General features: G+C 39.0%; 1 protein-coding gene across 1 annotated transcript; it reads right to left on the bottom strand.

Annotated features, from left to right (window-relative positions):
* Positions 1-32,230: 32,230 nt before the first annotated feature.
* On the bottom strand, positions 32,231-65,870 carry NFU1 (NFU domain protein 1). Its single transcript, XM_089428581.1, has 3 exons — positions 64,633-65,870; positions 32,799-32,932; positions 32,231-32,654 (listed from the first exon to the last, which is right to left on the bottom strand). Exons 1-3 carry the CDS (start codon positions 65,702-65,704, stop codon positions 32,463-32,465), a joined length of 1,398 nt encoding a protein of 465 aa, XP_089284707.1. The 5' UTR covers positions 65,705-65,870; the 3' UTR covers positions 32,231-32,462.
* Positions 65,871-72,089: the final 6,219 nt, after the last annotated feature.

The following is a 72,089-nucleotide window of genomic DNA, read 5'->3' as shown; positions in this document are numbered from 1 at the left end:
ATTCTTGTGCATAGGTTTCTTGTAGTGGATTAGGCCCACTTCATATTTTTGAACTCACTTACCTCTTATACAAATAAAGGAAGGAGAGTCAATCCTTACATTTGTTCCTCCATCACTTGTATTAGATATGTGAGGAGTGAAGCGTGGTACTTTATCTCTCTTGTGCATTGTTCTTTGTATTATCACTTTTTCTCTTGGTGCATTAGATTTATTTGAGAAGGTTAAGGGATATTATAGGGTTAGGGTTTCACACTAAGGATGTAAAGATTCCAAACTTGTCATAAATTGTAGAGGGATAGATTGTTGCTCTTGTGATAAAAGAAGATGAGTTTAAAAACTCTAGTGATACTTTCTTGTTAAGGAGGAGGAGAGAAAAGCATTTTTCTTGAACCAAGAAGGAATTCTTGATGATGATGTTGGCTTGTTGAGGATTCTTGAGCCATTAGCTTTGGTTAGGAGTAACTCCTAATTGGGAGTTGGTGGCTCGAGTTTTCTTGCTTTCCTAGCTAAGGTTTAAGAAGGCTTGATATCTTATCAGCTTGTGATAAATTGAAAGTCTGTGTACTTTATCTCTCATATATATATGAGCTAACCTATCCAATCATTAAGTTCTTGCATATTTGAATTCCAACTTGTATTGTCTTCTTGATTGGGTATTTTCCAGCGCTTGTTGTTCATGCTAATTTAAGTGAATTAACGTGTATCTCGAAGATAAAGGGGGTAGATTCACTATTATATACTATGTTGAAATAAAAAGTTCATTTTAGACCATGTATGCATCGAAAAATGTGTCCTAAGCATTGTAATTTATTGACATTCAAGTACTCACATTGAGTATCGTTTCTCTTGAGTTGCACAGTCCTTTGGATTTAAGTGAAGTAAATTATACACTATTGTTTGTTACAACTATATATTTCAGATCAACCCTAAGATTAAAACATTTCATGTATTAGATCTAAGAAGCCTCTATTGAAATGTGAAATTCCTGAATTTTCATTAATTACCCTAAATTATATTTCTACAATAAGAGTGGCAAATAACTCCTTAGAGAAGTCCCTATCCAAATTGTCCCAATCACCAATAAACATCATACAAGGAAAAACCCTAATATAGCATATCTAGAAAGTAGCCCAAAATCTAATATAGCATACGGAGAAAAAATATTTTGAAAACCATGAACACACATATCTTCAACCTCAGAAGAATCCTTTGCAAGAGACCCATCTTCCCTGCATAAATCAAGAACCATGTCTAGAATACCTTCCTCCCCAATAATTCAAAGAATAATTTGGAACTTTCATCCCCAACCCAAATCCACTGCAAATGGGATGGAACTTAGGTTTTTAGATTTAAGTGAAATTAATTATACACTACTATTTTGTATGGTAATTATATATTTCATATCAACCCTAAGGCTAAAAACTTTTAGGTATTTTATCCAAGAAACCTCTATTAAAATGTGAAATTTCTAAATTTGCATTAATTGCCCTAAATCATATATTTGTATAGCAAGAGTGGCAAATGACTCCATAGAAATTCCCCTATCCAACTTATCCCAGTCATTAATAAAAAAATTATGGGAAACAACCTTAAAACTAGCCTTTCGTCAAAGCATATGGAGAAAAAATATTTTGAAAATATTGCCCAACGATCTGGATTGGATCATTAGATTTTTTTTCATCCATCTCGATGCTTTCAGAGTGGAAAAATGTGGATGAATCATCTCATTGGATCGTTTTTACCAACAGGACCGAATTTGGAAAAATGGGGTTTGAAACACTCCGGGGAAATTTTGAGGCATCAAAAGATGTTTTTTGGGGGTAAAACTTTTTTCGCTTTAGCGCAACACCTTTTCATGCTATTCCAACGTCAAAAACCTTTCCAATGTCATTGTCATGGATATTCCACTAGAAAGTTCGTCACAATATATCTGATAATATTATATTTAAAATCTGAAATTCTACAGTATTACAGTTTTATTAGATTTATGGATTTGTATATTTATTGTTAATAGTGCATGAATGCAAATTAAAATTATAAAAAAAAATAGAGAAGGGAAAAATAAAATCTCACACGCACATTTGACACAAGATATGCTCTAGGAAACCCTTTCGAGAGAAAAAACAAGCTAGAAGGTGAGCTCACTCCACCGTCTTTCTCTGAATGGAAATATGGTTGTGAGTACAAGAAGTATGGTTTGTGGGCCGTGGGCTGCTACAGTGCACAAATCATCTCTGTGTGCTCTACCTCCTATACCTCTTGGCTATTTTTTCTCCACTATGGAACAAATTCACTTGAAAGAATGGAACCCATTTTCCTCCAAGTGGTCTAGTTAGAACACAACCTAATAGCCTACTAGTGGTTAGGTTTGACTACCTCAACTCTTAACTAGAGTTAAAATATAGACCCTTCCAGACTCTTCTACATCATAATCACATGGCTAGCCCCTTTTCGATGAATATTGGGGGCTAACATGGCATCCTCTTGAATTATGGTGGTGAAAACAAGAAAGTCAACTTCAGAGTGGCATAACTTTTGCATGCGGGCTCTGATTGACGCGATTCTTGAGCCATTGGAAGGGTTTATGTGTGTAGAATAGCATGAAAAGGTGTTGTTCCAAAGAGCCAAATTTTTACCCCCAAAAAATGTCATTTTATGACTCCAATGCTCTCGGAAGGTTTCAAACCCCATTTCACCAAACTGGGTCTTACTGGTAAAAATAGTTCCATGAGTTAGTTCCTCCACTTTTTCCACTCTAAAAACGTTGAGATTGATGAAAATTAATATAATGATTCAATCTTGATCAAACAAACATATATTCAACCTCAAAAGGATCCCTTGCAAGAGACCCAACTACCCTGTATAAATCGAGAACCATGTCTACAACGACCTTCCTCTTCAAGAATTCAAAGAATAATTTGGAACCTTCATTCCCATCCCAAATCCACTCCAAATGGGAACAAACCCAAGTACCTCTAGGAATGTAGTCCTTACTTCATCAAACAACAATCTCCAACTTCATGTTTTCCTCTTAAAGAGTAACATTATGAAGACATCAAAAAATATGCAAAACTCCTCAAGTCTAACAGGGGACTCCCACAAGTCCTTTCTCCATTTATAACCCATCGTTCAACCTTGACCTTTCATAAACTTGATAATGTGAAATGTAGCATCCTATCGAAGGATCTAGCCTTGAGCTCTCATTAGCCTATGAGAAAGGTTCTAAACTCTCTATACTGAAGCATGAAAATCCTTAGACTCCAAACATGACATAATCAATTTAAACAAAGTTGGGGAGGCAAATTTTTAATTTTAGTTAACAATGGTATGTTCTATGCTTAGCACAATTACTTCAATGTTCCTTTAGTAGCCTAATGACAATTTCCAATTTAGTTTTCCAATAGCAATCACATTGACAGTAATTGTAGATAGAACATAAAATAAAATGCAAAAGACAAGTCAAGACAGGAGAACACTAGATTTGGCGGATGCCAGGGAAAAACCCCAATGTGCGGAAAACCCTTTGATCAATTTTTCTTATTATTATATCAAATGTTTAGCAGAGATAGAAAGTACAAAAATTCAAATTTGACTTGCCAAATCAAAGTCAAAACAGCCTTGTCAAATCTATAGTCAATTGTAGTCAAACTCATCCCTAACCAGAAATTCAAAGATGGTCAATGCAACAGTCAAAATCAGCCTCCAACAGTGGTCAAATTCAGCGCAAAATAGTCATAAAATATGTTGTCAAACTTGGTCAACTTGATGGCAACCCTATGGTCAACACGGGTCAAACAACCCAAAAAATCTCGATTTTTGTGCCAATAAATGCAGCATGGTCAAACAGAGTCATACCCTCCAAAATCAAAGTCAAACTTGGTCAAGCAGTCACAGGTCAAACTTCAGTCAACTCTTGAAATTTTTGGCCCTATACTTCAGTCTGAAATTCATCCTCCTTGCCACACGTGAGAGAAATAGAAGGCCCAATAGCTATATTAGGATATTCCGACACATAGGAAATACTGAAGTATAACTTGGTCCAGTGTAGAGTTAGGTAAAGTGTGTTTCTTTACTATGTATTTTTATAACTTACAATCTGACGGTCACGATATATTCTAAGCATGAAGTGATCTGACGGTCCATTCTCTCCTCGGTATTACCGACACTTGATCCGTGGCTTAACACCCGATTGGTCCATGATCTCTATTTAAAGATCATGGAGGTCATTTGTAGGGTGACCGTTCACAAGAAAAGATTATGCAAATTTTCTTTCTTTTATTAATAAATTGTCTGAAGTGGCCGCGTTGGCTCAAGCCGTGGACTATTTCCCTCTTTGAGAGTTTTAACCACGTCAAGAATATTGGTGTATTGATTTGTGATTTGTTTGTGAGAGGTTTCCTTTGGTGTTCTGTCTGAGGAACTTACCCTATAAATTCCTACATGGTATCGTAGTTATTTGAGGGTCGCATCCGTTGGTGATCCAAATCCGAAGTCGGTACAACTGCATCTGACTGTCATTTCCTAGATCTATTGTTTTTTACTGCTTTTGGGCCGAGAGGACTACTCTATTGTGTTAGGAACATTTGTTCTAGTGAGCAACCTCTTTCGTTTCACGTAAAAAGGTTTCTGGTAGCCCTAGCTACAGCATTTATAAGGTCTTGAGGTATACAGCCTTTATTTGCAATTTTAGTTATTTATCTCTTTGTTTATTTCGGTTTATTTATCTCTCTGCTTTCTATTACCGGATCTATACCTTTCTTTCTGTGTATGCACTTTTCCGTCGCGCCCTAGTGTGATCTCGGAAAATCAGAAACATTGAGGAAAATATTTAGTTTCCAATGAAAGCTAACTTCAAGCCATAAGGTTTGGTTTTTTTTGCATGTCCGTGTTGGGTTGTGTGGTTTTTTTTTTTTAAGGCAAAAATGGTTTTTTTGAAGTAAGCACGCACCCCAAAGATTTAGTGACTAATAAAAAATGCCCTTCCTCTTTCCAAAAATTACTAACCTTTTAAACTAACTCACTTGGTCTAATGTTACTTTATGAGAATAGAGGTCTTGGGTTCAAATCTTTCCTGTTGTTGAGTTACTTTTTCAAAAAGCACATGTAACTTATGTTTTAAAGTTACTTTATGTAAAAGTGTTCTCACCCGTTATAAAAGTGGGTCACTTATAATTCTAAAGTCTCTTTATCTTTTATTTAAGTTACAATTTAGTGAGTAGCTCATAAAGTACCATTGTAAAAGTGACTTTCATTTATTTATAAAAGTGGGTCACATAAAATATTTTTTTTAAAGTGAGTTAATCAGATTAAGTTTGGCAAGGGGGGGAGGGCGGTCGGTGGGGTTTAAATATAACATTATCATTCACTTCCGCACATTCATGCACTTCGTCGGCATTTTCAACAACTTTTTTTCAAAAATCCATAACTTCTTCATCTAGAAGCCGTTTTTTTAATCGGCCTAATTTTTCGAGATCGTTCCATTGGAACACTTAATTTCAACGTTTACAGCTTCAGTTTCTTTTAAAATGGAAAATTCATGCCAAGTTATTCTTGACAACACCAACTACTTCCAATGGGTGTCCTACATGGAGGATTTACTTAGAAGTAAAGGTGTTTTTAGAATAGCATCAGACCAATAGTCTAAACCTAAAGATGAAGATAAGGCAGTCAAATGGGAAAATAAGCAAGATCAAGCACGTGGATTGATAGAGATGTCTATTTCTCCAAACCTTAGATTTCATATCGTGGAACTTGATACCCCTGATGAAGCAATGAAATAACGCAATAAAGTTTTTAGAATTAAAATGAAATTAGAGCCCATCAACTCGAAAATGAGTTTCTTACATTGGACCCCAATAGTTTTTCTTCCATTGAAGATTTTTTTTCCAAGTTCAAGACCCTTAGACTTCTCTTGGAAGGTTTTAAGATTAATAAAGAAGATGGTATCCTTATCTATTCCATTCTTACTAAGTTAGGACTAGCCTACTTTGTGTTTGTTTCCACCTTCCATTCTACTAGAGAAGCATTTATTTCACAAGGACGACCTACAAGTCCCCCTCTTTCAATGCCTTTTGTGATTCTTTAATAAGAAAAGAAGAAAAACTCTTACATCTTGGTCTTTTTAATCTTGGAAACTCTTCTAAGAAATCCTTAGCTGCCCAACAACAACCAAGTTCAAAGAATCCTAAGAAACAGCAACCTAAAAGGAATGGTCCTAAACCAACCAAGAGTCCTAAGCACTTTCAGTCTCAAAATGAAAAATCTATTCAACAAAATGATAAAGCAAATAAAAACAAAGAGAAGAATACTGAAAGATATTGCAACTTTTTTAATCGAGATGGCCACTTAGAATCCAAATGCTTTAAGAAGATGGAAGCCTTGGAAGCAGCAATGAAGAAGCATAACATCCATTTGGAGCACTCTTCAACTTCAACTTCATATTCAAGAATAGCACTTTCTGCATGTGGTTTTCAAGCATCTTGGTCTAGTTATGCACTAAATGTATCTTCTTCTTCTCATTCTCATGAGTGGCTCATTGATTCTGGAGCTTCTTATCACATGGCCAAAAACAAAGCCATGTTTTATTTTTTAAATGATTGTAACACCAAAAATATATATATATGTTGGTGATGATAGATCTCTTGGAGTTGTAGGGACTGGAACTATTCATCTAGACAAATGGTCAATTTAATTATGTATTATGTGTTCCAACCTTATCCATATATCAGATAACTCATTCAGGTGAAGGTAAAAGCGTTTAATTTTCACCTCATGGTGTTGTAATTAAGGGCCTAAGAGATCCTAGACAGATTTTAGCGACTGGCATTGTTGATGATTCTATAATGTTGTATAATTTTAACAACTTTGGGTCACCAACTCTTCCCTCGATATTTGGTGCTCAGAATGATGAAGTGAGCAAACTTTGGCATGAGTGATTTGGTCACTTAACCTATCGCTCCCTTCAAAATCTATGTAAATAAAATATGGTGACAGATCTTCCTATGGTATCTTGCAAAGATGGTGTTTGTTCCTGATGTGTACTCGTAAAACATCATCGGGATAGTTTTGAAAAACATGCCTCTTGGCACGCCTCAACCCCTTTACAACTTGTGCATAGTGATTTATGTGGTCCACTCCCAGTTGTTTCATTCTATGGATACAAGTATTTCTTAACTTTCATTGATGATTTCTCCAGACGCACTTGGGTATACTTCTTAAAACTCAAGAGTGAAGAACTTAACATGTTCTTGGCCTTTAAGGCCTTTGTTGAGAAACAATCTAGACATCAAATTCTTAAGCTAAGATCTTATAATAGCGAAGAATATGTTAACAACAAAATCACCAACTTTTGCATTGAGCATGGAATTCAAATGCAACATACTGTTCCATATACTCCACAACAAAATGGTGCAACTGAAAAGAAGAATCGCACCTTAAAGGAAATGGTTAATTGTATGCTTCAATCTAAGGAATTAGTCTTAATTTTTGGGCAGAAGTAATTAATTGTGCAAATTACATAGTAAATCACACTCCTACTATGGTTTTAAAGAATATCACTCCAAAAGAAGCATGGAGCTCAATTAAACTAGATGTAAGTCACTTTCGTGTTTTTAGAAGTGAAGCATAGGCCCATATTCCCGATGAGAAACATAAAGCCTTAGAACCTACGAGTGAAAAATGTATTTTTGCTGAATATTCTAAAAATGCCAAAGGATGTCGACTTCTTTCACCTAAGTCCAAAAATGTTATCATTAGAAGAGATGTAAAGTTTACTGAAGATATATCGTCCTACAAGCCTAGTTCGGCGGATGTGCCACCTCTTTCTATCCCTTCTACTTCTGAAAATATTTCTTCTTCAGATGATGACAACGAGGATGACAATCCTCCCCCACCTTCTCAGGATCCTCCTTCAGCTCCTCAGCTTCCAAAATGGGTCTGTGCTACTCGGGATGTAGCAGGTTCTCTTGCAGGTGATCCTACAGATCAGTGATGTACACGTCTCAGTTCGATAGAGCCTCTTCTTTACTGACTCAAGCTTCAGCAAATTATGATCCTGACACCTTTGCAGAAGCTTCTAGCCATCCAGATTGGGACGCGGCTATGAATGAAGAATATTGTTCATTATTGGAAAATGATACATGGGATCTTGTTCCTATTCCAAAGGGAAGAAACTTGTTAGATGTAAATGGGTTTACAGAACCAAGTTTGGACCAGATGGAAAATTTGATAAACATAAAGCTCGTCTTGTTGCTAAGGGTTTTTCACAAGTTGAAGGCATTGACTATACTGAAACCTTCTCCCTTGTTGCCAAAATGGACTCTATATATCTTGTTCTTTCCCTTGCTACCTCTTTCAAATGGGAAGTCCATCAGATGGATGTTAAATTGCCTTCTTGCATGGGGACTTGCATGAAGAAATCTATATGGAACAACCTCTTGGCTTTATACAAAGAGACTCCAACCTTGTATGTCGGCTTAAGAAACCCCTTTATGGTCTCAAGCAAGCCCCTCGGGCTTGGTATGCCAAAATGGATAGCTTTCTTTTAGATACTAGCTTTTCTATGTGTCATTCTAACAATATTGTCTACACCAAGTGGGTAAGTCTCTTATCATTCTTGTTCTTTATGTTGATGATCTTATCCTTACTAGTAGTGATCCCAACCTTATAAACCAAGTGAAGTCTAGCCTTAACAAGCAGTTTGAAATGACAGACTTAGGACACTTGCATTATTTTCTTGGTCTTCAAGTCTTGCAATCCAAGGAAGGTATTTCCCTTTCCCAGTACAAGCATGCATGTGATATTATACGCCACTTTCACATGGAAGATTGTAAGCCAACCCCTTCTCCCTTTCAGAGTGGAGCCAAAATTTCAGTCACTTGTAATTCCCCTGAATTTGATGCTACCTTATACCATCAGCTTGTAAGAAAACTTTTGTATCTGGCCCATACCTGTCATGACCTTTCCTTTGTCGTTGGCCTTATTGCTCGATTTATGCAAAACCCGCAAGAAAGTAATTGGAAAGCAGCTAAAAGAATACTTCGTTATGTTCGAGGTACAGTTTAGTTTGGGATTCATTACAATTCAGAAGCATCTCCTCTATTGGTTGGTTTCATTGGTTTCGATTGGGTTGGTGACCCTGATGATCGGAAGTCTACTGCGGGTTTATGTCTTCACTCTTGGTTCTAGACCTATTACATGGGCTCGCAAGAAACAAAGTGCCATTTCTCTTTCTTCAGCAGAAGCAAAGTATCGTGGCACCATAGAAGCTACTAAGGAAGCCTTATGGCTTCCTCAGATCTTGTCAAAGTTTGGCTTTCAGCAGCATCATTCGACTACACTGTGGTGTGATAATCAAAGTGCCATTCAACTATGGAAATATCCAGTCCAACATCAACACAATAAACACATTGAACTACACATGCAATTCATCAGAAAGCTCATTCATGACCATGTTCTTGAAGTGAAATATTGTTCAACAGATGATCAAGTTGCAGACATCTTTACAAAGGCTCTCACATAGGCGAAGTTTACTAAATTTCAATTTATGGTTGGAGTTCAGGAAGTTGTCACTATGGGGGGATAGGCTCAAATGCCTCCCTCCTTCTCCTATTGTGTCATATTTGTACATCCTTCAATCATATCCCAAGTTTTTCTTAAGGGGGGATGTTAGGATATTCCGACACATAGGAAATAGTTCAGTATAACTTCGTCTAGTGTAGAGTTAGGTAAAGTCTGTTTCTTTACTATGTACTTTTGTAACCTACAGTTCGACGGTCACGATATGTTCTAGACATGAAGTGATCTGATGGTTCATTCTATCCTTAGTATTACTGACACTTGATCTGTGGCTTAACACCCGATTGGTCCATGATCTCTATTTATAGAACATGGAGGGTCATTTGTAGGGTGATCGTTCATGAGAGAAGCTTATGTAAATTTTCTTTCTTCTACTAATAAATTGCCTGAAGTGGCCGCGTTGGCTCAAGTCGTGGATTGTTTCCCTCTTTTAGCGTTTTAACCACGTCAAGAATATTGGTGTATTGATCTATGATCTGTTTGTGAGCAGTGTCCTTTGGTGTTCTATCTGAGGAACTTACCCTATAAATTCCTCATGCCAAATGAGGTAAGAGGTCACTTGTATTTATACAAGTCATTGAGGGTGAAGTGACATGCATCTTGGGCTTCATGAGCCTACATGAGGATGTGGCCGACCTGAACAGTTTACATATGTGTGGGCATAAATTTGAAAACACATTTATGCTTGTCCAAATTTGATGATCTTTAGATCAATTTTGGTCCTCTCGAAAATAGGAATTCAATGCAATCATAATATCCATCAAATTAGTTATCCAAAGTGGAATTTGTCCCTAGATGCCAATTTTAACACTCCCTCTCAACTAGGGATAATTCCACCTACCAATCCATCCATCATCATCCATCATCATGCCATCTTGTAGTCATGTACCATTTTTTTATCTCATCTTATCTTTGCTTCGTTGAACACTGATATGAATAATGAAGAAGAATCGATCGAGAATGAGTCACAAGAGCTTACCACTCTCCACTGACAAAAGTCAGTCCAGAGGTAAAACCTCAATCAGACTTGATCCCAGATCAAGTTGTTGAACACCATGCATACTAGACATAGGAAGTACGTAGTACATGATGCATCCATTGATAGTGCTATTGTCCCTATCCACTTTTCCCAACTCATTGGCCAGATGTGTTAAGTTTAGGTACGTTCTATGCTTAGAGCAATTTATTTCAATTTTCATAATTAGCTCATTATTTTCCAGATTAGCAATCACATCAGCATTAAATTAAATTGCAGATAGAACATAAACATAAATCGCAGAAGACAAGCCAAGAAAAGAGGACACAAGATATGGCGCTAGCCAGGGACAAACCCTAATGTGGGGAAACCCTTGATCAATTTTTCTTTTATGTTCTTCAATTGTTTAGCAGAGAGAGAGAGAGATAGTACAGTTACAAAAGAAGTCAACACTTTGACTTCTCTAGATAAGATCAGAGATCATCTCTAGGAAGATGATACATGAGATCAATTGAAGACATGTTGCTTCAACTGATTCTCCAAGGTGACTCCTTCACCTCTCATTGTGTTACATCTCGTCATCATGCTGTGCCCATCATCACAATGCTGCATCTCATCATGCTTTACTAATCATGACTGTACCCATCACTGTACTGCATCTCCTCTTGCTACACTATGTTGAGCTCTTCATTGCATTATGCTGCACCCAAATGCATGTTGCAATACCTCAGCATCATGTTGTTGCTTCCATCACATCATGTTGCACTATGTATCACTGTGTTGCACCCTTGTTACTGTGCACTATGTTGCACTATCATACAGTTGTAGTATACCATGTTGTTGCTTCCAACACAACCTGCTTCACCCCTTTTCATCCATTCATGTTGTCTTCAGCACCTTACTCTCCCATGTTGCCCACACACCTTATTTCATTGTGTTGCACCTAAATATCATTGTGTTTCACCGAAGTCAAACTTTAATCCACCATGTTGTTGGCTATGGCCTGCGGCCTAGCCTAGCAGCAAGACAACCCAACTATCTTTAAATCTTCTCTTTCACACTCAGTAATTAAGGTACATGAGACCCCTCCTAAGATTGCGGTCTAGAACAGTGTTAAGGTCTTCACCATAACTTCAACTTGACTGTGTTTAGGGTAGCTTCAATATAACAGCGTACATGACTATTACCTAGAACCAATACAGTGTAGAGGGAAGTTAGAACATGACATCGTTTAGGTCTCTCTTCTAAGTCTGCGTTTTAGGTGGCATATTCTTTAGGCAGTGTAGCTTCTTCTTAACTAAGACATTAACTATGTTTAGGGCATCTCCTTTCCCTTTAGTCCTGTGGCTAGGGCATTATGTCTTCATGACTGTGTTAGGGACAGTGTTAGGTCATTTATGAATGTGCCTTGATCTTGTAGAGAATAGAAATTAGGGCATCTCTTAGCCCTGTGTTTCCCACACTATTCTTCCAATTATGAAAGTGTATTAAGATCAGATCAAGGTTCTCTTCTTGTTGTGTTTGAGGGTTTCTTTTAGGATAGCGTTAGGGTTGTTAGGGATTCTCTATACTAGCGTTGAACCCTATACTTTCTACGATATAAGAGCCTCCTTTTTGGGCAGCGAAGATTCTTCTCCATGAATGTAGATGAGGGCAGCATATAGATCTCTTTGTCTAGGGCTAGGGAAAACCTCCTAGATCAACATATTCTCTTAGGGATTCTTCCTTCCATTAAAACCTAAACGAATGGAGAGGAAGAGATCACAAGAGAGTTGTCAGTGTGTCCAAATGACTTTCAAGGCACCTCTATTTATACTAAAACGTTGAGAACATGTGGGGTTTATTTGGTTGTTGGCCAACCTTGACGAATTGTCCCATAACACAAATAAATTCATATCTCCATGAATACTTATCAGAATCGGTTGATCTTTAGATCAATCCTACACCTCTCGATGAGAAGGGTCCAAGAAAAATATCAGTTGTCATTAATATTGTTGGAAATAATACTGAGAGGGGGGGTGAATCAGTATTATCAAATTCTTTTCAATATATCTTCCTTATTTATACTTTGAATAATTCTTCAAATAATGATCATTACTTTGTATGTCAGTATCATAAAATAATGAGCAGGAACAAGAAAAGCAAATAGTCACACAAAAGAACACCAGATATAAGGTGGAAACCCAATGTGGGTGAAAACTACCTGCTGCAATATGTCTCTATCTTCTTTTAATAAGAAACTCCTTTTACAATGATTTTGTATTGGTGCAGTCCTTTACCAGTACACAGGCTACAACCTGCAGAGAGCTACAACTCTCTCTCACGTTTTCCAGTCTCTCCTGGAAGGGAGCTACAACCCCCTACTTCTTTTCTTTCAAGGACCACTTTTCATTAATTTTCAGACTAGATCCAAGAACATCAAAAACCCATCAACTACACTCTGATTTATCCAATACTGAATCAATGCTTTCACCAAAGCCAACCCGCATACAGATCTGCAAATATTTCCTTATAACTTTTCAGTTGTTCCATACATCAGACATACCTAGATCATAACATGTGTACAATAAAACATGCATCAATAATTCAGATCTATAAATTCATTCTTTCAAATATTTAGATATTAGTTAATCCAGATTATTAGATTTATAGATCAAGCGTGTGCCACATATCACAGATCAAAATCATATAGAGATACCACTATTCCAGCCTTAAGATTTTGACCCATCAATAGAACTTATCCTTCTCCTTACGCTCAGGTTCCTTCTTCATTCAGATCCAGATCTGCACCATAACCCAATCACCATATTCCAGATCTAGCACTTTATCAGATATTCAATAATTCAGAAGATGATTTGCCAAATGATCTCCTTCCTCTTTTATAGCCTTAGTCCTTTCTCAATACCACGGTCCAAAACCATAGGATCAAAAAACTGTTGGGCTAATACCATGAACCAACCATGAAAGTGCGTGAGATCAACACTTTTGGATGCAATACCACGGACCAAAACCATAGGATCAAAAACTGTCGGACTAATACCATGAACCAACCATGAAAGTGCGTGAGATCAACACTTTTGGATGCAATACCACGGACCAAAACCATAGGATCAAAAACTGTCGGACTAATACCATGAACCAACCATGAAAGTGTGTGAACTTTTCTCTTGCATGAAGGGAACTTTTCTCTGCATGAAAGTGCGTAAACTTTTCTCTACATGAAATAAACTTTTCTCTGCATAAAAGTGCTTGAACATTTCTCTACATGAAATAAACTCTTCTCTGCATAAAAGTGTGTGAACTTTTCTCTACATGAAATAAAATTTTCTCTGCATAAAAGTGCGTGAACTTTTCTCTACATGGAATAAACTTTTCTCTGCATGGAATAAACTTTTCTCTGCATAAAAGTGCGTGAACTTTTCTCTACATGGAATAAACTTTTCTCTGCATAAAAGTGCGTGAACTTTTCTCTACATGAAGGAAACTTTGTTGCACTATAATTTATAAAATAAATTTGTTGCACTATAATTTATCATTTGTGTGATTTGCCATCAAGGACAACACTTGTCTCATAATGCCAACAATCTCCCCCTTTGGACTTGTCATACTGAGAATTGTCATCTGATATCTCTTCCGTAGATTCATCTAGATATATATAAGTGAGTTGATCTTCTATGAGTTGTTTGCCATCAAGTACAACACATGCATCATAATGCCAACAATCTCCCCCTTTGGACTTGATGGCAACAATACCAAATCACTCTCCCCCTTTGACATCAAGGGCAAAGGGTGAACCAAGATATTCTCTTACCTAGAAAGGCATTCCGTTGTTCATACTCCCCCTGAGTAACTGTTGAAATCTCTGAATGAGCTCCCCCTTTGTATATGCCAAGGTGTACCAATCTGTTCATGCTACATGCTGAAAGCTCTGCTCTTTCTGAATTGTGTTGTTCATGCTCCCCCTGACTGTAGGAAAGATCTGCAAAAGATGTTCTTCAGGAAGAACCAAGACTTATACATCATGAAAGAGACAGAGACGTATTGCAGCAATATTCAGACCACCATCCATGATCTCCTTCTGTACTTCCTCCATAATGCCAACAATGCATGATATGCTCCCCCTGAACCTGTGCCATTCGATCTTCGACCAATGTGCGCATATACTTCAGATGAACCTTACGTACAACCAACAATCAGAAGAGATTCAACAACAAGATGATACATCAACAACCCCCAGCTTTTGCCTGAGGTATTCAAAGGTCTCCCTAGGCAATGGTTTGGTGAGTATATCAGCAACCTGTTCCTTAGAAGGAACATACTCCAACTTGACCTTTTGTTCAAGCACTTGTTCCCGGAGAAAGTGATACTTGATTGGTATGTGCTTGGTTTTTGAGTGCATGACTGGATTCTTTGAAATGCTAATTGCACTTGTATTATCACATAAGATGGAGATAGGTGGTGTACAAGTGATTTGAAAATCCTGCAGGGTCTGCATCATCCAAAGGAGTTGAGTGCAGCAAGATGCAGCAGCAACATATTCTGCTTCAGCTGTAGACAAGGCAATTGAACTCTGTTTCTTGTTGAACCAAGATACTAATCTGGAACCCATAAAGAATGCACCACCACTTGTGCTCTTCCTGTCATCCACGCTTCTGGCTCAATCTGCATCAGTATAAGCATGAAGTGTGAGATCTGTATCTCTAGGATACCATAAGCCATAATTTTGAGTCCCTTGAAGATATTTGAAGATTCTCTTTACTGCCTGAAGATGAGTTTCCTTTGGATTTTCCTGAAATCTTCCAACTATTCCCACTGCATGCATGATGTCTGGTCGGGTACCTGTCAAATAAAGTAGACTTCCAATCATAGATCTGTAGGTTGGTTGATGTACTTCTGCTGATTCATCATTTGCACTGAGGCTACATCCTGTGACCATGGGTGTACATACTGGTTTTGCATCTTCCATGCCATATTTCTTCAAAATCTGCTTGAGATACTTGGTTTGAGACAAGAAGATCCCTCCTTCCTTTTGTTGGATTTGCAGGCCAAGAAAATATGTCAATTCTCCAAGCAAGGACATTTCGAATTCTTTCTGCATCACCAAGGCAAAGCTTTGACTCATAGATTCTTCATTGCTGCCAAAGATAATGTCATCTACATACACAACAAGTATTAGCAATTTGTCGTTTTCAATTTTTATATAAAGATTGCTATCTGTTGATCCTTTTGAAAAACCTTGTTGATGAAGATATTTGTCCAAACGATAGTACCAACCCCTTGGAGCTTGTTTAAGACCATAGAGAGCCTTTTTCAGTCTGCATACAAGATTTGGATCATTTCCAAGAATGAACCCATCTGGCTGCTCAATGTATACTTCTTCTTCTAGTCTCCATTCAGAAAGGTTGATTTCACGTCCATTTGAAATACTTTGAACTTTTGAAAGCTTGAGAGAGCAAGGAACATTCGGATGGCCTCAAGTCTTGCAACAGGAGCAAAAGTTTCCTCAAAATCTATTCCTTCTTGCTGCGCATACCCTTTACAAACAAGTCTTGCCTTGTTTCTAATTACTTCCCCATTTTCATTCAACTTATTTTTGAAGACCCATTTTGTCCCTATAACATTCTTATCCTTTGGTCTAGGAACCAACTCCCAAGTGTTGTTCTTTTCAATCTGCTCAAGTTCTTCATCCATTGCTTTGACCCAACATTCATCTTTGCATGCCTCTTTTACATTTTGTGGTTCAGTGGAGGAGAGTAATGCCAAATAGCTTGAAGCTTCTGCAATTGCTCTTCTTGTTTGTACACCTGCTTCTTTCTGCCCCAAAATCTGAGATTCTGGATGATTCTTCTGAACATACCGGGATGGAGTCTTCTCTTCTATTCTTATCTGTTCCTCTAGTGCTCCTTGAGGTTCTTCTTCTTCATCCTTTTGTCTTTGAGGGTAGTCTTCATCTTCTTCGATATTTTCATGATTTACTTGCCTAGGAATGTATCCCTTTTCATCAACCACTACATCAATGTTGTCAACAATTCTTCCAAGTCTTTTATTGTAGCACTTATATGCTTTGCTGTGTGGAGAATAACCAAGAAGAATTCCTTCATCTGCTCTAGGTTCAAGTTTGCCAAGTTGCTCATCAGTATTCTTAATATAGCATTTGCTCCCAAAGATTTTGAAGTGCTTTACCGAAGGAGTCTCACCATACCAGAGCTCATGAGGAGTTTGAGTGTTGTTCACTCGGACATTTGTTTTTTTGAGAATAACAACCGCAGCATATGCGGCTTCACCCCAGAAAGTTGCGGGAGTTCTAGACTCATCCAGCATAGCACGAGCCATTTGTTGGACTGTTCTGTTCATCCTTTCCACCACTCCATTTTGCTGAGGAGTTCTAGCTGTAGAGAATTCTCTTCTTATCCCATGTTCTTCACAGAAATCGAAAAATTCATTTGAGGTAAACTCCCCACCTCTGTCAGACCTGAGGCACTTAATTTTGTAACCTGATTCATTTTCAACCAAGGCTTTGAAGGATTTGAATTTCTCGATGCTTCGTCTTTGTGCTTCATAAGTCCTAACCAAACAAACCTGGAGAAATCGTCAATGAATAATATCAAGTATTCTTCTCCTCGAGGTGTCCTTTTCCTAAATGGACCACATACATCTGTATGGACTAGCTCAAGAGGCATGCTAGCTGATCCTTCCTTCTCTGGAAAGTTAGTTCTGGTTTGCTTTCCAAACTGACATGATTTGCATATGGTGTTGTCTGGAATTTTGATATCTGGAAGACCACGAACTGCCTGATATTTGCATGCTTTCCTTATTTGTGAAAAGCTTAGATGCCCCAACCTCCGATGCCATAACCAGTGTTCATCATCCTTGCTCAAATAGCATTGTTGTTGTCCTTCTTCAAATATGTATAGATTATTTGGAGTTCTTCTACCTTTGATCACTGTTTCACCTGTATCAAGATCACGAACACGACATCTGTTTGATCTAAATATCACCTCGGTTCCTTGATCACACATCTGGCTGACACTTAGAAGATTATGCTTCAATCCATCAACATACAAAACATTTCCAGCTTTGACCTGTTCTTTTAACTGAGCAGTGCCTTTTCCTTTTATAGCTGCAGGAGTATCATTTCCAATAGAAACTTTCTTTCCCTTTTCTAAAGCAGAATATGATTCAAGTTTTTCTTTATCACCTGTCATATGTTTCGAACATCCACTGTCAATGTACCATAGATTTTCTTGTCCTTCTGCATAAAATGCTATCCCACATCTTTCTGTTTGTGGTTCCTTTATTCTCCATGTTCTGGTGCTTGAGGCTTGTTCCTTTGTCTGTTGAAACCTGCTCCTGCATTCAGAATCTTCATGACAAAAGTTATTGCAAATAGAACATTCAACTTCATTTTCAAGAGCCGAAAAGTTGTTATAGGTCCTTTTTGTAATCTCGATCATACTTCTTTGTTTTTGAGCTTCTCTAGTCATGATTTTTTTATATGCAACACATTGAGCTGCTTTGTGACCGAAGTTATGGCAAGAGAAACATTGCCCATTGAAGAAACTTCTGCGATTATCAAATCTACCGGCCAAATGATTGTAATTTCTATTGTCATCCATTCTTGAAGCAAATTGAGAAGATTTTACCTGTGGCTGGTTGTAACTTTTGTTCATCCTTAAGACAAATTGCCCCTGGTTTACCTGATAGTCTTTGTTCGTTCTTGATGTAATTCGTCCCTGCTTTACCTGGTGATCTCCATTGTGCTTTTGCTCATTCCTTCTTGTTGCATCAAGATAACTCTTTGAGGTGGATGCTTGAGATGTTTCTCCATTATACCCCAGACCTGTCTTGTTTAGCGGAGAACGCTGTACATTGATGATCTCATCCAGAGTTTCAGATCCTTTGACAAACTTAAGATTAATAGCCTTTGTTTTCTGAATTTATTTTCTAAGGTCAACAATTTCACCTTCTAACTTTTCAAGATATTTTTCTTTTTCATCAATTTGAAATTGTAGAGTATCAATGATCATATTCTTTTCTTCTATACATGTCTTAAGTCTAGAAATCTCTTCATAAAAACTATCCACATCTATAGCATCCATGTAATCATCATCTTCAAATGCCATTAAAAGTTTATAGTCATTACCTCGTTCATCTTCATCACTATTTGATAGACCATCACTGTCTTCATGAGTGTAGTAGCTTTTCTTATTTGCATTCTGTTTCTTGTTCCATCTAGCAGGTTCCTTATCCTTATGAGGACATTTGGCAGCATAATGACCTACTCTTCCACAAGCAAAACATTTAAAAGTTAGCTTACCTCTGAACCTTCCAGTACCCCGTTGAAGATTTCTGACAAAATTTGATTCTTCTTCTTCTTTTGGCACGTGACTTGATTCATAGTAGTCTCCTTTGCCTGAAGCCTTAAAAGCAGCTTCTCTCCTGTCTGATGGACCTCCTTTTCTCATTTCATAAGCAGTTAGAATTCCGTGTAGCTGAGACATAGTAAGAGTTCGTAGATTTTCCTTTTCTTCTATTGCAGATACTTTAGATTCAAACTTGGGGGACAATGATCTTAGGACTTTTTCAACCACAACAGCCTCTTTTATTTCTTCACCCAAGTTTTTCATACAATTAACAATCTCATCTACCTGAAGGAAATAGTTAGCCACACTTTCATCATTATACATTCTCTTGAGGGTTTGAAGTTTTGCACGTTTCACCTGTTCATCTCCTTCGTAGCTCAAAACAATCTTGTCCCATATTTCTTTTGCGGATTTATATTGCATAACCTTCACGAATTCAGATTGAGATAGACATCCTAGAAGAGTATTAACCGCCTTTGCATTTGTTTCATATTTCTTCTTCTCAGCTGAATCTGTAGGAGTAGCTGATGGAAAAGTATACCCTGTTTCTATAATGTCCCATACTTCTGTACCCAAAGATTGAAGATAGGCAGTAACTCTTACCTTCCAATATACGAAGTTTGTCCTATCAAAAATCGGTGGCCTGATTGATGCTTCCCTCTCGTAGTTGCTCATGATGTTAAATCTTCCTTCAAGCGATCAAGCTTCTTCAGAAGGACCTGCTCTGATACTAATTGTTGGAAATAATACTGAGAGGGGGGGTGAATCGGTATTATCAAATTCTTTTCAATATATCTTCCTTATTTATACTTTGAATAATTCTTCAAATATTGATCATTACTTTGTATGTCAGTATCATAAAATAATGAGCAGGAACAAGAAAAGCAAATAATCACACAAAAGAACACCAGATATAAGGTGGAAACCCAATGTGGGTGAAAACCACCTGCTGCAATATGTCTCTATCTTCTTTTAATAAGAAACTCCTTTTACAATGATTTTGTACTGGTGCATTCCTTTACCAGTACACAGGCTACAACCTGCAGAGAGCTACAACTCTCTCTCACGTTTTCCAGTCTCTCCTGGAAGGGAGCTACAACCCCCTACTTCTTTTCTTTCAAGGACCACTTTTCATTAATTTTCAGACTGGATCCAAGAACATCAAAAACCCATCAACTACACTCTGATTTATCCAATACTGAATCAATGCTTTCACCAAAGCCAACCCGCATACAGATCTGCAAATATTTCCTTACAACTTTTCAGTTGTTCCATACATCAGACATACCCAGATCATAACATGTGTACAATAAAACATGCATCAATAATTCAGATCTATGAATTCATTCTTTCAAATATTTAGATATTAGTTAACCCAGATTATTAGATTTATAGATCAAGCGTGTGCCACATATCACAGATCAAAATCATATAGAGATACCACTATTCCAGCCTTAATATTTTGACCCATCAATAGAACTTATCCTTCTCCTTACGCTCAGGTTCCTTCTTCATTCAGATCCAGATCTGCACCATAACCCAATCACCATATTCCAGATCTAGCACTTTATCAGATATTCAATAATTCAGAATATGCTTTTCCAAATGATCTCCTTCCTCTTTTATAGCCTTAGTCCTTTCTCAATACCACGGTCCAAAACCATAGGATCAAAAAACTGTTGGACTAATACCATGAACCAACCATGAAAGTGCGTGAGATCAACACTTTTGGATGCAATACCACGGACCAAAACCATAGGATCAAAAACTGTCGGACTAATACCATGAACCAACCATGAAAGTGCCTGAGATCAACACTTTTGGATGCAATACCACGGACCAAAACCATAGGATCAAAAACTGTCGGACTAATACCATGAACCAACCATGAAAGTGTGTGAACTTTTCTCTTGCATGAAGGGAACTTTTCTCTGCATGAAAGTGCGTAAACTTTTCTCTACATGAAATAAACTTTTCTCTACATAAAAGTGCGTGAACATTTCTCTACATGAAATAAACTCTTCTCTGCATAAAAGTGCGTGAACTTTTCTCTACATGAAATAAACTTTTCTCTACATAAAAGTGCGTGAACTTTTCTCTACATGGAATAAATTTTTCTCTGCATGGAATAAACTTTTCTCTGCATAAAAGTGCGTGAACTTTTCTCTACATGGAATAAACTTTTCTCTGCATAAAAGTGCGTGAACTTTTCTCTACATGAAGGAAACTTTGTTGCACTATAATTTATCAAATAAATTTGTTGCACTATAATTTATCATTTGTGTGATTTGCCATCAAGGACAACACTTGTCTCATAATGCCAACAATCTCCCCCTTTGGACTTGTCATACTGAGAATTGTCATCTGATATCTCTTTCGTAGATTCATCTAGATATATATAAGTGAGTTGATCTTCTATGAGTTGTTTGCCATCAAGTACAACACATGCATCATAATGCCAACAAATAGATGACCCACATGGAGTTTGGCCCTAGTTGCAAATTTTAACAAGATGAGAGGTACTTCCCATGAGTCTCAGACTACATGGGTACGATGTATGTTGGGGCATCAGCAGGAGAAGGTGAACCACTCATCCTGCTCATATGCCATAGGAGAAGGTGAACCACTCACCCTACGCACACGTGTCATCAATCGTAGGGGAAGGTGAACCACTCACCCTACATACAAGTCAACCATCATGGGGTATCACAGGGGAAGGTGAACCACTCACCCTATACACAGCGCACTAATAGAGGAAGGAGGATCCTTCACCCTATGGTCGCTCATAACTCCAAGAAATACCCCAAGCTCCCAAGAGCTCCTAGAGCTCAATGTCCAACTCAAATGGGACCCTCATGGGAGGGTCATTTCATGACTCCAAGTCTCTCTTGGAAGGCTAAGAAATTGACCTTCACTAAGGGCTTCGTGATTATGTTTGCGATGTGCTCATCAGTGTTGATGTGTTGGAGCCATATTTCTCCTAGTTGTACCATATCCCAGTTAAAGTGGAACCTGATATCAATGCGCTTGGAGCAGTCATGGAACACGAGATTCTCTGAAAGGCAAATCCCACTCTTATTTTCGCAGAAGATCATGGTGGTATCCATCACGTGCTCAAATAGCTCAATAAAGAGCTTCCTCAACCAAACAACCTCACAACAGGCCATACTAGTTGCAATGTATTCGGCCTCAACGGTGCTTAGAGAAAATGATTTATGCTTCCTGCTCATCCAAGAAATTGAAGCATACCCCAATGAGAAGAAACATCTCGATGTACTTTTACGATCCACCACACTACCAGCCCAATCAACATTAGTATATCCATGTAGCCTCAAACTCCCGACAGTGTATCTCAGTTCATAGTTGATTATGCCATAGAGATATCTCAAGAGATTCTTAGCAGCGATCCAATGTATGTGATGAGGCTCGACCATAAACTGACTCAACATATTCACAGCAAAGCATATGTCAAAATGGGAGTTCACTAAGAACATCAGGGCCCCCATAAGTTGTCTATATTCGTAATGGTTTTCCAATTCAGGCCCAACAGCGCTACCACATAGCTTCTTGAAGTTGAGTTCCATTGGAGTAAACACAGACTTGTAATCCACCATCCCACATCTCTCGAGCAAGTTCACAATGCATTTTCCTTGAGAAAGGAAAATCTCACTTGGCTTTTGCCACACTTCCAGGACTAGGAAGTAGTGCATCAGTCCTTCATCTCAAACTCGAAATCCAACTCCTTCTTGCATTGATAAATGAGAGGGCCTGCACTTGTTAGAAATAGGTCATCTACATAAAGGACCAAAATGAGACTCGTGTCATTTTCCACCTTGAAGTATAGGTTAGGGTCAGCATCGCTCCTTGTAAATCCCAACTTCATAAGATAGTTATCAATCCTCTCATACCAAGCCCTAGGGGATTTCTTCAACCCATAGAGGGATTCTTCAACCAGCATACATGTGTCATTCGACTCTTGTACTTCAAACCCCTGAGGTTGTTCCAAGTAGACTTCCTCATTAAGTGATCCATGCAAGAAAGAAGTATTAGTGTCCATTTGATGCAGGCTCCATCCTTGAGAAGAAGCGAGAGCAATAATAAATCGGATAGTGGTATATGGGGTAACAACTGCAAATATCTCGTCATAGTCCACTCATTTTTTAGAGAAGCCTCGAGCAACGAACCTGGCCTTATATTTTTCATCACTCCCACCAGCTTCATGTTTAATTTTGTATAGTCATTTTGAGATGACTACAAACTTGTCCTTCAGTCTAGGCACCACATCCCATACATCATTTTTCATGATAGATTCATATTTCTCATTCATCTCATCCTTCCAGACTTGGTGCTTTACAACTTCTTCGAACATACATGGCTTAGTTTGAACAATAGTAATCATAGCAGCTAAGTACCCTTGATACATGTTTGGCTTCTTACTTTCGCGAAATGTCCCTCTTGGATCAGTGTGTCTTTAAGCATCTTCGAGAGTATCTTTGAGCCACAAAGGTATTTTCCTTGAGGTAGAGGGATTCCCCGGGAGGTGGATCAATGGGATCCATCAAGCCTTCAACATCAGGCATAGGCTCATCCATAGGAGGTTCATCATGTTTTTTCGTTGCATCATTATTTTCCTTCCTATGGATAGGGAAATCTTTGGCTTTCCCAAGGGAAGTGTCTTCATCAAAGGTGACATCATGGCTTACTTCCACATCTCTTTGACCAGGCACATAGATTCTATATGCCTTTGAATTCTCATTATAGCCCACAAATATACCTTTCTTCCCAGATGCTTCCAACTTGTTTATTTTCTCTTTAGGCACATGAAAATATACAAGACGACCAAAAATTCTAAAATGAGAAACATCAGGTTTCTTACTAGTAAAAACTTCTTCGGGTCTCTTGAAATCCAGTGCTTGATGCGGACTCCTATTTTGAACATACACGACATTGTTAGCAGCTTCTCCCCATAAGATATTTGGTACACCTTGATCATGGAGCATGGCATGGGTGGCTTTCATGATTGTTCGATCCTTCCTTTCAGCAACTCCATTTTCTCAGGAGTGTATGGAAGGGTTGTCTCCCGCTTAATGCCAACCACTTTGCAAAAGTCATTGAATTCATTTGATTCACATTCGGTTCCATTGTCGGTCCTCAATATTTTGATATTCTTCCATGTTTGATTCTCCACCAAGGCTTTGAAAGAATGGAACCATTTGAACACTTCATCCTTCTTCTTCAAGAAATAGATCCATGTTTTGCGAGAGAAGTCATCCACAAAAATTGCATAGTATAAGTATCCTCCCAATGATGTTACGGGAAACAAACCAGATCAATTAGAATGGACCAATTGAAGAATAATAGTAGTTTGGATTTCACTTAAAGGGAATGGTCCACTTGTAAGTTTCCTAGTTGCACAACCCTGGCAAACTCCTTCATGATTCATGTTGAAATCGGGCATACCTATGACCATCTTCCTTACCCCAAGTAAGGCTTTGTAATGAAGGTGGGAAAATATCTGGTGCCATAATTCAGATTGAAGAGAAGTATTGTAAGTCAAGGCTCCTAAAGGACTTCCTCCAACTTGATAGAGACCATCAACCCCAAATCCAAGTGTGAAAGCATCTTTAGGGTCTCTTTGCCAAATGCGTACATTTCCATCAATGAATGCTACCTTGAAGCCCTTATCTTCCATCGCAGAAATAGATACCAAGTTCTTCAAATCATGCACATACAATACTTCTCATAGATGAATGGTTTGACCTTGATACAAGTGAAGAGTGACAGCACCTATCCCTTTCACAGGATAGGTAGCATTATCTCCAAGTATGATCTCCAAACTAGTCTTCTTTTCAATCAAAATTGAGAGGGCCTCTTTGTACCCAGTGAAGTACCTTAAGGCTCCACTATCAATCAACCAATGATCCAAAGTATCTGGAGGAGAGGCAGTAGATAGCGCAGAAATAAGATAAAAATCCTTTTGTTTTTCTACAGCATTACTTTCCTCATACCTGGAATTTCTCGTCCTTTTGGGAGGTCGACCATTTTCATATCGAGCAGCAAGGATGTTCCTATTTCCTTTATTGTTGAACCTGTTGTTCTTTGATTTCCATTTCCTTTGAAATTGGTGTTGTTGTTGTTGTCGTCATCTCTTGGAGAATCCTTCTTGTGAGGAAAATCTCTAACATAGTGGTCGAACTTGTTACAATTGTAGCACCTTCCTTTTATTCCTTCTTTGAATCCTTGACCCTGTCTCCTTGGACCAGCATTATTTTTCCTCTTAGCATAAGCAGAGAAAGCAGTAGGTTCATTTCCATTTCAAGGATTGTCTCTCTCCATCATCCTCGTCTTCTCTTGAGTGATCTAGCCAATAATTCATTGAAACTAGGAATCTTGTCATTATTGAGAATGGTAGTGTTAAACACATCCCATGCTCTTGAAAGATCTCCAAGTGCAATGAGAGTGAGCTCCCTGTCAGCAATAAATTATCCAATAGATAGTAGGTCATTCTTGATTTGTGTTATTCTCATAAAGTAGGATTGAATAGACTCCACTTTATCCATTTTGATGTCCTTCAACTTGTTCTTGAGAAAGAGGATTCGATTTGCATTGTTTACTTTGAACATCCCAACTAGCTTATCATACATCTCCTTAGATGTTCCCAAATCAGAAATATAGGCAACCAAATGCTTTTGAATGGAGTCTATGATGACTTTTTTAGCTTTGACCTCACCTTTCTTGTACTTCGTCTTTGTAGCAGTGGGTGCATTTGAAAGAGGCTCCACCACTTCCCTACACATAGTCCATGGCATCATGCTCTTCCAAAGTCAAATCCAAAGTCATCTTCCATGCATGATAGTCAGATTTGTCCTTGAGCTTATCCTCAGATTTGAAGTAAGATGTAGTAGTCATTGAGGGTAGTCCAATAATCTTATCTAACAGATTTCCCCTAGTGATTTCTTTTCTCTCTCTTGCTTGGGCTTTATCTTCACTTATGCTCTGATCTCATGTTGATTTCAGTTAACAATGGTATGTTCTATGCTTAGCAAAATTACTTTCATGTTCCTTTAGCATCCCAATGACAATTTCTAATTTAGTTTTCCAATTGTAATCACATTAACCATAAATCACATTGACAGTAACTATAGATAGAACATAAAATAAAATGCAGAAGACATGCCAAGACAAGAGAACCCTAGATTTGGTGGATGTCAGGGGAAAACCCCAATGTGGGGAAACCCCTTAATCAATCCTTCTTATCATTATATCAAATGTTCAGCAGAGAGAGTACAAAAAGTCAAAGTTGACTTGCCAAATCAAAATCAAAACAGCCCTGTCAAATTTGTAGTCAAACTCAGCCCTAACCAGAAAGTCAAAGATGGCCAATGCAACAGCAAAACTTATCCTTTGAAGCTCGATCAAAGGCAATCAAACTCGGCCTCCAATATTGATCAAAGACGGCCCAAAACAGTCATAAAATATGTGATCAAACTTGGTCAACCTGAAGGAAACCCTATGGTCAAACAAGCATGTGGTCAACGCAGGTGAAAAAACCTAGAAAATCTTGGCTTTTTTGTCCATCAATGTGGCATAGCCAAACAAAGTCAAACCCTCCAAAATCACAGTCAAACTGGTCAAACAGTCCTTGGTCAACATTGGTCAAACTTTAGTCAACTCCTGAAATTTTCGGCCTTATACTTCAGTGTGAAATTCGTCCTCCTTGCCACATGTGTGAGAAATAGAATGCCCAATAGTTGTACGAACCAACGAGAGAAGGAGAGAGAAGAATGTGTGAATGATGATGATTCCAAATGAGGTGAGAGGTCACTTGTATTTATACAAGTCGTTGAGGGTGAAGTGACATGTCTCTTGGGCTTCATGAGCCTACATGATGATGTGGCCGACCTGAATAATTTACACACGTGTGGGCATAAATTCAAAAACACATTTTTTCTTATCCAAATTTGATGATCTTTAAATCAATTTTGGTCCTCTCAAAAAGAGGAATTCAATGCAATCATCATCTCCATCAAATGAGTTGTCCAAAGTGGAATTTGGCCTTAGTTTCCAATTTTAACCCAAATCCATTGAGCGGCCCATGGTGACTAGAGTTTGGATAGAAAAATGGAAAAAATTGTCACATCTATCAAAACATCTACAATGTGAAGATTGCTTGAAAAGCACATGTCCTCCCATGGACCACAAATCCAATACAAATAAGCCTATACCCTATCATGACCATGCTAGTGGTTGGTTCAAGTGAACCTACCACCATAATCAAGCCCTTTTTGTTTCCAACTGGGGTCAAACCTCTTAAGCATGGCCTTGCAACAATCCCAAGCCTACCTCTTAGAACCACTAGTTATAAAACATGTACCACCACATCAATCACCCTCCCACTCCACCATGTTAAAATCCCCCCAATAATCCACTCCACAACGAAAAGAGAATAAGCCATTCAATCCAAAAGTCCCAAGCTCGAAATTGAGGTTAGGGGTGTAAACAACACAAAACCCTAGATCTTGCACTAAGAGTGTGATGCAAACACAGTAGTCCTCAGGATACAAACCATGAACAACCACCAAGCTCTACAAACAGGATGAAAGGGTAATCACCACTCCCCCCAACTCTCTTAACAATAATCTGAAGCCAAAAAATAACCAATCCAACAATAGTTCATTTAGTTCTTAAACTCAAATGAATCGACTTAACTTACAACATAGTCACATCTAAATGAAAACACTATAAAACACCATAGACTATCTACTTTCAATTAAGATTCATCATCCCTCGAGCATTCCAAGACAATGAGGACAACTTCATTTCAAAGGAAAATGAAGTCGTAAACCAATTAATTGACTATCCATCTCCAACCCCTCAAATGTTGTAGTAAGGAAATTAAGAGAGTGAATCATCATGTCCTTATAGGGTTTCACCTACAACATAGGGCTTAAATCCCTTATCGATTTCTTTACAAGAACAAAAGAGGAAACCTCCCTCTGCTTGCTATACTTGACATGTCATCCAACCTCAATCTCCACGTCATTGGGTCCAGAATGTAACTAACCAGCCTTGATCACAAGAATGGGGTCCTAAGGCGCACAAGGTTGCCCCACCACCAAGAAAAAACTATTGATCCAAGTTGCACCATCAAGTCATGCGGGACCTTCATCAAACCCACACCTATACCACCAAATGAAGAGCCCCCTACTCCAATACTATTGACCACCAATGGGCCACCACTCCTAGTTCCCTAACCTAAAGCCATAAAGGTACCACATGTCCTTATGACCTAAGAATAAGGGGAATTGCAACACCATTGTCACTCGCAACCTAACCCCTCTTGGGATTTCAAAGAGGACGATCTCTAATAAGGTGAACCCTAGCTTGTCATGCAATGAAAGAATTCAAAATATTTAGGTAACAAACCTTCTACTCTCTAATTTCATCAATGAAGAAAATAAAAATAATGCGGAAAAGCTTCTGCTTCAAGTAAACCTCCACAAATATCCTTGGATTTTCCAAATCAATTTTTGATGATCATCTTGAATAATGAACTTATGAAACTTGCAAGTGAATGGGTCAAAAAAAGGGCACAAGTTCATCGACAAGGATAAGAATTTCAACCGAAGTAGATAAGGGGCATGGCCATGATCATCTAGGTTGAAATCTACCCACCAACGCTGAGGACAGGTAAGAGTACCAACAATATTCCAGGGTCCAAATTGTAACACATGGTGGGTCGCAACATCTAAGTTAAACAATAGGCAAACATACTTCAACCCCAATACCTAATACGAGTTCAAGGAGATCCCCTTGGCCTCCCAATGTAGCAAGCATAATTGGGTTAAAATCCTCCTCAATATGATTCAATGCAAAAAAAAATACCCCCATAGTCTCCAAATGTGTATGCCCCTCTGAAAATTCCTTATTGTTGGCATGTAACAAGTTAAAATCATTGATATTAGTCAAACATTAAGCACCATTATTCACTGAAGGTTGTGAATGGATTTCAATGCCCTCACCTTGCTCTTCTATTGGCTACACTAGTTTCTCCAAGGGAGCAAGTTTGTAATTTCCCAACTCCAACCCTACACCCAAAATTTTCGACATCAAATCCCTACACAAAGACAACTCCAAAGCCATTCAAGACAAGGTTAGCACCCTCAATCCACAAAGGCACCTCAATTGGAATCAAACAGGCAATCAACTACCCTCACATCTTGCAATAAGTAGATACGCTAGTTAATCCTAGGTTAGGCATCTTTTAGCTAATAAAAGAAGATGATTACTCATGGATTGGTTTATCTACATCAAGGAAAATTTGAAGATTGCTCTTTCGATCCAAAATCAGTGGTTAGAATTATTTATTTCACACCCTCGGGACATGCATGTAGCTATACAAGCCAAATGTGGGCTCAAATGTTTAAACAAAATGAGTTTATTATTAGAATATGAATGAGAAATTACTCTACAATATTTTTCCTGTGTTCCTTTCTTGCACAACCCTTCCTCTTATTTAGCACCACTTCATTGCATAGTTACCAAGCGTTGAGAAATCTAGGGCATCAAGTATAAGGTGATTTCTCTAAGAGATAACTGCTTGTGAATGTTTTTTACTTCATAGGTTAGATTCTTCTCTTTAGATTATTATTGTGTTCTTTTTTCATCAAACAGTTACCAATGCAAAAACAATAAAGAGACTAGAGACAGAATGTAAGCTATTCACCAGGGCCAAAACCTCTCCCACTTGAGAGGAAAACCCACATAAATTCTTCTTCTTATAGAGACTTCAATTGACGAGTACCAAGACCAAGACCCTTGACCTAGTTGCCACTCCAAGACCAAGACACCAAGCCTTCTTCCTCTTCCTTGAGTCAATGATAGTCAAACCCTTTGCTTCTTCTTCTTCTTGGCTTTCCTTCAGAATTTTGACCCCTTGATTTAAGTCTGCAACTTCTGGTTCCAAATCAGAAACCCTAGTTTGTATGGTTGACCAACTTTAGCCCTTAACTAGCTTCTCTTTAGTAGGAGACTTCTTCCCTTTAATTTGACTTCCTCTTGACTAGTCCTTCACCCAATTTAGTTACCTTTTGATTGTTGTAACTTTCTCGGCCTCCTTGCTGCAATTTACAGGTCTGCAACTTCGCACTAGTGGAGATACCTTTAGCCCAAAACAATCCCAAACAATGTTGGAATACTTTGCAATTTCCTCTTCTCTACTCGTTGGTCCTTAAGCTCCCTTCACACTGCTTTTACTTCAAACTTATACCTCGCACTTCAGACTGTGATGACCGAAAAATCTGCCTCTAAAATGAAGCCGAGAACTCCTATTTATAGTTGTTTGCCTCTGTAATTAACCAACATGAGTGTATGTGAGCCGATTTCCTTTGGAGGGTTTATATTATTTCTTTTTGAAGCCGACTTGAGAAAGAGACTTTGCTTGGTCTTGGAGGGCTAATTATACTTATCTAATGACTCATACAAAATGTAATATGCCCAAGAAGGGTCCTTCATACATAACTTTGACTCAATTTGACTTTATGACCAATCCTAAGGACTCACAATGGGAAACATACTAAAAATAAAATTCCTTGCTCATGAAACCCATGAGACAAATATTACAATAATAATTTTATTTTATTTATTTTCATCAATTACATAAAATCACAATTACATGTCATTATGACAAATATTACAATAATAATTTTATTTTTTTTCTTTTCATCAATTACATAAAATCACAATTACACGTCATTATGAAGGCCTAACCTAGTTACATTTTCCAACACCATATTCAAATTCAACTTTTCAGTTAACTCGAGAATAACACGAGAATATACCCTTAGAAGCACTATAAATCCCATAAGTTTCCTTCTACAATGTACACGCCAAGCAGTGAGAAGCAATTTCCTTCCATAATGTATAAGAAAAGCAGCAGAATGTACAGGCAAGTGCCTTCTAGAATGTAAAAGCCAAGCAGCAAGAAGCAAGATTTAAGTTTCCTTCCCTAATGTACAAGGCAAGCAGCAAAATGTGCCGGCCATGTGCAAAGTATTATGTAAACACCATATTATCTATACAATTACAAGAAACCGCAACAACAAACTACATTCTCGGGAAAAGCAGCATGTTAGCGAATCGATAGAATTCCAGTGACCAATCATCTCATACAAGTAGCGTCCAGCATCATTCCTATATGCAAGGCCGTTATGTCACAAAGCTCTGCATCATCCTCTTTCTCTTGAGAATAGGTTGATCTCAGATTCTCCACAATGCAAGCACCTAGACAATGCATTCTTTACCATTTCAAAACGCCGAAGCTCCTTGGAAAATGACGCACCAGGCAAGACGTGCCAAACGAATCAAATTATAAAAATTATCTGCAGACCAAATCAAATTTTCCATAATTTTGTATTGTTTAGGTCAAATCGCCCGAATTTGGTAACCATCTTCATTGTCAAGACTCCAGACTCCATCTAGTACGTGTATGTGAGTTCCTTGTTACACATCCTCTCACATAAGCCCTAGGATTTCCACTATCGGAATAAAATATGCTACACCTACTTGATGCACATCTTAGTGATGATTGATAACCAAATTACAGGTCATGAATACGTGGCCAATAATACTTATTCGAATCTAGACCCTCCAATTTTCAAAAGGGCTTAGCCGTGAACCTTAGATGTCTCAAAAGCATGTAATATACCAAATACATCTTTAAAACATTGAGCTACTTGTCCAACAGAAATATATACAAGAATGCAACAGCCAACATTTTGTAGAAACTTGTGTGGTCGATAAGATTGCAACAAGCCCAGTTTAAGCCGTGACAGCACATGTAACTTCTATTGCCATTGACCCTCCACCTTTCCCCTTCATAGAATGTCAGGTGGAAATCTAGGAGTTTGCCACAATTGCAACCTTTTTTTCTCGGATCTAGGCTGAGCTTTCTAAGCCTAGGCCAGGGCCAGCCCACATATTTGATGGAAGAATAATCTGCCCAACAGTGGGATGCTGTCACCAGGATTGCGCAAGGATCAGTCAAGCCTGGACACCCCTTGGGACAACTTTTAGTTTTTATACCTTACAGATGGCACCCTTTCTCAACCCCTCATGAGATGAACCACTGACCTGATGGAGACTAAACTCCACACAAAACAACGGGGCTACACCTCATGGGTACCACAACTGCAATATACATTCATGGAGCTGGATTTGAGGTTTACTCTCAATGCATTAACATTGCAACAAAGAACCTCGTTATAGCTCCAAGCTTACTGACAGTATATATAATCATATATTGACAAGATAAATATCTACATCCAAAAAAACTTTTATTCAGACAAATTGTCCTTCCAATATCATGGTACAAATTTCTCCGATGATATATCTAACAAGGTCGAAGACTGAGAGCCATGTATGATGTACACCGAAATAGCAGTCTAGCATTCTACTTTTTGCAATACTTCAAGGCATTGAGGATGGGGCCCATGCTTCTTTGCTAAAATTTGTTCAAGCTTATTTACCATCACATCATTATTTAACTCTCAAGGATTGGACAAAACTACTTTTGTTATTTCAGGAAATTTATCTTTGATGGCAGCTTGAATACCCACACCGATTTGATCTGGACCATCGTATTTCACGTGACAAATTTCACCTTCAATAGAAGTCACTTCCACTGAGCCACCATAATTATGTATCGCCGGCCTCAGCATATCCAAGTGAGAATTAACAGACTGCAACATAGACAGTAATATCACAAAATTAAAGTTGTCATTATAACAGCCACAAACATATAAAATGAAAGGCATGCTACTCTGACAAAATAATACAACCTGCTTCGAAATTCACAAATATGCAAAAGCCTTTGAAGTTCATACCACTACTGTTGCATGGATGTTTTGCTGATCAACTTGACGGATCTCTTTTAATGCATCTCCAAATTTTTCCTTCAGAACCCTTTCAATCCCCATTTTCATTGTAGTGGTAGAGCTAGGACATGTCCCACATGCTCCTGTTGTTTTGTCCAAAGTACAGATTTTAAAACTGTAATCTTAAGCTATGATAAACCATAATTGAATAAAATGACAAAATAGTGATCCAAAATGGGATCAAGGATAAAGATGAAGGGCAGGTAGAGCTACAATTTATTTGTAATATGATCCAACTCATGAGAATAGTTAAAGGAACAAATGCAAGGGAGCATATAAGTTTTAGCACTAAAGATGATGGGTATTCTCTAATATGCTGATGAATTTTGATCTTAATTGTTACTATAATGGGAAAAAAGCAAGGGACAAAACGCATTCCATACTAATGGAAATTTGAAGATTCTATTAAAAACTAATATCAAAACAACCCACCATATATCTAATAGAACAGAAGATACGCTAACAAAAAAATACATCAATATTGCAGAATTTCAGTCTATAAATAAATGGAAATCTTAGTAATCTCAATGCCATCAGTGAAGGATAATCACGAAAGAAAATCCAGCAAATAGAGTATTAGAGAACAGAATGATGACAGTCAACTACAATCAACCATTTTCTAGGACTATCAACCATTTTCAAAAGTATAATAAAGTTATAAACTCCATATCAATAACATGTAAAACTATGCATTCCTTGGTATTTCAGATATATTTTTGTCAGACTCTGTTTATGTGAAAATTCCAAGTGACTAAAAAGGAGAATTGTTATGCCATTTCTTTCTTATCTATTTTTCAGATTCATGTGTAATCATCCTATATATTGTGAGTGGAAAGCCAAAGACCAAAGTTTCCAGAGGCGAGGAGATCCACCTTTCTGAAATTCTCATAAAGCTAAGTCACATGACACGGATATAGGACATGGAAGAGACATGGATACAAATATCTGACATGACACAGAGGACATGTGGATATGACTATCTTACACAGGACACATTGACCACGGCAACAGGGCACAGGAGTATGTTTTCCCTGTGGTACTTTTACCTGTGCTTGTGGAAATTTGCTAGGACAAGCCATTCAGGTCACCTTTATTTAAAGCCTCCCAAATCTGTTCATTTGCTTACCCCAGCATCGATTAATTTGAGTAGAAACAGTGTTAAATTTGGACAACTAGGTCCAAACTCCATGTTCTGATGCTCAGATTAAGAGGCTAATATTTTTGTTGGATTCCTCTTTCTGAGAGGTGTAAAATCCATATAAAAATAGTCTTAATCCGATGAGCAGAACTTATATTTTGAATTTATTATTCTTAATAAATTATATGTGCAAGGTCAGCCAGTTTTGTAATGTAGGCTCACATGCCCAACAGATGTGTCACACACCCTCATTGATGTATATATATACAGGAAAAGTTGGAGAGAATTTTGACAACTCAACTCACATCTTCCTCTCTCATCTTAGAGAGTACGCTACCTGGAGGACGAATTTCAGCCACACGTGGGAAGGACGAAGAGGACAGACCGTACGGATTTTCTGCTGCTAGGGTTTCTGCTGCTAGGGTTTCGCAGAAAGTTTGACCAGCGTTGACTTTGGTCAACGCTTGGTCCAATCAAGCTGAAAATTGGTGGAAAGTTCGATTTTTGAAGGCCGTACTATCTGGCACAAAAATCGAGGTCAAAGGGTTGACCGTTTTGCTGCTGCGTTGACTTTTAGCTTGCTGTCCCTGCGTTGACTTTTCAGGACAGCGTTGACTTTTGTAGAACTGACTTGGGTTGACTCATCTACTGGTTGGAGGGTTGTTGTGACACATGCTGGGCTGGCTGACCAAAGGAGACTTTGCTGGTTGAAGCATCCTGTTGACCGCCGAAACGAACACATACATTTTTCTTGTTTCTGATTTGTCTTCTGTAAGATCTGCTTATATGTTCTATCTGCATTTTGCTTATCTACTTGTATGATTGCTGTGAGAAAAGTGAAATTGCTCTTAGCATAGAACATCTACAAAATTTTACATGGTATCAGAGCTGAGGTGAAGACAAACTCTATCTATAGCAATCATCATCGAAGGAAATGGATTCCTCTAAGCTTGAATTCAGGGAGAATGACAAGCTGACTGGAAGTGATGACTTCCATGCCTGGAAGATGTTATTAGATCTCAAATTAGAAGATCATGATCTCCTAGATCATGTGACAGGGAAGATTCAAGAACCTCCATCAAATGCCTCTGCTGCTAAACACAAGTATAAGAAGAGAATCAAAAAGGTTAAGAACACCTCTACGTTTGAAGTGTGGATCTGAGGCAAGGATGACTAGAGTGCAGCCAAGTTTAGGAGAGATTCTTCTCTGCGTTTTGGTGCAGATTTCTCTGTGGAGAAAGCCACAGCTAGAAGGTACCTAAAGAGCAGATGTGTGGACAGTTTGTGGCATGTCTCCCTTGCTAAACAAAACCACAGATCAGCGGTAAGGTTAAAGGGTTTTCTGTGCATAGTTACAGTATTTGGGTATTCTGTTTTGGGCCGCAGGTGATGATGTTACAGCAGCATGCGTGGAGGTTTGTTGAGAGGCCGAGAGACCTAGTAAGGGTCCTCTCGCCTAGCCGCAGCTCCTAAAGAGACACCGCAGCCCAAACTAAAGGTGTAAACCCTTGTCTAAATGTCAAACTCCTTGCTGTAGCAGATCCGAGATCTGTAGGGTGCCTTGAGGTGGTTTCTTTGGGACATACAACAGCAGATTGGAAGCCTAGTAGGATAGCAAAGGGTGACAAGGGAACACAGTGGTTGGAGGACTGTTGTGGTAGATTTTTGGAGGGTTTTTGGATGCCCTAACCAGAGATAAGAAGCTACAGCAGTAAAGCACAGAAATCATGACAAGGAGGCAACAGCAAGGTGGTTGTAGATGACTCCTTGGTAATGTTTTGATTGATAGGTCAATCAGCTTGGAGGATAGGAGCTTATAAAAGGGAGGCAGCAATAGAAGAAGGCTTTTCTGGGATAGTTATGGCTGGGAATTCTTCTAAATAGGAGACATACCTATGGTGAGCTTGCTGCAGTCCTGTAGCAGTTGTTTAGAGGTCTAATCAAGCTTAAAAAGGGTGCAGGAATAGTCATCTAGGAGAGCGAGTTCCCAGATATGATAAAGGGAAGGAAGCTGCATCAAATTATGTAGTGGGCTGCTGTAGGTTTCAGTTGAAGCCCTAACCTGTAATCAAAGCTCAGTCCATGAACAAACAGTGACAGGATGGAAAAGTATCCCAATTGGAGCATGTCTTTATTCGAGGCAGCAAAGTCAGGTTTATGGTTATACCTGATATGCTTAAGAATGCTCCTATGTTCAGGCGTCTAGATGCAAGGAAGGTGTATGTAAGGGCTGTGCTGAAGGAAAACATACAAGGGGACCTTTCCCCTCAAGTGTCACAAAGACATCTGAGATATTGCAACTGGTCCATTCTGATCTTTCCGGTATGTTGCCTGTAACATCCCTGGGGGGATGTTCTTACTATATGACATTTACTGATGACTTCTCTCGCAAAACCTGGATATACTTCTTGAAGAAGAAGGATGAGGCTTTCATGTGGTTCCGTACCTTCAAAGCCTTGGTGGAAAATATGACCGGAAAGAAGATCAAGATTTTGAGGACTAACAATGGCACTGAATATGAGTCAAATGAGTTCAAAGACTTTTGCAGAGAAGCTGGCATTAAGAGGGAGACTACCACTGCACTCTCTCCACGTGTTTGGGTTTTGTGGACAGAGAGATCTAGAGGAGAATCCGCAGTTCTAAAGAGCCCTTATACGCTGTCCCAAGAGGCCCTTACACGCTAAGAATAGGAGCCCTAAATCTGCAGTATATTGGGCCCTAAATCTCTGTTTTATTGGGTGCAGGTAAGGGCATTTCCAGTGAAGGAAGAGGGGACGTTTAGGTCACTCCTATGACTGTTTTGGAGTGAAAATTAACCAGCAGAAAGGCCTCAATAAAGGAGACAAAATTCTGGGTTGATTTGGATATTATGTGCGGGCTGGAAACTCTGTTTCAGCAGGCCGTGGGTACAGGAAGCCACCTGTGGTAGGCCGCAGGCCCTTACCCCACTGAAAAGGCATTGCGTGGGACTGTTTTGGGGCTAGATTGAGCCCTAATCAACAGCGTGGATGCAGAGGACTTATACAAGGGTAGCACATAGTTTTTGAAGGCTGTTTGGTGACTTGGTTAAGGGCTGTTGCAGCATATGGATGCCCTAACCAGTCACAATTAGGAGCAGCAGCGAAAACAGATTGGAACAACAATTTATGCCTTGTGTTGGGTCAAGGAATTTGATCAGTTTTGGATCAGATGGTTGGGCAACCTGTGGGAGCAAATTTGGAGGCTTGATTGGGTGATCGTAAGCCTCAATTAGTGCAGATCTGACAGTGTTGTAGTGTTGCAACGTGATGATGCAAAGGCAGCATGGGTAGCATGCAGCGTGATGATGCATAGACAGCAAAGAAGATATGAATCTCCACTAGGAGTATATTACAATGAAAAGACCAGATCTGTCATTCTTGTTGATTTGGGGTAGCAATGTGATGCTGTATAATGAGAGCAACATTACAGTCATTGAGGTGCAGATCCATGATGATTGAGAATTGACTATGACGGTATATTTGCACCTGTGGCTCGATATACCACCATCCGATCCATCTTAGCCCTTGCTGCTACGCAAGGATGGAGTCTTCATCAGATGGATGTCAAGACCGCTTTTCTGCATGGTGCAATAAAGGAAGAGGTGTATGTAGAACAACCTCTAGGATTCGAAGTTCAAGATCAAGACACTTATGTCTGCAGGTTGAAGAAAGCCCTCTATGGGTTAAAGCAAGCACCCAGAGCTTGGTATGAGAGGATGGATAGTTACTTGATGAAGCTGGGCTCCACTCGAAGCAATGCTGATCCAAACCTTTACTTTAAGGTTGTGGAAGGAAAGCCTCTCATTCTAGTGCTGTATGTGGACGACCTCTTCCTGACAGGTGGTGACCCTCTCATTCATCAATGTAAGAGGGAGCTTGCTGCTGAGTTCGAGATGAAAGACCTAGGACTGATGCACTATTTCCTAGGCCTGGAGGAAATAGTGCATCAGTCCTCTCTAAGATGTGCAGATCCATGATGATTGAGAATTGACACAAGTTTGCACCCACATCCATCTCTCTTGGTTCCTTTCACCCACATCCATCTCCATTCTTTCCAATTGTTTGCACTGATGAGAGAGGACTGATGCACTATTTCCTCCAGGCCTAGGAAATAGTGCATCAGTCCTAGGTCTTTCATCTCGAACTCAGCAGCAAGCTCCCTCTTACATTGATGAATGAGAGGGTCACCACCTGTCAGGAAGAGGTCGTCCACATACAGCACTAGAATGAGAGGCTTTCCTTCCACAACCTTAAAGTAAAGGTTTGGATCAGCATTTGCTTCGAGTGGAGCCCAGCTTCATCAAGTAACTATCCATCCTCTCATACCAAGCTCTGGGTGCTTGCTTTAACCCATAGAGGGCTTTCTTCAACCTGCAGACATAAGTGTCTTGATCTTGAACTTCGAATCCCAGAGGTTGTTCTACATACACCTCTTCCTTTATTGCACCATGCAGAAAAGCGGTCTTGACATCCATCTGATGAAGACTCCATCCTTGCGTAGCAGCAAGGGCTAAGATGGATCGGATGGTGGTATATCGAGCCACAGGTGCAAATATACCGTCATAGTCAATTCTCAATCATCATGGATCTGCACCTCCATCTCCATTCTTTCCAATTGTTTGCACTGATGAATTTTTTGAGAGAATTTTTTGAGAGAATTTTGACAACTCAACTCACATCTTCCTCTCTCATCTTAGAGAGTACGCTACCTGGAGGACGAATTTCAGCCACACGTGGGAAGGACGAAGAGGACAGACCGTACGGATTTTCTGCTGCTAGGGTTTCTGCTGCTAGGGTTTCGCAGAAAGTTTGACCAGCGTTGACTTTGGTCAACGCTTGGTCCAATCAAGCTGAAAATTGGTGGAAAGTTCGATTTTTGAAGGCCGTACTATCTGGCACAAAAATCGAGGTCAAAGGGTTGACCGTTTTGCTGCTGCGTTGGCTTTTAGCTTGCTGTCCCTGCGTTGACTTTTCAGGACAGCGTTGACTTTTGTAGAACTGACTTGGGTTGACTCATCTACTGGTTGGAGGGTTGTTGTGACACATGCTGGGCTGGCTGACCAAAGGAGACTTTGTTGGTTGAAGCATCCTGTTGACTGCCGAAACGAACACATACATTTTTCTTGTTTCTGATTTGTCTTCTGTAAGATCTGCTTATATGTTCTATCTGCATTTTGCTTATCTACTTGTATGATTGCTGTGAGAAAAGTGAAATTGCTCTTAGCATAGAACATCTACAAAATTTTACAAACAGCCATGGCCCATCTTGCTGAAAAACCATTTTTTGCTTCCAACCAACGCATGAGTTAGATTATATGTTGACCCTTTCTTTTTCAACCTCCTATGTTTGAACTTGTCACTCCCGAGGAATCAATAGATTGCTTGGAAGGAGGGTTGGTAGCATGTTGAGTTTCAGCAATAAAATTTTGAGAGACAAAAGCATGGGAGGTTTTTTGTTTGTGTAAAGGACAATCTTTAACAAAATGGGAAGGAGAGAAGCAAGAAAAACAACATTTTGGGAGGATGAGATATATGACCTTTTGAATGTGAGATGTACCGTTGAACAAGAAGAATATCTGAAATGAAAGTTGGTGTGAAATATCCACCTCTACACAATCTCAATCATTATGTCAAAGGGTGTGAGAACCACGCTTATTTCCTACATTCAATTGATGGAATTACCATACCATTTTCTCCATGTGTGCTTGAAAATACTCAAGTGTACAAAGGTATCTCCATCCATAGTGAATATTTACGGTAAGACACTAACTCCAAGTGAAAGGTATTAGTCCAAGGTTGCACATAGACTAAGGGGGACCAACAATCATCCATAATCCACTATACAAATGATACCCTTGACAAGCCCCCAAGAGGATTCCACCTTCCAGCATTTAGATCCGTAATTTTCAACGTACCATTTATAGAGATCTTTCTCTAGGGGCATCCTTCTTTAAAGGTGGAGAATGGAAACCTTCTTCTTTAATCAACGATGACATGTTTAAACTTTAACCACCCCATTGAATGAGAAATCTGTATTAAACTCACCCATCAATGAATAAAAGTTTGACTACTATAAAGAGGGATCTCTTCAATAGTCAATCATAAAATTCTCCTTGAAGAGGATTTTGAAGGTCAAGATCATCCATCTAACCCCTAGTTATTTCTATAGTTGTAAGTGATATTGTCCATCATGGGACTTGTGACAACAAAATCTTGCACTTCTCGAGATAAAGTCCAAATCTCAAGTGTGAAACTCACAACACTTCAGAGGAAGCCACTGTCACTTCACCAACCCCCTTCTTGCTTTTGGCCAAACTCTCCTCCAACTCAAGGGGGATTCTCCCTAGCCGATCTTAGGGATCAGATGGCCCGGACAAGCCAAGTCAAGAACCCCCGAAGGCTTCTACTTGTACTTACACCAACCATAGATAAAGCAATTTGATTTTAGGATAGATAGGATTGCTAGGGCTTTAAGATAACTTCCAGTTTTGAGTTCAAAGGGAAAATTCCTCGAACATACAACCAGGGATCACTAGGAGAGTAAAACCCTAACAAAATGGTTTAGATAATTTTACAAGAAAAACGGGTGATGGAGGATAGAAGATCAATGCCTTAGCATGCCAATTTTTTTGGGGGGGTGGCATAGGAGTCAAGAAGCAAACAATTGGAAAGAATGGAGATGGATGTGGGTGAAAGGAACCAAGAGAGACAAACTTGTGTCTCGTAGACCTCCAACCCTAGCATCTTTCAATCTTCAAAGATGGGATAAGGGAGCAAATTTAACCAAGGTCATCTCAAAAAAGGCTTGATGAGAGATTCAAAGAGGTTTGGAGTAGATTTATCTCCAAGGACTAGACGAGACTAACTAGTGTACCCTAGAGGCTTGGGCTATGTGCTCTGCAATTTTCAAGAATAAATATGCGCTTGAGCTATGTGGATTTGGCATCTTTGGGAGGAGGCTACAACCCATGTTCTCATTCCTAGCTATGTTTTCCCTCTTTTAAAATTGTAAATCTGAATTCTGTCCATGTTTTCTTTTCTTTTCTTTTTTCTCTGTCATGTTTAACTAAACTCCTCTTTGTTACTAAATCTTACTAGTTCACATTCGCAACTTTGCATGGAACACATTAAAGTTTAAGATAGGGTTTGCATTGTGATTAGTTGCATGTGGAGCGCACGAGAGGGTCGATATTTGCTTGAGTTTGAGGCTAAGTCTGCCATGAGCTTGGAGAGGACGAGAGGGTCGAGGCCATGTTTGTGAAGTGGTGTTGCGAAGTGTGGGGAGGCCGAGAGGGTTGAGGCCGCACTATTTGAGGGGCCGAGCTGCTTCAGGAGAGCCAAACATGTGGGAGACAACCAACAAAGTGCAAGAGGAATTTCTAGGGGCTGATTTTGCAAAGTTCCAAAAGCTGTATTTTCTGTGTATTTTTAGAGGACTGTTTTCTATAGTAAGGTAGACTCTAATTTTCCTGAGAAGAATTTAATGAAGAAAAATTTGGAGGGAAAAAACTTTGTTGTCTGCAATTTATTTTTTATGAATAATTTCGCTACAAAAAATTATGAGTTAAGAGTACCAGAGTAATTCTGTTTTATGATTTTCAAAATTTATTTTACAGCAAAAAGATAATTTGCTGACTAAAAATATTTTATGGGGATAAGATAGTTGCAAGAAACAAAAATACGAACATGGTACTTGGGAATAAACATGGTATCAGAGCTCTCGAAAGTCGAAACTTAGAAGAGAAGATCAATAGTACAAAGGTTATAACAGCAAAGTTTATTCAGAAAAAATTATTTTCAGCAAGGGTTTTGTGGCTAAAAGTTTGACCTGGACAACATGACCTCGAGTGGGTTGAGATTTGAAGACCTGCTAGAATGGGCATCTAATTTCAGTCCATGGAAGGATAGGATCATGTTAATTCTCATGGAGAATAACCTATGGGAAAATCGTTGATACTGATATACAACCTCCTTCGGATGCTATAGCACAAGCCACTCACAATTTGAAGGATGTGAAAGCTAGACACATCATTTTGGACATTGTGAAGGATCATGTGATCCCTCACATATCAAGAATGAAGACTACCCATGAGATGTGGGCATCTTTGACAAAGTTGTACCAAAGTGATAACCAGAACCAGAAGATGATGTTGAGAGAGAAGTTGAGAAACACCAAGATGAATAGATTAGACATAGTCACATCATACCTCACTAGGATTCGTCAAGTTTGAGATGAGCTCGCAGCTATCGGGAAAGTTATGCAAGAGGATGAGCTTGTTAAGATAGCCTTGAGTGGTTTCTCTAAAAAATGGGCTACCTTTGTGACAAGAATCCTTGCATGTGACAGCTTCCTGATTGGAATAGGCTATGGGACAATTTCACCCAAAAGGAGATTTGGGAGGAGTCATTGACTAGTGGACAACGTAAGGGTGGGGATGAGCCTTGAGGAGAACCTTGCTCTTGCTAGGAAAGCAAAGAAGAGCAAGGTAAAGGCCAAGCAAAACTCAAGTGGAGGAGCATCTTCAAACAAGAAGGGCATGAGCAAAGTCAAGTGCTTTGCATGTCAAAAATATGGACACCATGCAGGTTTTTAAAAACCGGCTGGTTCATTAGCCGGCCGAGTCAAACCGGCAGAAAAAACAGGTTTAACCCACCTCTTGGCCAAAAAATTCACATAAACTGGTGCTAACCAGCCAGTTTAGGACGGAACCAGACGGTTTATGGTCAAACCGGCCTGTTCCATCCTAAACCAGTGGATTCATTGCTAAAGCCGCAGAGGACCCGCACAACGGAGTTTAGGAAGGCTCCAAGGTGTTTTGGAGGGAAAATAAGGGTTGTTTCTCTCCAAAAACACTCTCTCCAAGCCTTTAAAAGGAGCTCACCCCCCTCATTTTCCTCACACATCTCATTTGGAGTTTTTGTGAGTTTGATTGGGAGCTTAGAGAGTATTGAGTTTTTGTTGGAGTAGTGGAATAGCAGAGAGTTTTAGCTAAGTAGTAGTCATCATGCCTCCAAAAGCCAATGATACTGCATGGGCTCATTATGATATGATTGATGGCAAAATGATCTGCAAATATTGCCAAAAATCTATTGGACAGGGTATTAACAGGTTCAAGCAACACTTGGTTGGGATAGGAGGCCATGTAAAGCCATGTGAAACACCAAATGAAGTAATAGGGCATATTAGGGCAGAATACCTTTAGAAGTTTGAGACTCAAGTCACTAAACCAATAGAGAAGTTTGTGACTCAAGTAGTTGCAAAGTTTGGGAGTCGAGACTCGAGACTCAACCAACTGAGTTTGATCATGATGACTCATAAGAATTTTTAAGTGATAATGTTGATCACTATTATAGTATTATCATATATGTAGACTTGTAGTAGGCCAGTGGCCCCACAGTTTGTAGGCTTCGTTTTTTCGCTCTAGAGGCCATTTAGAGCCTCATTGATTATATATTTTGTTGCTGATATGTATTGCACTTGGTGCCATTTTGATATATTCACCTTTACATGGTATATATATGAGCAAACTTTGCATATTTTGTGTCTATTGGTTTGGAATCATGGTTTTAAATCTTAAAAATAGTTTTTTTCATTAAAAAATTGTATTTAATGTATTTTTTTAAAGACGGTTCATTTAGACCTGATCGGTCCGGGTTTGACTGGTTCTGGTTTGAAACCCAGTTTATCAGGTGGACCGGTCCGGTCACCAGTTCTAATTTTTAAAACTATGACACCATTCAAGTCAATGTCCAAACAAGAAAAAGGGAAAGGAGAAGAGTCAAGACACCTATGGCTACATATGCACAAATAGATGAGTTAGCTAATAATTTTGAGAATGAATTTTCCTTGATGTCGCGTCTTTCTGGCACCATTACACATGGGGTGTAGTTCATGGACAGTGGAGCATCTCATCACATGACGGGATCTTGATATCTCTTCACCTATATAGTAAAGGAGCACAGAGACCTACAAGTTGGCAGTAGAGGGTGTGCAAACCACACAGTTTCAAATGGATTATGGGAGTCCAATGGAGATGAATGAGGTGATGTATGTACCAAGGCTTGAGAAGAATTTACTCTTAGTCCCAGCGATGGAGGACAAGGGTTTTGAGGTCAACATTATAGGTGGGCAGGTACTTGCCAGGCAAAAGTGATCTAATCCTAGCATGAGGTGAGAAATTGGAGGTAGAGAGGGTAACTTGTTGAGAGGACAACCAATACGAGCCCTAGTGCATGATAGTGACAACCTCTGTGAGCTATGGCATAGGAGGATGGGTCAATTACGCTATAGAGCCTTACCATTGTTATAGGAGATGGTCACTCGTCTTCCGGAGTTCAGTGTAGAGTAGGATGGAGTGTGCAAGGGATGTGCACTTGGAAAGTATGCCAAGGCCGCTTTTCTAAGCAGCAAAAGTAGGTCCAAGGGTGTGTTGAACTTGATTCATTTCAATGTTTATGGTCTTAGGTTAGTGGAGTCTATGATGGGGTATTGCTATTATGTGACATTTGTCGATGATTTCTCTAAGAGCACATGGATATACTTCATGAAGACCAAGGTTGAGGCCTTCAATCGATTTCAAGAGTTAAGGGCTCTCATGGAGAACCAGACAAGGAAGAAGATCAAAGTTCTCAAATCAAACAATGGGAGCAAGTATACCTCCAACAGGTTTAAGAATTTCTGCAAGGAGGCAAAAATAAAAAAGGAGCTAACAATACCATATAATTTGCCACAAAATGGAGTGGAAAAGAGAGAATAAGGCTATCATCGGAGCAGCCAAGGCCATGATCCATGATCAAGAACTACCAATGTTCTTGTGGGTAGAGGTGTTTAATACGACTATATATTTGTAGAACGGAAGTCCTCACAAGGCATTAGGGAACAAGACTCCTAAGGAGGCTTTCACAGGAGTGCAACCGAAGGTGAGCCAACTTTGCATCTTTGGTAGTCTAGCTTATGTCCACATATCATAAGAGAAAAGGACTAAATTGGAGCCCTCAGCAAAAAGGGCATCGTTGTTGGATAAAGCAAGACTGCAAAGGCCTACAGGGCCTGCATTCCAGCATAGAGGAAGACAATGGTCAACGAACAAGTCAAATTCAAGGAGGGTACGACCTTTAGGAGGTTATGTGAGTTAGATCCAGCAGTGGAAAAGGATCGGGAACGAGAGGCTCTGAAAACTAAGGTAGGACCAGCAGCACCAACAACAGGGACAGTCTTTTGATTAGGAGAAGGATCGAGATATTCCTTTGAGATCTATCAAGAGGAGGTTGAGATGTGCCAAATAGTCTTTGAGGGATGGTGAGGAGCACGTGGAGGCTCCTAGTAGCACTATCAGGGAGTGTAGACCACCAAGGAGATTTTCCAACTACATGGACTTGATGAGCAGCATTAGTGAGTCTAAGCCTTTTACTTTCGAGGACGCAACATACCAACAAGTTTGGAAGGATGCCATGGTGGAGAAGTACAACTCCATCAAGAAGAATGATGTTTAAAAGATTGTACCAAGGCCTGAGGAGAAGTAAGTGGTCACTTCTCGATGGATCTACAAGATCAAACATGCAACAAATGGCAGTGTCGAGAAGTGTTGACCCCAAGTTGAAACAACATCCAAAAGTACTCTTCCTGTCCACTACACTCCCAACGAAATTTGAATCTGTACAGCCCTACAACTGCGGTCCACCAACTCTGACATAACTTAGTCCATACTCCACTATACCATGAAGATCCCTGAGCACATGCTTCGTTGCCACCCAATGAACCCTCAACTCCAGCATAAATTAGTCAAGTGTGTTCACAACAAAACATATATCTAGTCTAGTATTAACCAAATACATCAATGACCCAATCAACCACCTATACAAAGTGGGATCCACCAACTCACTCTCGAAAGCATCAATCTTCCTCAAGTTAGTGATCATAGGTGTAGACATATGCTTGCAATCCTCTATCTTGAATCTCTTCGGGATCTCAACTACATACTTTCCCTACCCAAGGAATATCTCTCCTAGCTACTACCACACCTCTAGTCCCAAACAATAGTGCACCAATCCACTATCGTTCATCTTGAACGATGAAGCAAGGTCCACATTACACATCCCTATGAGCCTCCTTGATCCTGTCAGAAAGAGATCATCAACATAAGGTACAAAAATGAGCGGCTTGTTGAAAAGTGTAACTAGGTTCGGTCTTCATAATGACATGTAATTATGATTTTATGTAATGAGATGTAAAGAAGAAAATTAAATGTATTGTATTGCTTGCTTCATGGGTTTCATGAGCAAGAGATTTTATTTTTGAGTCAAGACTCCCATTGAGAGTCTTTAGGAATTATTTGTCATCTAGTCATAAAATGATAGAGTCATTGTCATGTAATGAAGTCATGTTACACTTTGTAAAAGGTCAATCTTATCTATGTAAAGTATCCTCCAAGACCTTGTCACTTATCCTCTTCAAGTCGGCCTACAACGATGGAAGAACATGAAGAAGTCGGCCTAACTACTTGTGATCATGTCGGCCTAAAGGACATGTGATGAAGTGTATATATAGCCACACTCAACCTCGCTTAGAGGCAAGCAACTCAACAAGCATATCGACAAGCAGAAGTGCGAAGAAGAGATCAAGCAGAAGTGCGAAGAAGAGGTGAAGAAGTAGTGTGAAGAAGAGGCTAAAAGGAAAGTGCGAAGATAGGATTCTTCTGGGCATAGCGAAGAAGGTTTCTTCTGGGATCAACGAAGGAGAGTTTCTTCTAGGCAAGCGAAGGAGAAGTTTCTTTTGGGATAGCGAAGAAAGGATTCTTCTAGGGTCAGCGAAGGAAGGGTTCTTCTGGGGTACTTGTTCTGGGTGATAGAGATAGAGATCTAGAGACCGAGATTCTCTAGAGGAAGCCAGTGAGACCATAGAGACTGAGTTTCTCTAAAGGAAGTCAAGAGAGACTGTGTTTCTCTAAAGGGAGTCGAGAAGAAGAAGTGTGAAGGATAGAGACCGAGTTTCTCTAGAAGGAGCCGAGGAGAGCAGTTCAAGATCAAGAAGAAAGTCGAGAAAGGGAAGAGGCAGAGCATCAAGGTTAGTGACAAGGTTCTTGGGAGGATACTAGAGTCAATGGTCTTTTATCATGGTCTTGGCACTCATCAATTGAAGATCTAGAAGAAGAATTTTGAACGGATTTTCCTCTCAAGAGGTGAGAGGTTTTGGCCCTTGCTAACAGGGCTACACACTGTGTCACTTGTCTTTTATTGTGCATTTGGTAATTGTCTTGATGAAAAGAACACAATAATAACATAACAAAGAAAAGACTATAAGCTAAGAAGTAAAAGTATATCACAAGCAATTATCAAGCAGAGAAATCTTTTAACTATTCATGCCCTAGATTTCTCAACATGGTATCAGAGCTTAGGTGTTGAAGTCAATAAGGGGCATTCAAAGCAAGTAGACACACGAGAATCGAGCTTCAAAGGAGGATCAAAGCAAGTCAAAGAACACCAAGAAATAAATCAAGATCTACCAAAACCCTAGATCGAAGAAATATACGCTAGCAAGAGTCTTGAAATTATCTTCAAGAAGGAAGCAGGAATAAAGACCGAAACCATAGAAACAATTATGATCTGCACTCATTCACTACCAAAGTAGTTGAAGTATCTTGAAAGCAAGAAGGCATTATCATCATCTTCAAAGCTATGAGTCAAGTTCCCTCTCACTGAAGCAAGGATCCTATCCTTTCCCTTGAAGAAGATCATCCAAGGAAGCAGCAAATAAATCCTCATTAATCACCATCATCAAAAGGAGCTAGATCAAAAGGTGTTGTCTTCTTTATTGAAGAAAGGCTTTTTCATTTGGAAGAAGATCATCCAAAAGGGAGCACTAATACATCTTCTTAAACCATCATCAAAGTGGTCAAAATGAAGATTTCATCTTCACTTGTCAAGTAAGTATCTTTCGTTCTTTAATCAAATTTGGTAAAATGACTTCGTGTTTGCAAGGAGATCTATAAGCTCGTTGGGTCATCGAAATTCCTTGCATGAAAAAGGACGATAGACAGAGTCCTCGAAGAAAGTGAAGTCATTGAACACATCAATGAAAAAGGTCTCCTCCGAATTAAAGGGATTCTTATGAAAGGACCCCTCATATAGCAATATTGGAGACATCAAAGAGATGTATATGATAAGCTCGTAAGAATATTCTTTGAAGATGCAATAAAGAAGGTCACATGACTTAGATCTGATCTACACAAAATTGAAGGTATCAAAGAATGAAGGGATATCTTCATAAGATCTCAACTGTGAGATCTAGGAAAGATGATAAGAAGATAATCATCATTGTTCTAAATGCACTAGAAATGGATTGGCAGACCTCTTTACTGGTTGCAGCCGGCCATCACATGGTCTTGTGCATCTGCTGGTGTGGTCAATATTCTCCATGTTCACTTAATCCTCAAACTGTGAGTAATTGGTGCTCTAAAGCCTTGTAGTCTGGGGGTGTTCACCGATGTCTGGAGTTAAGCATAGTAGAAGTGGTTATCTGGCTTGAACAAGCATCATTCCTTCCATTCATCCATTTCCAACATTTTTGTTGAGTTTGCAATGTTCCCGAGCATCTCTGAGATACAACCTAAGAGAGTTTCTTGGGGTGATAACATTGAGACGCCGTTTCCGGGGAGAGGAGATTGAAGCTTAGCCTCCCTGGGAGACGACACAGTTCCATATTTTGATGATAGACAAAGTTTGGGCACATTTCTGGTTGTAATCATCTATTTGGCGACTCCACTGGAGGAAGACCAACCTTTGGCGACTCCTCAGTATAGTTATGGCTCAATTTGTGAGACATACTCGAAGAAATCCTCAGAAATCACCAGTTGTTCCAGTGCATGACCCTAAGAAGATTGTTAAACAGAAGAAAACATCACAGAAAGGAGCATCAGGATCAGGTAAGCCCAAGAAATCTTATGTATCTCTGCAAGAGAAGATTATAGTTGAGAATATACAATTTGAAGATTTAGAGCCTAACATTGTTAGTGAAGAGTCACCTTCAAAGATTCATAAAGCTCCTTGTTCAATTAGTTCCCCTTTGGATCTCGGTCCAAAGAAAGTTTCCCATACAGTCCATCATATCCCTGTGTCTTTGTCATCTGTTCCATTGTTTCCCACCGTTCAATCTGCCAGTATTCTCCCACATATCCCAGTCATGGCAGGCCAACAAGCTCCCACCAAGATGGAAAGAATCATAGCTGCTAGGTATGGGCCTTTAGTTTTGCCTGTTCCTTTGAATGCCATGCCTGCTGGAGAATATCAAAAATACATGCCTAAGTTCACTGGTACAGAGGGGGTAACAGCTGAAGAACATCTTGAAGCTTTTTATAGTTATGCTGACAACCTAGATATCAGTGAAGATGATGTATGGATGAGATTTTTTGTCCAGAGTCTTGATGGTGAGGCTAGGAAGTGGTTCAGAGAATTGCCCCATAGATCCATAACAGATATTGAAGTATTGGATGATGCATTTTTGAAGCAATGGGGAGATAGAAAGGATCTGCTCTATTACCATACTGAGTTTGGAAACCTAAAGAGGGAAAATGGGGAATCATTGCCTGATTTTAATAAAAGATTCAATCGTATGTATAATAAGATACCAGCCGAGGTAAAGCCAACCCCTACCTCAGCTAAACTCACTTATGCCAATGCTTTTGACTCTGATTTCTGCCTATTATTAAGAGAAAGAAGATGTGCTACTCTAGCTGATATGCAAGATGCAGCCCTAGAAGTAGAATCTAATATTATGGCTGCAGAAAAGCTCAAAACACATGCTAATAGAAGGAGGCAGAGAGGTGAGGCTTCTTCTTCCTCTGCTTCATCTTCAGAACCTAAATTAGATAGGATGACTAAGATGATAGAGTCATTGGCTGCTGAAATATTTAAGCTGAAGGTTGAGCAGAATTCAGGAAAGACAAGGCAGCAGAACACATTTGCTCCAAGAAATCTAAATCCATTCAAAAGGGCAAATGAACAGTTGCAAATCATTCAGAAGGGTAAAGAAACAAATGAAGAACAAAAGGTTAAAGCTCCTTTCCAGAATGTGGTCATGGAGGAGGAACAATTTGAAGATGAGGATGAAATTCACTGCATGGAAGATAAAGGCAGTGCTGCATTTTTGACATTGGCTGCATATGAAGAATCATTGCTGCAGGAACAAGACAGTCAGGAGTGGGACAGAGAGGCAGTTCTACAAACTGAGGAGCAGTGAAGATATAATCTGAGGTCAAATGCAAAAAATGTCAAGGAGAATCCTGCCCAAAGAGTTGTTGTTCAAACAGAGTCACAGAATATCAAACAGAGAAGACCAGCAGCTGATCCAGTCATCCTTAAAGCACCAGTTCAAGAGGTTAGAGGTTCTAATAAGTCAACTTCCCCTTTCTGCTTTGAGTCAGAAGTCCAGAAGTTAAAAATATATGTGCCTCTGATAGAGTTGGTAAAGAGTGAAGTGTTTAGAAAGCCTATTCTTGAAGCTCTTGAGCTGGAAACCACACAAACCTCCATTGACTGTCAATTTGCAAGATGATAAGCATGTTGTTGTGCTTACCCCATGATCGAACCTGCTGATAATAATTCTCCATCATTTTATGTCTCCTTGACCATTCATGACAAAATCCTCCACAATTGCCTGCTAGACACAAGGGCCAGCCACAATTTGATGCCTAAAGCTATCATGGAAGAGTTAGGCCGTGACATCACTAGACCATATCATGATTTATTCTCTTTTGATTCAAGGAAAGTGAAATGTTTAGGATTAATCAAAGACCTGGCCATTACCTTAACTCAGCTGCCCATGAAGAGTATGATGATGGATATTGTGGTAGCAGATGTCCATCCTAAGTTTGGCATGCTGCTATCTAGAGGATGGATTAAGAGATTAGGTGGGACATTACAAAATGATCTATCTTATGCCACTGTCCCAGTTTTTGGAGGAGAAAGCAGGAGATTGTACAAAGAAAGCACAGTTGGCATACATCATCAGTGATGAGAAGAATCCTATTAATCATCCCATATATGTTGTGGACACTGATTTTGGAGCATGTATCCTCCAAATAGAAGAATCCCAGAAGGCCCTAATGCAGCTCAAGAAACCAACAAATCAGGCTAAGGAAGAGCAAGGAAGTCAGGTTTGGGAAATGTTCTTTGATGGAGCATGTTCCAGGAAGACTGTAGGAGCAGGGGTGGTGCTGGTATCTCCAGAACAAGAAAGCACACGTCTTTTAAGCTAGCTTTTCAAGTCACCAACAATATAGCAGAGTATGAGGCTCCGATATTGGGCCTTAACGCAGCAAAAGATAGAGGAATCAAGAATCTAAAGGTGTTTGGAGATGTTGATCTGATCATTCAGCAAGTAAACAGAACATTTCAAGCAAAGCACCCAAGGCTAAAAGCATACAGAGATGAGGTATGGAGACTTAAAGATTCTTTTGATAATTTCTGTATTTCATATATCCCTAGAGCCAAAAATCAGCTTGTTGATTCCCTTGTTGTGTCTGCTAGCCTGTTTATCCCTCCCATGCCTCCCAGACTAGTATATGAAGTCCAAATGAAATATAGACCATCCTTGCCTGATAATGTCCAGCATTGGAAAGTTTTTGATGATGATGATGAAATAAATAGGTTTCTGCAAGTCATTGGTGAATTTTCCGAAATGCAAATTGACCAAGAAAATGAAGCCTTGGAAGAAAGCCCCAAATCCCAACTTAGAAACAGAATTGGTAAAGATAGCATTGTCCAACTTCCCAGCAATCATATTCCTAAGGGTTTAATTCCTCTAGAAAGACTGTTTGACCAAAATGATGTGCCTTACAAGGCTGCCCAGAAAGAAGACCAATAAGTTGTCTGTAAGCATAATATAGGGAGTCCAGGTCAGCCAAGATATGTAAATCTGTCCACCCATCTATCTGCTGCCCAAAATGCTGAATACTACAATTTAATGAAGCAATTTGCTGATGTGTTTGCTTGGGAATATAGTGACCTGAAAACCTATGATAAAAAGATTATCCAGCACAAAATCCCTTTAGAGAAAGATACCATTCCCTTCAAGCAGAAGCTAAGACCAATGAATCCTATGCTCCTCCCTCTGATTGAAAAAGAAATTAAAAAGTTGTTGGCTGCCAAGATCATAGTCCCTCCCAGATATTCAAAATGGGTAGCCAATTTGGTTGTGGTGAGGAAGAAAAGTGGAGAAATCAGACTCTGTGTCGATTTCAGAAACTTAAACAGCTGCTCAAAGAAATACAATTATCCCTTGCCCAAGATGGAGCATTTGTTGCAGAAGGTCTCAGGAGCCAAAGTAATGTCTTTCCTGGATGGATTTTCAGGCTATAACCAGATTGTTGTACATCCAGATGACCAAGAGAAGACTGCATTCACCACTCCTTGCGGCACTTTTATGTATGCCAAGATGCCTTTTGGGTTAATGAATGCTAGAGCCACCTTTTAGAGAGCTATGGATATAGCATTTGTGGGAGAGAAGGATAAATTTGTCCTTATCTACCTCAATGACATAACAGTATACTCTAGCAGCCATCAAAACCATTTACAGCATTTGAAAAAGGTGTTCCTGAAGTGCAGGAGGTTTGGGATTTCAGTCAATCGTAAAAAGTGACAGTTTGCTTTAGAAGAAGGCAAGCTGTTAGGACATGTTGTTTCTGCTGCAGGTGTCCGAATTGACCCAGAAAAAGTAAAAGCAATACAGACTTTCTCTGTCCCGAGATCAAAGAAAGATATCCAATCCTTTTTAGGCAAGATTAATTTTGTGAGGAGGTTTATACCAAACTTTGCAGAACTGGTGAAGCATATTACCTCCATGTTGAAGAAAGGGTCAGAGGTCAGATGGACTGATGCAGCAAGAAAATCATTTGAGTCTATTAAGAAGGCTATTATGGAAGCTCCCACTCTAAGCAGTCCAGATTAAAGCAAGGAGTTCCATATATTTTCATTTGCCTCTGAAGACACCCTTGCAGCAGTTTTATTGCAAGCAGATGAGGAAGGCTCAGAGCATCCAGTGGCATTTTTCAGCAAAAACTTAAGGGATGTTGAACTGAGGTATGACATTATTGAGAAACAAGCATATGCTCTTATCAAGTCTTTGAAAGCTTTCAGAGTTTATATTCTGCATTCCAAGATAATTGCATATGTACCCTCTGCTTCAATAAAGGACGTCCTAACATAGCCTGATGCTGATGGAAGAAGGGCTAAATGGATTGCAAAACTGATTGAATTTAATATAGAACTGAAGCCCACCAAGCTTGTCAGAGGTCAGGGTCTTGCCAGATTGTTAGCTGAAGAAAATTGCAGAACATTGGACATAAATCTCATAAGCACAGATGCAGAAAATGGTCAAACGGAAGAAGAAGCAGCAGAACCAGAGAGAAAGCAGCCAGTAGCAGAACATCTAGCTTCTTGTGATTAGTATTCTGCAATAGTTAAATTCTTACTAAAGCTAGAAATCCCGCCAAGCTTTACTCAAAGCCAAGCCAGAACTATTAAGCTTAGAGCGGCTAAATATTGCATTAATGAAAATCTGCTCTATTGGAGGGACCCATCTGGGATGCTTTTGAGGTGTCTGGACAAAGAACAGTCAATGAAAGTTATGCAGCAGTTTCATTCCAGCATGTGTGGAGGACATTACTATTGGAAAACCACTGCCCATAAGATTCTCAGAGCTGGGTACTATTGGCCCACTTTATTTTCTGATGTATTTTCATTTGTTAAATCATGTGACAGGTGCCAAAGATTTGAAGGGAAATAGCAGTTGAAGTCCCTGCCCTTAAAACCAATACATGCAAAGGGACCTTTTCAACAATGGGGCTTGGATTTCATTGGAGAAATCAATCCACATTCTACTAGCTAGCGCAGATGGATTTTGTAGCCACTGATTATTTTACTAAGTGGATTGAAGTAATCCCTACCAGGAAGGTTGATCATAATGTGGTCTTTTAATTGAAAATATCTTTACCAGATTTGGTTGTCCACATAAAATAATCACAGATAATGCAACAGCCTTCAGAGCAAAGTAATTGGTGGATATGTGTGATTCAATGGGCATTAAACTGGTTCATTCCACCTCATATTATCCTTAAGGCAATGGTCTAGCAAAATCCTCTAACAAAAGCTTGTTAAGGATAATCAAAAAGTTGTTAGAGGACAACAAAAAGAATTGGGATTCTAAGCTCAAGTATGCATTGTGGGCTGACAGAGTGACCATTAAGAAATCCATAGGGAATTCTCCATTCAAGCTTATGTATGGCACTGAGGCTGTATTCCCAATTCAGTTAACTCTCCCTGTGGCAAAGTTCCTGCAACAAGAACAAAATGAGGAAGAAGATATGGCACAGAGGATCACTGATTTGGCAGAGACACATCAAATCAGAGAACAACTGGTTGAAAAGGCTGCAACACATCAGAAAAAGATCAAGGAAGCTTTTGACAAAGGGACAAAAACAGATAATTTTCAAGTTGGAGACTTGGTTCTGAAGTGGGATGCACTGAATGAAAAGAAAGGCAATCATGGGAAGTTTGATGCTTTCTGAACAGGGCCTTTTATCATTTCTCAGATTCAAGGGAACAACGCCTTCATACTGAAAAGTATGGGAGGAGAGGTAGATTTTGATGGCCCAGTTAATGGGCGTTTTCTAAAAAATTATATGATTTAAGGTCTTTTGGCCTTGAAATTGTAAATATTTGATTTTATCAGTCCAAGTGTAGATTCAGTCAGACTCCATGCCCAATGGAACACTAGGAATTTTGCTAATTTGCTTTCATCGGAAAGGCATTGATCTGCAGGTTCTTGAGACCTCACAGGGAGGATCTCATCCCCAGAAGGAGCCAGTGTTAGCTCTGCTATTTAATTCATCATTTGGAGGACCAAATACAGGCCTGATCGGGGTGTTTACGCAAAAAGGGAACTCGCAGCAGTCTATTTCATTCCCCCCCTTCATTTGCCTTGCACTCGTATAGCTCCCGCCAACTCCATTTTCCTCCAAATTTCTCTATAAACCCATATTCCCCCAAGTCCCCGAGCGCGAAGTTTAAACCCATACGACCATATTCACATGACTGCGTGCCTTTATCGACTTTTCCCTGTCACATTAGTCGTAAACATGTGCGATCTTTTCTGCATCGTCTGATCGTCTCCGCCGATGATCGGACATCATTCGCTTCTCCCGTGACCATAAACTGCCCGCGCGTTAACTCGCGATCACGGCGGTTTTCCTCCCGTCACATCCGCCACGTGTCACACAATGACTGTGATCGTTGGCCGTTGTACCTTTACCGCCACCCTCCGAAAGCGATGCGAGGAATACTGCCCGCCACCGAAACCGCCTTCCCCGCGCATCTTCCGCCCCCGATCATCGTTGGATCTGACCATATGAGATCCAAGGGCCCTCATTCATTCCGCCCTCATATCTCCTGTTGACTTTTGCAAACCAATCGTCGTCGTTCATCTGTTTCATCCAACGGCCTGCGATCGTCTTCCACCTTACCTTCCCGATAGCCCTTGTCATGTTGTATCTTCCGTTCATCCACGCAATCCGATGGCCACCCTCGTTCCTCCATTCAGTTTGTCCATCCACCATGCAGTCTTCGTGTCCTCGACCTATACCATGTTCCCGAAGGACAGAAGCGGCCATCTATCAGTGTTTGGCGCATTTCTCTTCAACCACTACATTCAAGGAATAGAGTGGCCGAGAAGAAAAGGACCAGCCTCAAGCAGTTAAATGCATTCAATGGTTATGGAGTTTCATTCATATTTCATGCCACCTGCTCAGAGAAGGACCGCCGAACAGCAGAAAAGGTCGAATTGTTCATTAAAACACGCAGATTGTAGCAGAGGCCCATTTTAGATAGATAATGTGGTTGGTGGTCCATTATGACCCCTCCACGCATTAAGCAGCAGAATGTTTTTATAAAGAAACTCTATATATACGCAGAACAGAGATGTAATGAGGGTTGATGGTTGTTGTTTTGATGTAAGGTTCAACTTCTGGAGACTGTAACTACTTTGATACTTGCAGTGTCTGGTCTTCATTTTCAGCTAATACAAGCTTTTTTTGTTGTTAATTGCTCAATTTCCATTTCTACTTTGTTCTAGGTTGTGCCTGTTATGCATTTTTCATGTGCTCTTGATGTTTAGCATTAGAGGGGCTGTCATCCCACCTCTGTGTTAGAATCTAGTATGTATCATTGAATGTGTTATGCAGGTTTCTGTTTACTTAGTGCCAGAGAGTTGTCATCCTGTCTATGCATTAAGAAATGGATTGGCAGACCTCTTTACTGGTTGCAGCCAGCCATCAGATGGTCTTGTGCATCTGCTGGTGTGGTCAATGTTCTCCATGTTCACTTAATCCTCAAATTGTGAGTAATTGGCGGTCTAAAGCCTTGTAGTCTGGAGATGTTCACCCATGTCTGGAGTTAAGCATAGTAGAAGTGGTTATCTGGCTTGAACAAGCATCATTCCTTCCATTCATCCATTACCAACATTTTTGTTGAGTTTGTAATGTTCCCGAGCATCTCTGAGATACAACGTAGGAGAGTTTCTTGGGGTGATAACAGGAAGCATGAAAAAGCATTGCCATCATCATCATCATCATCATCATTTAGGTGATCTCTCTCTCTTTAAGGAAAGGATCACATTTCAAACATATTTGAAGAAAGGCATCTCTAGAAGAGGAAGTGTTGTCATCTCCAAGGAAGCAAATTTCATCATCATCAAGAAAGGCATCAAGTTGAAGATTTCAACATCTAGGAGTATCTTCACTTGACAAGTAAGTATCTTTATATCTATGTCTGAATCTATCAAAATGACTTCATTTTGCAAGGAGAGCAACAAATTGGTTGGGTCATCAAACTTTCTTGCATGGAAAAAGAGGGCAGACTTGATCCTCATAGAGAATGAAGTTATTGGTCATGTCAATGGTAAAGTCTCCAAACCATCTGAAAAGTAAGCTCAAGCATTATCAAAGTATATGAAAGGGAAAATAAGGGCTCAAAGAATCCTTATAGAATCCGTCAAGGATCTCCTCATTCCTTATGTTGCAACGTTGGAGACATCAAAAGAAATCTATGATAAGCTAGTAGAATTGTTCTCTGTAAACATTGTTGGAGAAGTCATATCTTTGAGAACCAAGCTATACAAGATGAAGATATCAAAGGAAGAAGGAATAGCCTCATACTTTATGAGGGCATCACAAAACAAAGACCAACTACAAGAGTTGGGGGAAATAATGTCTGATAAAGAAATGACCACCGTTGTGCTCAATGCACTACCAGAGGAATGGGATAACTTTGTATCAAGTATATATGAAAAGAAGGAAGCTACTTCATTCAATGAACTTTGGTCATTACGTAAGATTGAAGAAACCGGGTTGAAGGCAAAAAGCGATGTTGGATCAAACGAACAAGTTCAAGCATTTGCTACCATGACTAAGAGAAAAGGAAAGTTTGGGAAGTTTGGTCCTCATAAAAAGAAGAAGATCGATATGTCAAAGATCCAATGCTATGGCTATCAGGAATATGGGCATTTCAAGATAGATTGTCCTAAACTCAAGAAGGACAACAAGAAAAGGAAAGAAAGGAATGAAGCCCATGTTGTTGAGAAATCTAGGGCATTAGCATTAGGTGATTTATCTTCAATTAGTGACTGCTTGTAAATGTTTTTTACTTGTTTAGATTAGGGTCTTCTTCTTGTTAGATTATTAGTGTTCTTCTTCATCAAACAGTGACCAATGCATGAACATAAATACACAAGAAACACAACATCTAGGCTATAAGCCAAGGCCAAAACCTCTCACTCTTTGAGAGGAAAACCTGCACAAATTCTTCTTATAGAGATTCCAATTAACGAATACCAAGACCAAGACCCTTGAACTATTAGCCACTCCAAGACCAAGCCACAAGTCCTCTTGAATCCTCTTCCTCTTTGATCTTTTGAGCATTGAAACATTGACATCACTGAGATCTCATCTAGATCTCTTCTCGTGGGACCTTCTTACTGTCATCATCAACGAACTGAAGATGTCCTAGTTGTCTCTACATTCTCTATCCGAGTTTCATCTCCTATACTGAACCCAGGCACCCAAACTGTACTCAAGAGGGATCTGAATTCCCTTTATCACAGAACTATAGCCTTCTTCACCGAGTAGGAGACCTGAAATAGAGGGGATCCAATTTTTCCTTGCTGCCATTGTTCATTAGACTTCTTCGTTGTCCCTTTATTAACTTCCTTGCTGCTCCTTCCAACCGAGTTCATCTCTGTTTAGAGATCCGAATTGATCTCTGTAATACCCATCTGAAAATAGAGAGATGTGAAGATCTGAACTTTCCTTTACTGCCTTTTGTCCTTTGAAATCACAAAAACACCATCAAACTTCTGACTGTAGTCGCCTACAAAAAATCTCAAAGACAGTTCCGAATTTTTCTCTGTCTTTGTCTACCGAAAAACTCAGAGATATATCAAACTATTCTGTGTGCTAATGCGAAAATCCTTCACTCCCATATATTAAGCTGACATGACATTACGAATAGATGTGTCTCCATATAAGTTGAGCCGACATGAGTTTCTTATGCATCTTGAGGCCGACATCAAGAGGAGGATCAGTGCTTGTCGTTGGAGGGCTTTCTAGACATTTTATAGACTCATATACATGGTTATATCCCCAAGAAGGGTTCTTCATACATGACATTGACTCTTTGACTTTGATGACAAATCCTAAGGCTCTCAATGGGAGCCATCTAATAAATGAAATCTCTTGCTCATGAAACCCATCAAGCAAGTTTTACAAAAATAATTTTATTCTCTTTATTTCATCACTTACAAAAGTCACAATTACATGTCATTATGAAGACGGAACCTAGTTACACTTTTCAACACATGTTACCGAAGAAGTGGAAGAACCTGAAAAGAGGGAATCGAAGGAGGAGGAAGTGAAGGATCTCTACTATGACTGAGATAATATCCTTCACTTAGTTATTTTCAGTTTTTAAAAGATAGATATCATGATAGGAAGCATCACAAGGATGATAGGATGCATTAGAATTGAAATAGAAATGACTTCATCATAAAAGGTATGGAAGCATAGTTGGAAAGTCTACATGGTTGTAGCAGTCATCATGATAGAAAGAAAGTAATTCATGAGAAGCATTCCAGAATAACCATAGCAGCAGTATGTATGGTTGAAATAAATTCATCTAACATGATAAAAGATAATAAGAAATCATCATACATCATCATTAGGAAGGAGCATTCGTAGGATGAGGATAATCAAGATCCTCCATTGGAATCTTCATTAGAAGGTTCACCTCTACTTGGAAGAAGCAAGTGTCTCGCTAATGATCTACATTCCACCTTGTGTGGGATCCTTTGTTTAGAAGGATGATGGTATGATGACATAGAACTGCAGCATGTCAAGATGGTTAAAGTTCTTTCAAGCAAGGAAAGGAAGTTGTTGAAGGAAGTCTAGATGACCAAAAGGAGAAAAGAGGTATGTATGTATTTGATAGATTAAGTCATGTCATCATATAGTTGCAATAGCATGGATGAATGCTCTATCTCATGAACATGATCGAAAAAGGACGATATCTTCCTTCAGAAAGATGCATGAATACATATACCTTGAACTAGTTCACATATTGATAAGATGAAATCAACATAATATGTTCCCATATGGAATATGAGGTGGCTGACAAGATGAAGGAACTATGCACAGAAGTTCCTGGGAAACAATATGTGAAGAAAGGAAGAAGAATTCGTGAAAAATATTGTCACATAAGATAAGATAAGCAATCAACACCCGATGACTAGAAGATCTAGTTATGACATCTCCATAGAAAAAGATACGAAGACCTTGATAAAGTCTATAAAGGAAGAAGGCCCTTGACATTGGAAGCCTTGGAGATGTGTTTATGAATGTGCAGGATGTTGATGTTGCAAGAAGCAAATGTCATGATGAAAGGCCATCTTAAAAGGTAACATTGATTTGATGTTCATTTTTTATTTTTGACAACATTTGGTTGAGTTGAAACAAGGCTACCGGAAGCGAGTTGTAGATGTCACCTACAACCAGTACTCATGTTATTGGATGGAAGATCCTAAAAGAAACATGACTTGGAAAAGGTAGTTATGTGAAGAAAAGTCAGATGTGAACTGGAAGACCACTTTCCAATGCAAAGAAGGATGACATGACTATTGGTTCAACACTATGGTTCGTTGAAAGGAAAGAGATGGACGGTCAATGCCCTACAAAGAAAATCTAGAAAATGAAGGCTCCATAATGAAGAAAATGAAGTTCATGACATTGAAAGGAGGAGCCCGACAAGCAACTGATGGTACCATGATCTCCACCAAAGAGCAGATAGTTGTTGTTGGTAACAGGGCCCTAGTTAAGAGGGAGCTTGGACAAGTCCCTGGGTAAGACGAAGCTTGGGTATATTCCTTTTATAGGAATATGTATATCTTCCCTGGTTGAGAGGGAGAGACAGACACATCATTCTTGTCTTCATGTTGTGAAGAAAGAATGGAGGATTGGGTAAGCATCTAAGATTGATTCAGATACTCTTTGAGGATGTGGTAGGGCATCCAATAGGTAAGAGTAGTCAAAGAGGAAATTCCTTGAGGATGTGTTATTCCAAGATAGGAATTGTCCTGAAAGGACATACCCTGTGAACACCTGGGTAGGGTATGTGCCTTGAGACAATGATGATGGTAGCTATCAATCATTGGTCTTGCCAGCATTGTGCTTTGATCCTGTGGAGAGATAGAGTTGTTAGTCAAGGCCTTGCTACGTGACAATGTTGGTTGGTATGATGAGATGCTTTGACATAAGCTAAGGAAGTAGCTTATGAGATGGCTTACCAATCCGACTCTTCTTATGAGAATTCTTCAGTTTAAGAATGTCCAAGTACCATGTATGGATTATGAATACCTCCCTAGTTAAGAGGGAGTGTTGAAATATGTAACTAGGTTTGGTCTTCATAATGACATATGTAATCATGTTTTTATGTATTTGATGTAAAGAGAAAAATAAATTTATTATTGTTATTCTTGAAGCATGGGTTTCATGCTCAAGGAAAAAATATTTTTAGGTCAAGCACCCATTGAGTGCTTCTAGGGCTTGTCATTGAGTCTACAAGTCAATTGAGTTATAGTCATGTATGAAAGACCCTTTTGGGCACGTTACATATTGTAAAGAAAAAATTATTTGAGTCAAAATAAAGTCAAAGACCCTCCAAGACCTTGTCATAATGCTTCAAGAAAAGTTGGCCTTTCCAATTGTCAAGTCAGCCTAGAGACAATGACAAGTTGGCCCACAAGCTAGGACAGGAAGCCTATATATAAGAGGCTAGTCGACCACTGTTAAAGGTATCCAAGAAGCACACACAAGTTCGATAAAGAGAAGATAAGAAAATCTAAATTCAGAAAAGAAGGAAAAGATACAAAGAAGAAAGAATCTGAGTTTTTGACTGGCTTTGGGCCTGAACTTTTCACTCGTGCGATAACCAAATTAGGGCATCCGTACAGCTGCAGCAAGGTTGAATTACAGTCCCTACATGAAGTCAAGTTTTGGGGTAATTTCACTCTAGTATACAAGATGAATTATTGAAGAAGGAACTGCTGCTCAAACGAAGGAGAAAAGGAATCATTTCTACCATATTCCTGTCACACATGCGAGTTAGGGTTGATGCAGGAGGCCCGAAAAACACAGTCAAAAGTACAGGTCTGAAATTGAGGTCGAAAAGGAAGCATTCAGCTGTTGGAAGGCCAGTTTGACTGAATTTCACTTTGTGGAAGAAAAGCTCATTAAGAAGAGGTTTGACTTGGTCTTGGAGGGGACTTGGTCAAGGATCATAGGTCTTGGAATTTGTCAATTGAAGTTCTATAAGAAGAGAAGAGTTATTGTGGGTTTTCCTCACAAGAGGAGAGGTTTTGGCCTTGGCTGATAGCCTATATCTTGTGTCCTCTTGTCTCATTGTTCTTAATGGTTTGGTAGCTGTTTGATGATAAGAACATAATAATAATAAGTGAAAGAAGAAACTAATCAAGTTAAGTTTAAAAATACATCACAAGCAGTCATTAAAGTAAGAGAAATCACCTCATTTTCTGCCTCTAGATTTTTCAACAGAACAATGGCATTGTAATTTGAAAACCAACAATCATTAGACGTAAGTCTAACCTTAGTAGGTTCTTTTTGGGTAACAACTAAAGTAATAATGAATATGTGGGAGGCAACCTTTTCTACTGCAGATGTTTATGGGTCAACGCTTGCCTTTCAAAAACCTCATTAGTAAAGTTACTTGACTTAGGAAAGAGAAAGGCTCAATGATATACCCACAGTGGGAGGGGCCTGAACTTGATCAAAGGAGCTCATGAGAAAAAAGGAGTATTCATTGGCAAAGATATTCCAATATTGGAGGATTTTATTCAAAGAATTCCCTCTTGAATGCGGCACCTAACAATGGGGGGTAGACAATGGACATAATGATAAAATTGATCAGGAAATGATCCAATATTGGAGGAATTTATTTGAAAGAACTCCCCTCGAAGGAAAGACTCACTGAAAAGGATAGTCCAATACTAAAGGACTTTATTTAAAAGTACTCCTCTCAATTACGGAACCTAAAAATGGAACTTCACTTGGAACAATAAGAGTATCAGTTAAGATTTTGTCCATGAAGGCAAGATAGATTCCTAATCTTTAATTGATGGATATATAACAGGTTTGTGGCAACTTCCTCCATTTTCAAAGGCGAAAGGAGGCCTTTATTATCATGGCAGATAGGCTTGAACCTATTGATAATAGGGAAACGTTTGGATGAACCTTTCCTTTTTGAGCTCATGTGGATAAACATCAAAACTTTGCAGATCAGATTGAAGTTTAGTAAAGGATACTCTTGGCATGGAACATTCAAAAATGTTTCTATTTGACAAAAAACTCAACAGATAAAAGCATGCAAGGTATAGAATAGGTAAGTGTTTGGCAATATTTTCAAGGAGAAAGGGTACTTAAGTTTAAAGATCTAGGTGGCCGCTAGATGGAAGATTTTAGGCTTTTCATAGGTCTAAATCCCACCAAGTCCTAAGGTTTTCCAAATGGAATGGAGGACGGCCCAATACTTGTCAAGGATCTCAAATCCACTCTCATGGAAGACAATGACTAGGATCCTTTAACACATAAAGTATGGGAGGGAAGTGACTCGAACTTTAGAAAGGTGGATACTCTAGATAAGGAAAATACAAGGATTAATGAAGTTGCAGGTGACCAATTTAGATCCAATGGAGGATCATTCAAAAGCATACAAGGAACAAATATCAACAAGCTAGGAATTAAGGAGACTAGAAGGTTGTCTCTATCTCTTTTTCCTCCTTCACACATAAATGAGATAACAGTAAGAGATCAAAACTCAACTATCCAAGAAGACCTAGTCTTTGTCAATTCCATTCATTATTTCGATCAATAACAAGGAGGCAAACAAACCCTAGATATTTGTACTTTTGACTCTTGAGGACCTTGTAAATAGGGGTTATACTAATCCTCCTTTAGTATAAAGGAAGTAGTAAGTGCAAGACTCGAGAGGAAAGGAAATCCAATCACAAACCAAGACAGTTGAAGGAAGAAGTTTATCAAAAAGAAGAACATAATAAATTTAGTGTTGGGTAAACAAATCCATATGAATCCAAGTCGTGGAAATGGCCACCAAAGCCCTCATAGGGAGATTTTTTGGACAACAATTTTCAGGAATCAATTTGAGCGGTTGGATGAAGAAAAAATGGGAGGGGCAGCTAGATACCTTCCAGAATTTTACCTATTAGCAAGAAGTTGGATAAATACCTTACAGAATTTTACCTATAAGGGAGTAAAGTATCAATATGATGAAAAGAATATCCCTTTTTTTGGTAGGAGAAGGGATAAAACCATTTAACTCCTACAACATATATCCTCTTACCTATAGCTTGTAATGTATATAATATATATGCATTGAAAACACAAATTAGAGGAGTTGAAAATTAATGTTTACCTAGCTGAAGGCTGGTAAATAAGGTTTAGTTCGCACTATCAGACAAGTTGGAGTACATTAAAGTAAATAGTTTTGCTGATCATCGTTACTAAAAATAAAAAAATTCAAAGTCGATCCTAAGGTGCTCTACAATTCAGCTATGGTATTTTTATAGTAGCAGATTTCCCTGAGAGAAAGAAGATTTTAAATTTATTTCAATTTCTCTTCTTGGCCAACAGGGATGGCTCACTGGCTCTGGGGTACCCAGACATTCGAGGTTCAAACTAAACCAACCCAACCCAGTTGCCAATTCCTCGAGTCAAAAAAATACAGGGATGGTTCACTGGGACATTGATTCCATTCTGGTTGTAGTCTGCCCAAACTCAAATGGCATAAGTGTCCGAGAGATGAGACTGGAGGCAAGTCCTGGGTGACTTGGGTGGAATAGTTAAACCTCAGACTTAAGTAATACCCCCAATATGGATTAAACCTCCAAAACACTTATAAACAAACGAAACAAAACTGCACACAATTCCCAGTTCGTCTTTTTATGTTAAATGACTCTTGAGAAAAGAGAAAGGGAATGAAACGAAGATATAATAACCTTGAAGCCTCAAGGAGATGACGCCGTCCTCAACAGAAGCCACTTCAACGTTGCCACCATCAGCTACAAGATAAGGCCGAACATCATTGAGAACTAAATCCACATTTTCTGGCGTTAGATCACGGGTAACAGCGGAATAAAGCCCTGATGTGCCACTGCCATTGTCGCTGAAAGGACTCACAGTTCCTGTGTTTGTTTGTTTGTTATTATTATTAATTTGGGTTCCTTCACACTTTTCGTCCATGGTTTCTTTGGTCTGCCGGTCAATTACACCACTCCAATCATCTCCTTCCGTGGCCCTCAGAAGATTAAGCCTCCTAATGCTGGACTCCTCATCCTCTCCCTCAACTTCATCATACAAATTCTCACCCATTGCCTTTCTCAACTTCAATTTTTTCTCCTCGTAGTCCTGCCTCTCCTCTTCAGACATGGCCTTAACGGACAGCACCCGCCCACTATCCCATAAGTCTTGATCAGTTGAATTCCCTGGCGGTACACCATATTCATCAAGCCACATGTTTTTCTCTTGTTCTAATCTTCCTCTGGATAGAAGTGATGGATCTGTGAAGATTTTCACTCTCACTGAAAAGCACCTCGATGGGCCAACCCCGTCCCTGTGGGATTTTAAGGACATGATCACATTCCTGGAATAGCCCACATACTGAATTTGGTCCTCGTTATTGTAGATTGCATACACACCAGTAAACTTAAAATTCCCCCTGGTATTGACATAGTCTTCGAAGGCGATGATGGAAGAGCCATCGTCTTCACCTGGTTTCGCTGTGATTTGCTGTGTTTGTGAGCCATGAAGTTCAGAGCCCTTTTCCCCGTAGAGGAAGCCATGAAGGCCCGCATGGCCCTCTGGTACAGATTCATCCGTCACTACAGTGGATAACGAATTTATGGATGGAGTTTGGGCGTGGGTAGCCTTTAGATTTGCTGATTTGGGTAGAGAGCTTGAGCAGGCATAGGTATGACGAATGGGATTTTTTATGGCAGCAGACTGGAGTGGAATTGTAGAGGTCGACTGGTGTGGGATTGAAAGGAATCTGCATGCGAGAAGAGATGCCATCAGCACCAGCAGAGACAATGAGACACTGTGGGGATGCGACTGGAAAGATAGACAGTAAGACACTCATAAAATGTTTTCGGGGATGAGTGGTTTGAGAAGATGCAGAACAAGACGAGAAATGGAATCTCGTCCGAAGACTTCCAAACCCAGAGTAGGATAATAAAAAATGATTAAAGAGAAATTTTAACTAGTTCATAGCTTACTATCCCGATGATTGATTGGGTTCTAGCTAAATGCATGTTTTACAACTTTTCTATGGGGGACATGTTTGAAGGTCACTATAATTATCTTTATACAATTAAATTTGTTGTTAAAATTTTTTTATCAAATGGAAGAGAGTTATATGAGCGTAACTTCATGTTGCTCTAACAAGTTAGCCAATCACACAACCCAAGCTCAAGCAATAGCACTTAGATGGACACATGGCTTTAAAACCAACATTTTTAATTATCTCTCATGCAGTTTGTTATTGTAACTTGTTATTGTGATTACCTCTATTTGTTCGTACGTTTGAGGAGAGAAGGAAGGAAGGGAATGGCCAACATGGATTAAAGAATAGACTAGAAAACATTGAGGAAGTCATTGTCTTTCTTAGAAATAATGGTTTTTGGCAACTCAAAATGAAGAAGAGCTTAGTCATGGTTTATGCTAAGACATTGTTATGGCATGGTGTTAAAACTCACATATTAGAAGACTCATCAATAATCACAAAAATGCAATCATTATTATGATTGATTTTGAACACCTTTGCGTTGAGTATGATCTTTATAAATATTTTTTTTATAATTGGGCATTTCAGCGTAATATCTTATTGTTGGCACAAACTATGTTTTAATATAATGAAATTATTAACGATGAAATTCATTCATATTCCAATCATGGTGCTAAGTGTATAAATGTTGTGTTTGATATTAATCATGCATTAACACTCTAATTAATACCAAAATTAGAATAAGCACATATTAATGATTGGAATAAATTAAGCATGGCTTAATGTTATAATTGATAATTAATTAGTAATTATAATGTTAATAATTAATTAGTTAATTAATTATTATTAAATCCGAGGAGAAGGGACAATGTGCCATAGTTCTAAGGGGATGGGATCTAACGTGAACTGTCATACCCATCTCATCTAAATTAATGTTGAATCCCCAAGACAAGAAAGGTCGTTCTAATCTTATATGGGCATTAATACAAAGGCGGTGTCATTCCAACTATGTTCCCTTCTCCTAAATCAAAAGGGTAACATGTTCAAGAATGCAGCACAGGGGCAAAGAGTGCCCTCTCGACCACACTCGAGAGGCAGCTCCAACTTCCATAAATATATGAGCAAATTAAAATAGGGGTTTGATTTTGGGTCTTACTAGAGAATCCCTGAGGAAAAGCCAATGTGATGGAACAACTCACAGAGAGCATTCCCCATAATGGATTGTTCCTGCACAATTCCCAGTTTGGCATTGCCAAACCTAAGCGTGGAGTGAGGTTGAATAAATGTATTGGGTGCTTGTTGGGATTGATAAACCATTGGCGCTTGCTACTGTTGATAAACCATTGATGCTTGTCTTTGGTTTAGAAACCACTTATATAGTAAGTCATTGGTGCTTACAATTGGTTGAGAAACCATTGGTGTTTACTACGGCTAAGAAACCACCAATGTTTGCCATGTTGTTGATAAACTGCCAGCAAGTGATTTTACTTCCTCAACTCAATTGGTGTATTTCCCATAGATTTTAACCTCTTAGACTTTGGACCTGGCATAATGTATTTATTTGCAGAAAATTAAATACATGTAGTTGGTGTACATGTTTAATGTATACTCGTATAATGTGATCATAATACTAATGATGGATATACATGCATGCATAGATACATTGTATGTATGTATGTATGCACATTATAAATCTCGAAATTGTGCAGTCAAACCATTCGCCACAATACGACTAAATTAAAAAGAGAAGCCATATAGGAACCAAGTGGAATATTAGGGTTAACATGGCCAACATTAATAAGACAAATTATCCTTTAAGTGATACTTTCCATCTAGGATTATGATCGACAAGTAGTTTTACATTGTTGGAAAACTCTCACTAAGTTGGGCACGATGGTTACATTAATATCTGATTCCACAAGTTTTTAGAAAGCGATAATTTTATGGCCCAACACATTGTTAAACATTGATAAATTTGAGTTAAAGCGCCAGTAACACCTTCCACATCAGATCATTCTCTCAAGGGTGTGGTAGGTAGGGTTACAAAGTGGTATTGGAGCCTAGGTTCAACACATGGATTAAATGGACCTTGAAAAATGAAGATACTTGGATAAAATTTAAACATATCTTAGCAATTGCAAGTATGATTAATATGAATGAATACTTTGTTAGCATGTTGACATGTTATGTCAGATTTGATTGACGTTTATGTGTGTGTAACAACAAATAAGGAAGCATGTGTCCCAGCCATAAAGTAAAAGATGAGTATCAGGATGGTGCAATACAGCATGGATAGAGCCTAGTACGATCAAGAGGAGAAATCCAATGGGAAAAGGGTGGAGGAAAATTCTCTTGATTGGATGGACACCCTTAGAACTTTGAAGGTCGAGTTGAGAAGTTGCAAGGAAAATAGCGAAAGAATTGTTAAGGCTCAACAAAATCAAGCATAAGTGATTGTGATGATCTTGCAAAGCATATTAGACTTACAAAAAAACAATATGATCCTAGTGCCAGTTACCTGGACAAACACAAATTTAAGCAAAACCCCACTAAAGTAGAGAAGCATGGATTTGGAGTTGATAAAGCAAAAAGACAATAAATCAAAAAGGCACATGAAAGTTAGCGAGGATATCTGGGAAGAGAAACTCCACAGATCACCCTAGAGAGAAAGGAATATAGCCCTGATAAATCATCAAGGATGGCATCTTGAAGACATTATTAGCAAGGAAGGACTGACAAAAGCCAAATACCATAGGAGTTTAAGAAAGTGAAGCCCCCCACCTTTGATGGAGAGAATAAGAAAGTTGAAGAGGCGCAGACCCGATTATTGGTTGAGAATAAGAAAGCTGAAGAGGCATAGACCCAGTTATTGGGGATGAAGAAATATTTCAAATTACATGACTACTTTGAAAACATGAAGGCTAGGGTAGCAATTTTCAACTTAAAAGGTAACGTTGACATATGGTGGGAGGACTTGAGCGATGTTAAAGACATCATAGAAAAGGAGTTGTCATGGAATGAGTTTGAAAAATACTTCCAAGAGAAATATATGTCATACATGTATTATGACGATATATCAAGGAATTTCACGAACTCAAATTGGGACATGTCACTGTATATGAGTATACAAATAATTTTTTAGAACTATTGAGGCATGTACCTTATGTCAAGGACAAAAAAGTAAAAATTCAAAGCTACCTTAGTGGGTTGTGTCAATCATTCAAAGATAGGATCAAGTTTGAAAACATTGGAAGATACTATCCAGATCAAAACCAATTACTATTACGAACAATCCAAACATAAGATTAAGAACCTAATTGATTAGAAGAAGAAAGATCAGATTAACTTCAAGGGAAAAGGATCAAATCTCTTCAGGCATAAGCAAATGGGAAAGGGGGGAATTCACCACTCATGCCAAAGGTGAATTCCAACGGACATATCCCGCTAACAAAGAGCAACCCTCCAAGCCAGTAAGAGAAGAAGCTAAGGGGTACAAGAAACTTCAATGTTGGAACTGTGGGGGAAACCATCGGCATAAGGATTTCCCTCAACCGTAGAAGAAGAATGACAAAATTTTATACAACATAGAAGAGGCAATGATAGTGAATGATGTGGCTCAGAGTATTCATCATATTTATGATGCATTGGATAATCAACAATTGAATCATCAAGGTGGAAGGTAAGATCATTAACCAATTAGTTTCAATTTTAATTGATCCAAAATCTAACCTTATTTATGTTATCCCTAAAGTTGTAAAATATTGCACCATGCAAAAGAAAGAGAATACCAAGTCATTGATGGTTGATCCAGTTGGCCACAGGAGCTGGGAAGAAAGTAATAGAATTAGTGGAATATTTCCACCTAGAACTAGATGGCATGGCTACCACAACGAACCTCAACCTTCCTCCATTGAGTTTGCATGATGTATTAATTGGTATGGACTGGATGGAAGCCCACTAGAGTAAGGTGGACTATTACAATAAATCATTGAAATGCCTTGATGATGAAGGCGAGGGAAGAACATTGAAAGGAAAGAAAAATCATATTCATGTCAAACAAATTTCAACATTACAAGCAAAGAAATGCAGTCGAAAAGGGTGTACTCTATTCATGATTCAGGTAAACAATGTAGCAGAGGACAAAAACCAAAACTTGAGAATCACCCCATTTTACAACAGTACAATGATGTATTTCTAGATTAAATACCAGGGTTACCACCTAAGAGAGACATTGACTTCTCTATTAAGATAGTTCTTGTTTCAGTGCCAGTCTTTAAGACACCATATTGCATGATCACCCGCGAATTTATGGAATTGAAACTTCAACTAAAGGAATTGTTGGATAATGGGTATATCAGACATAGTGTGTCACCCTAGGGAGCACCAGCTTTGTTTGTGAAGAAGAAGGATTGCACGTTACAAGTATGCAACAACTACTGGTAATTGAACAAAGCAACAATAAAGAATAAATATCGAATGCCAAGGATCAACAGCTTATTTGACCAACTAAGAGGAGATACTATATTTCCAAAATTTTGTTTAAGGCCTGGCTATCACCAAGTCGGGATTAAAGATGAACACATTCATAAGATGATGTTTAGAACAAGATGCAGGCACTACGAGTTCATGATGGTGCCTTTCAGACTTACAAATACACCAACCACATTTATGTGCTTAATGAACAATGTGCTTAACCAATACCTAAACAAGTTTTTTTTAGTATTTTTGGATGATATTTTGGTCTACTAAAAAACCAGAGAGGAGCACTTGAAGGCGATATTACAATTATTGATGGAATACAAGTTATATTCTAAACTCAATAAATGTGACTTCTTTAATATTTGGGGCACGCAATCTTAAAAGAAGTTATGGATAGGGACTTAGAGAAAATCAAGGCCATCATGGAATGGCCAACTCCCAAAAATGTCACAAAAGTCAGATCCTTTATGGGGCTGGCAGGATATTATCGAAGATTCATCTAGGAATTTTCAAAAATTGGACATCCAATCACAACCATGTAAAGGAAATGGGTAAGGTTTCAATAGACATCAGAGTGTGCAACCAACTTTGATCAACTCAAGTATTTGCTCACACATGCACCCATCTTGAGGATTGATGATCTAGAGAAAGACTTCTTAGTTTGCACGGATGCTTGTAAAGAAGGATTGAGCAAAGTACTAATGCAAGAGGGACATGTAATTTTCTATGAATCAAGGAAGTTAAATGAGCACAAAATAAATTATGTCACCCATGATTTCGAACTCATAGTAACCATTCATGCATTGAAAATGTGAAGACATTACTTGATTGGACATAAATTTGTGTTGATGTCAGACCATGTAGGGAAGAAATATTTGTTTGACCAACCTAAATTGAATGCAAGACAGGTCAGATGATTATCCCTTATCAGTGAATTTGACTTCGAAATCAAGTACATCAAGGTTAAGGAGAACAGGATGGCTAATGTGCTTAGAAAAAGTTTGCATTAAACCACTTGGCATTGTTAAGTTCTTATGTTTTTAGCATCAAGGAAAAGATTAAAGAAGCATTTGTACAAGAAGAACACTTCCAATATGTGAAGGATTGTTTGTAAAAAGAGCTAGAAGGACCATTCAGTAAGAACTACACAGTCACAACTGATGGGATGCTAAAGTTCAAATATTGTTGGTACATACCCTATGTGGATAACTTAAAGAGGCTCATTTTGGACGAGTTTCATAAAATACCTTATTTAGGTCATCTTGGATATTAGAAAATGATTATCATTGTCAAGAAGATGTATTATTAACCGGGTATGAAAAAGGAAGTCACAAAATACATTTCCAAGTGTCTGGAGTGACAACAAGTTAAGGTGGAATGTAGTCATTTGGTTGGATTATCACAACCAATTACAATCCCTAAGTGGAAGTGGGAAGTCATATCGATGGACTTCATCACAGGATTGCCAAAGACACCAAGACAACATGATGTCATCATGATGGTGGTGGACAAATTGAGCAAGATAGTTCACTTCATACTTGTTAAGTCCACCCATAAGGCCATTGATATTGCACAAATATTCATGAAGGAATATTCAGGCTACTTTGTATACCTAAGAAGATAATCTTAGACTAGGATGCCAAATTCACATCCAAATTTTAGAAAGCATTATTCGTTGGATTTGGAACCCAACTG

Source organism: Pinus tabuliformis, chromosome 4_2, assembly GCF_031772625.1.
Source record: "Pinus tabuliformis cultivar Carrire ecotype Pingquan chromosome 4_2, CPIR1, whole genome shotgun sequence".
Lineage (NCBI taxonomy): Eukaryota > Viridiplantae > Streptophyta > Pinopsida > Pinales > Pinaceae > Pinus > Pinus tabuliformis.
This window is presented reverse-complemented; position numbering and strand designations above follow the sequence as displayed.

Coding starts and splice junctions, on each gene's coding strand:
- NFU1 (XM_089428581.1), bottom strand. CDS start 65,704: ATGGCATCTCTTCTCGCATGCAGATTCCTTTCAATCCCACACCAGTCG. Junction 32,933..64,632: donor CATCTCCTTGAGGCTTCAAG/GTTATTATATCT, acceptor ACAAAACAACAG/GAGCATGTGGGACATGTCCT. Junction 32,655..32,798: donor ACATCCATGCAACAGTAGTG/GTATGAACTTCA, acceptor TCTATGTTGCAG/TCTGTTAATTCTCACTTGGA.